The sequence below is a fragment of the Arachis hypogaea genome, chromosome 5 (assembly GCF_003086295.3).
Source record: "Arachis hypogaea cultivar Tifrunner chromosome 5, arahy.Tifrunner.gnm2.J5K5, whole genome shotgun sequence".
Lineage (NCBI taxonomy): Eukaryota > Viridiplantae > Streptophyta > Magnoliopsida > Fabales > Fabaceae > Arachis > Arachis hypogaea.
The window spans coordinates 89,097,176-89,169,264 of record NC_092040.1 but is presented as its reverse complement, the minus strand read 5'-3'; the positions used below and the strand labels follow the sequence as shown (position 1 = coordinate 89,169,264).

At 37.2% G+C, this 72,089-nt stretch overlaps 2 protein-coding genes and 2 long non-coding RNA genes across 4 annotated transcripts; 1 reads left to right on the top strand and 3 right to left on the bottom strand.

Moving 5' to 3' along the window:
* Window positions 1-26,831: 26,831 nt before the first annotated feature.
* LOC112803696 (alpha-galactosidase-like) lies at window positions 26,832-51,950 on the top strand. The gene is made up of 6 exons (XM_025847176.1): window positions 26,832-26,924; window positions 27,762-27,823; window positions 27,903-27,967; window positions 28,149-28,228; window positions 51,690-51,789; window positions 51,895-51,950. The coding sequence occupies exons 1-6, from the start codon at window positions 26,832-26,834 to the stop codon at window positions 51,948-51,950; spliced, it is 456 nt and encodes a 151-aa protein (XP_025702961.1).
* A 6,773-nt stretch (window positions 51,951-58,723) lies between these two features.
* On the bottom strand, window positions 58,724-59,266 carry LOC140173228 (uncharacterized). The gene has a single exon (XM_072196013.1). It carries the CDS (start codon window positions 59,264-59,266, stop codon window positions 58,724-58,726), a length of 543 nt encoding a protein of 180 aa, XP_072052114.1.
* A 3,101-nt stretch (window positions 59,267-62,367) lies between these two features.
* Window positions 62,368-64,146, bottom strand: LOC112803695 (uncharacterized). Its single transcript, XR_011882228.1, has 3 exons — window positions 63,654-64,146; window positions 63,408-63,547; window positions 62,368-62,582 (listed from the first exon to the last, which is right to left on the bottom strand). It is a non-coding gene; the product is annotated as an uncharacterized lncRNA (long non-coding RNA).
* A 3,746-nt stretch (window positions 64,147-67,892) lies between these two features.
* On the bottom strand, window positions 67,893-70,099 carry LOC112803694 (uncharacterized). Its single transcript, XR_011882227.1, has 3 exons — window positions 69,542-70,099; window positions 69,296-69,435; window positions 67,893-68,476 (listed from the first exon to the last, which is right to left on the bottom strand). It is a non-coding gene; the product is annotated as an uncharacterized lncRNA (long non-coding RNA).
* Window positions 70,100-72,089: the final 1,990 nt, after the last annotated feature.

The following is a 72,089-nucleotide window of genomic DNA, read 5'->3' as shown; positions in this document are numbered from 1 at the left end:
ATCTTGGGTCAGGAATAAACCTTTTGCCACTCTCTGTAATGGAGAAGCTGGGAATCATTGAGGTACAACCTGCCTTGTTCTCATTACAATTGGCAGATAAATCCATGAGAGAAGCTCATGGGATAGTAGAGGACGTGCTAGTAAAAGTTGAAGACTTTTACATCCCTGCTGATTTCCTAATCCTAGATACTAGGAAGGAAGATGATGAATGCATCATCCTAGGAAGACCTTTCCTAGCCACAGCAGAAGCTGTGATAGATGTCAACAGAGGAGAGTTAGTCCTTCAATTAAATGGAGAATACCTTGTGTTTCAAGCACATGGCAATCCCTCTGTGACAAAAGAGAGTAAGCATGAAGAGCTTCTCTCAGTTCAAGGACAAGAAGAGCCCACACAGTCAAACTCTAAGTTTGGTGTTGTGAAGCCACAACCAAACTCTAAGTTTGGTGTTCAAACCCCATATCCAAACTCTAAGTTTGGTGTTGGGACTAGACAACATTGACTTGATTGCTCTGTGGCTCCATGAGAGCCACGTCAAGCTATTGACATTAAAGAAGCGCTTGTTGGGAGGCAACCCAATTTTATTTATCTAATTTTATTTTATTTTGTTTCTTTGTTATTTTTGTGTTTAATTAGGTACATGATCATGAGGAGTCACGAAAAAATCAAAAAAATTAAAAACAGAGTCAAAAACAGAAGAAAAAAATTTTTCACCCTGGAGGACGCACGGGCCGGCGTTCAGCGCCCAGAAGATGCATCTGGCGGGCGTTCAACGCCAGAACAGAGCATCTTCCTGGCGCTGAACGCCCAAAACAAGCTACATCCTGGCGTTTAACGCCAGGATGCGCACGCAGAGGACAATCTGGCGCTGAACGCCAGAAACAAGCTTGAAACTGGCGTTCAACGCCAGAATCAAGCATCACATGGGCGTTTAACGCCCAGAACATGCACCAATGGGCGTTTGAACGCCAGAATGGTGCATGAAGGCAATCTACACGCCTATATGGTGAAGGAATGGTATTTCTTTTCACCTCAGGACCTGTGGACCCCACAGGATCCCCACCTCAGGACCTGTGGACCCCACAGGATCCCCACCTACCCAATTCTCACCTTCCCTCTTAATCCTATTTTTGTGATTTGAATATCCATGTCACAATTCCCAATACCCTTCACCAATCACCTCAATTCCTCTTCCCAATTACCCCATGCACCATTCACATCAACCTCCTCCTCCCCATAAACCCCACCTACCCCCACTAAATTCAAATTCAATTTCCCACCCATTCCCACCCAAATTGGCCGAAACCTAACCCTCCCCCCACCCTATACATACCTCTCCTTTCTTCTTCATTTTCACACATCACTACCCATTCTTCTCTCATATAGCCAAACCCACTTCTCTCCCTCTCTTCCAAATTCTCTTCTTCTTCTTCTTCTACTCTTCTTTTCTTTTTGCTCGAGGACGAGCAAATTTTAAGTTTGGTGTGGTAAAAAGCCTAGCTTTTTATTTTTCATTCACCATCAATAGCACCCAAGACCGGAGTTTCCTCAAGAAAAGGAAAAGGGAAGGCAAAAGCTTCCACTTCCGAATCATGGGAAAAGGAGAGATTCATCTCCAAGAGCCACCAAGACCACTTCTATGATGTTGTGGCAAAGAAGAGGGTGATCCCTGAGGTCCCCTTCAAGCTCAAAAAGAATGAGTATCCGGAAATCCGACATGAGATCCAAAGAAGAGGGTGGGAAGTCATAACCAACCCCATGCAACAAGTCGGATTACTGATGGTTCAAGAGTTCTATGCTAATGCATGGATCACAAGGAACCATGATCAAAGTATGAACCCGAATCCAAAGAACTATCTCACAATGGTTCGGGGGAAATACTTAGATTTCAGTCCGGAGAATGTGAGGTTGGCGTTTCATCTACCCATGATGCAAGGTGATGAACGCCCCTACACAAGGAGGGTCAACTTCAATCAAAGGTTGGACCAAGTCCTAATGGACATTTGTGTGGAAGGCGCCCAATGGAGAGTAGACTCCAAAGGCAAACCAGTCCAACTAAGAAGACTGGACCTCAAGCCTGTAGCTAGAGGATGGCTGGAGTTCATCCAAAGGTCCATCATCCCTACAAGCAACCGATCTGAAGTTACTGTGGATCGGGCAATCATGATCCATAGCATCATGATTGAAGAGGAAGTAGAGGTTCATGAAGTCATAGCCAATGAACTCTACAAAATAGCTGACAAGCCTTCATACATGGCACGGCTAGCCTTCCCCCACCTCATATGCCATCTATGTTATTCAGCTGGAGTTATCATAGATGGAGATGTCTCCATTGAAGAAGACAAGCCCATCACCAAGAAAAGGATGGAGCAAACAAGGGAAGTTCCTCACGGCCCCCAAGGAGAACATGAGGAAGTTCATCAACAAATGCCTCATGGAATGCACTTTCCTCCCAACAACTATTGGGAGCAACTCAGTACCTCCTTAGAAGACTTGAGCCATAATGTGGAACAACTAAGGGTGGAACACCATGAACACGCCCTCACTCTCCAAGAAATAAGAGAAGATCAAAGAGCCATGAGGGAAGAGCAACAAAGGCAAGGAAGGGACATAGAAGAGTTGAAGAACATCATTGGTCCTTCAAGAAGAAGACGCCACTAAGAGGTGGATTCATTCCTTGTTCTTTATTTTCTTTCTGTTTTTGGTTTTTAAGTGTTATGTTTATCTATGTTTTTGTGTTTCTACTTCATGATCATTAGTGTGTAAACCATGCCTTAAAGCTATGAATAAAATCCATTAGTCTTTCACCTCTCTTAAAAGAAAAATGTTTTAATTCAAAAGAACAAGAAGTACATAATTTTCGAAATTATTAGTGAATTTAATTTAATTATATTGATGTGGTGGCAATAATTTTTGTTTTCTGAATGAATGCTTGAACAGTGCATATTTTTGATCTTGTTGTTTATGAGTGTTAAAATCATTGATTCTTGAAAGAATGATGAACAAGGAGAAATGTTATTGATGATCTGAAAAACATCATGAAATTGATTCTTGAAGCAAGAAAAAGCAGTGAAAAAGCAAAAGCTTGTGAAAAAAAAAATGGCGAAAAAAAAATAGAAAGAAAAAGCAAGCAGAAAAAGCCAATAGCCCTTAAAACCAAAAGGCAAGGGTAGCAAGGATCCAAGGCTTTGAGCATCAATGGATAGGAGGGCCCAAGGAAATAAAATCCAGGCCTAAGCGGCTAAATCAAGCTGTCCCTAACCATGTGCTTGTGTCATGAAGGTCCAAGTGAAAAGCTTGAGACTGAGTGGTTAAAGTCGTGATCCAAAGCAAAAGAGTGTGCTTAAGAGCTCTGGACACCACTAACTGGGGACTTTAGCAAAGCTGAGTCACAATCTGAAAAGGTTCACCCAGTTATGTGTCTGTGGCATTTGTGTATCCGGTGGTAATACTGGAAGACAAAGTGCTTAGGGCCACAGCCAAGACTCATAAAGTAGCTGTGTTCAAGAATCAACATGCCTAACTAGGAAAGTCAATAACACTATCTGAAATTCTAAGTTCCTAGAGAAGCCAATCACTCTAAACTTCAAAGGAAAAAGTGAGATGCCAAAACTGTTCAGAAGCAAAAAGCTACAAGTCCCGCTCATCTAATTAAATTAATATTCATTGATATTTTGGACTTTATAGTATATTCTCTTCTTTTTATCCTATTTGATTTTTAGTTGCTTGGGGACAAGCAACAATTTAAGTTTGGTGTTGTGATGAGCGGATAATTTATACGCTTTTTGGCATTGTTTTCATATAGTTTTTAGTAAGTTTGAGCTACTTTTAGGGATGTTTTCATTAGTTTTTATGTTAAATTCACATTTCTGGACTTTACTATGAGTTTGTGTGTTTTTCTGTGATTTCAGGTAAATTCTGACTGAAATTGAGGGATTTGAGCAAAACTCTGAAGAAGGCTAACAAAAGGACTGCTGATGCTGTTGGATTCTGACCTCCCTGCACTCGAAATGGATTTTCTGGAGCTACAGAACTCCAATTGGCGCGCTCTCAACGGCGTTGGAAAGTAGACATCCAGAGCTTTCCAGCAATATATAATAGTCCATACTTTATTCGAAGAATGACGACGTAACTTGGCGTTGAACGCCAAGTACACGCTGCTGTCTGGAGTTAAACGCCAGAAAAACGTCATGATCCGGAGTTGAACGCCCAAAACACGTCATAACTCAGAGTTCAACGCCAAGATATGCCTTAGCACGTGAATTCATCAAGCTCAGCCCAAGCACACACCAAGTGGGCCCCGGAAGTGGATTTATGCATCAATTACTTACCCATGTAAACCCTAGTAGCTAGTCTAGTATATATAGGACATATATCTATTGTATTAGACATCTTTGATCTCATCTTTGATCTCATCTTTGATCTCAGTTTTGTTTTATTCTTCATCTTAGGGGATCATTGATCACGTTAGAGAGGGCTGGCCATTCGGCCATGCCTGAACTCTTTGCTTATGTATTTTCAACGGTGGAGTTTCTGCACACCATAGATTAAGGGTGTGGAGCTCTGCTGTACCTCAAGTATTAATGAAATTCTATCTTCTTTTATTCAATTCTTTTTTATTCTTATTCCAAGATATTCATTCGTACCCAAGAACATGATGAATGTTATGAGTCAAATTACCCTCATTATCATTCTCAATTATGAATGTGCGTGATTGACAACCATGTCCGTTCTACATGCAACAGAGCTTGAATGCGTATCTCTTAGATTCCCCAACAGAATCTTCGTGGTATAAGTTAGATAGTTGGAGGCATTCATCTGGATCCGGAAAGTCCAACCTTGTCTGTGGTGTTCCGAGTAGGATCCTGGGAGTCCGGAAAGTCCAACCTTGTCTGTGGTGTTCCGAGTAGGATTCCGATCATGAGTGACCGTGACGTGCTTCAAACTTTAACCTGCTGGGCGTTGGTGACAGACGCAAAAGAGGGATTCTATTCCAGTAGGAGCGGGAACCAACCGGTGATTAGCCGTACTGTGACAGAGTGCGTTAGCATAGTTTTCACTGCGAGGATGGGATGTAGCCATCAGCCATGGGTGATGCCTCCAGACTGGTTAGCTGTGCGAGTGACAGCCGCACAGGTTATTTCCCCGTGAGGAATGAAAGTAGCCACAGTTGATGGTGAACCCCTATACAAAGCTTGCCATGAAAAGGAGTAAGAAGGATTGAGTAGAAGCAGTAGGAGTGCAGGCGTGCTTGAGCTATGCAGCAGCTGTATATACTTAAAAGATACCTCTACCAATGAATCTGCATAAGTGTTCTATCCCTCTTTATTATATTCTATTTTATTATTTCTATTTTCGAAAACCCATAAACTATTTTAATCTGCCTGACTGAGATTTGCAAGGTGACCATAGCTTGCTTCATACCAACAATCTCTGTGGATTCGACCCTTACTCACGTAAGGTTTATTACTTGGACGACCCAGTACACTTGCTGGTTAGTTGAACGGAGTTGTGACTTCAAATAAACAGTGCCCTAAGAGTAAAATCATACAAGACCAAAAAGTCAATATCATTGATCACAATTTCGTCCACCATTCGGCCATTTTGGGTGGGAATGGGTGGAAAATTGAATTTGAATTTATGAAGGTAGGTGGGGTTTATGGGGAAGAGTGGGTTAGGATTAGGAGAGTGTGATTAGGATTAAAAGGTAAGGTGGGAATATGGTAGGTGGGGATCCTGTGGGGTCCACAGATCCTGAGGTGATCCTGTGGGGTCCACAGATCCTGAGGTGTCAAGGAATTCCATCGCTGCACCAAATAGGCATGTAAAATGCCTTCGTGCATCATTCTGGCGTTTAAACGCCCATTGGTGCACGTTCTGGGCGTTCAACGCCCATGTAAAGCATGTTTCTGGCGTTGAACGCCAGTTTCATGCTTGTTACTGGCGTTCAGCGCCAGTTTTTCCTTTCTGGGCACATTCCTGGTGTTCAGCGCCAGGATGTTGCTTGTTTCTGGCGTTCAGCGCCAGAACGGTGCTCTGTTCTGGCGTTGAACGCCGGCCAGATGCATCTTACTGGCGTTGAACACCAGCCTGTGCGTCCTCCAGGGTGAAAAATATTTTTCTTCTGTTTTTGACTCTGTTTTTAATTTTTTTGATTTTTTTCGTGACTCCTCATGATCATGTACCTAATGAAACACAAAATAACAATAAAATAAAAATTAGATAATTATTATTGGGTTGCCTCCCAACAAGCGCTTCTTTAATGTCAATAGCTTGACAGTGGCTCTCATGGAGCCACAAGGTGATCAGGTCAATGTTAGTGTAGTCCCAACACCAAACTTAGAGTTTGGATATGGGGTCTTAACACCAAACTTAGAGTTTGGTTGTGGCCTCACAACACCAAACTTAGAGTTTAACTGTGTGGGCTCTTCTTGACTCTGAACTGAGAGAAGCTCTTCATGCTTTCTCTCTTTTGTCACAGAGGGATGGCCATGTGCCTTAAACACAAGGTAGTCCCCATTCAATTGAAAGACTAATTCACCTCTTTTGACGTCTATCACAGCTTCTGCTGTGGCTAGGAAAGGTCTTCCAAGGATGATGCAATCATCCTCTTCCTTCCTAGTATCTAAGATTATGAAATCAGCAGGGATGTAAAGGCCTTCAACCTTTAATAGCACGTCCTCTACTATTCCATAAGCTTGTCTCAATGACTTATATGCCAATTGTAATGAGAACAAGGCAGGTTGTACCTCAATGATCCCCAGCTTCTCCATTACAAAGAGTGGCATAAGATTTATCCCTGACCCCAGATCACAAAAAGCTTTTTCAAAGCTCATGGTGCCTATGGTACAGGGTATTAAGAACTTGCCAGGATCTTGTTTCTTTTGAGGTAAAGTTTTCTGAATCCATGGTAAAGTTTTCTGAATCCAAGTATCTAGTTCACTAATGAGCAAGGGAGGTTCACTTTCCCAAGTCTCATTACCAAACAACTTGGCATTCAGCTTCATGATAGCTCCTAAATATTGAGCAACTTGCTCTCCAGTCACATCTTCATCCTCTTCAGAGGATGAATAGTCTTCAGAGCTCATGAATGGCAGAAGGAGATTTAATGGAATCTCTATGGTCTCTATATGAGCCTCAGATTCCTTTGGATCCTTAATAGGAAACTCCTTCTTGCTTGAGGGACGTCCCAGGAGGTCTTCCTCACTAGGATTTTCGTCCTCCTCCTCCCTTGTGCATTCGGCCACATTGATCACATCAATGGCCTTGCACTCTCCTTTTGGATTCTCTTCTGTATTGCTTGGGAGAATACTGGGAGGAGTTTCAATGACTTTCTTACTCAGCTGGCCCACTTGTGCCTCCAAATTTCTAATGGAGGATCTTGTTTCATTCATGAAACTGAAAGTGGCCTTTGACAGATCAGAGACTATATTGGCTAAATTAGAAGTGTTTTGTTCAGAATTCTCTGTCTGTTGCTGAGAAGATGATGGATATGGCTTGCTATTGCTCAGCCTATTGCGTCCACCATTGTTAAAGCCTTGTTGAGGCTTTTGTTGATCCTTCTAGGAGAAATTTGGATGATTTCTCCATGATGGGTTATAGGTTTTTCCATATGGTTCACCCATGTAATTAACCTCTGCCAGGGCAGGGTTCTCAGGATCATAAGCTTCTTCAGAAGCTGCCTCTCTAGTACTGTTGGATGCATGTTGCAATCCATTCAGATTTAGAGAGATCATGTTGACCTGTTGAGTCAACACTTTGTTCTGAGCCAATATGGCATTCAGAGCATCAATTTCAAGAACTCCTTTCTTCTGAGGTATCCCATTATTCACGGAATTCCTCTCAGAGGTATACATGAACTAGTTGTTTGCAACCATGTCAATGAGTTCTTGAGCCTCTTCAGGCGTTTTCTTCAGGTGAATAGATCCACCTGCAGAATGGTCCAATGACATTTTCGAAAATTCAGAGAGACCATAATAGAATATATTTAATAGGGTCCATTGTGAAAACATGTCAGATGGACATCTTTTGGTTAGCTGCTTGTATCTTTCTCAAGCTTCATAGAGGGATTCACCATCTTTTTGTTTGAAGGTTTGAACATCCACTCTCAGCTTGCTCAGCTTTTGAGGAGGAAAGAATTTATCTAAGAAGGTAGTGACCAGCTTATCCTAGGAGTCCAGGCTATCCTTAGGTTGTGAATCCAACCATATTCTAGCTCTGTCTCTTACAGCAAAAGGGAAAAGCATGAGTCTGTAGACTTCAGGATCAACTCCATTTGTCTTTACAATCTCACAGATCTGCAAGAACTCAGTTAAAAACTGATAAGGATCTTCAGATGGAAGTCCATAAAACTTGCAGTTTTGTTGCATTAAGGCAACTAGTTGAGGCTTAAGCTCAAAATTATTGGCTCCAATGGCAGGAATGGAGATGCTTCTTTGGTGCGCGAAATTGTGAACAATACTTTTCACAACTCTCATAATCCCCGGTCATGAACCCCAAAAACTTGGTGTTCAATACCATGGCATTACACAACTTCGCACAACTAACCAGCAAGTGCACTGGGTCGTCCAAGTAATAAACCTTACGCGAGTAAGGGTCGATCCCACAGAGATTGTTAGTATGAAGCAAGCTATGGTCATCTTGTAAATCTTAGTCAGGCAAACTCAAATGGATATGGTGATGAACGCATAAAAACATAAAGATAGAGATATAGATACTTATGTAATTCATTGGTAGGAACTTCAGACAAGCGTATGAAGATGCCTTCCCTTCCGTCTCTCTGCTTTCCTACTGTCTTCATCCAATCCTTCTTACTCCTTTCCATGGCAAGCTTATGTAGGGTTTCACCGTTGTCAGTGGCTACCTCCCATCCTCTCAGTGAAAACGTTCCTATGCTCTGTCACAGCATGGCTAATCATCTGTCGGTTCTCGGTCAGGCCGGAATAGAATCCAGCGATTCTTTTGCGTCTGTCACTAACGCCCCGCCTGCTAGGAGTTTGAAGCACGTCACAGTCATTCAATCATTGAATCCTACTCAGAATACCACAGACAAGGTTAGACCATCCGGATTCTCTTGAATGCCGCCATCAGTTCTAGCCTATACCACGAAGACTCTGATCTCACAGAATGGTTGGCTCGGTTGTCAGGCGAGCACTCGGTTGTCAGGCGATTAACCATGCATCGTGCAATCAGGAATCCAAGAGATATTCACCCAATCGAAGGTAGAACGGAGGTGGTTGTCAGTCACACGTTCATAGGTGAGAATGATGATGAGTGTCACGGATCATCACATTCATCAAGTTGAAGAACAAGTGATATCTTAGAACAAGAACAAGCGGAATTGAATGGAAGAACAATAGTAATTGCATTAATACTCGAGGTACAGCAGAGCTCCACACCTTAATCTATGGTGTGTAGAAACTCCACCGTTGAAAATACATAAGAACAAGGTCTAGGCATGGCCGAATGGCCAGCCTCCCAATGATCTAAGATAGCATCAAAACAAGGATAACTACCCCGATATCTCAATACAATAGTAAAAGGTCCTACTTATAGAAAACTAGTAGCCTAGGGTGTACAGAGATGAGTAAAAGACATAAAAATCCACTTCCGGGCCCACTTGGTGTGTGCTTGGGCTGAGCAATGAAGCTTTTTCGTGTAGAGACTCTTCTTGGAGTTAAACGCCAGCTTTAGTGCCAGTTTGGGCGTTTAACTCCCATTTGGGTGCCAGTTCCGGCGTTTAACGCTGGAAATCTTGAAGGTGACTTTGAACGCCAGTTTGGGCCATCAAATCTTGGGCAAAGTATGGACTATCATATATTGCTGGAAAGCCCAGGATGTCTACTTTCCAACGCCATTGAGAGCGCGCCAATTGGGCTTCTGTAGCTCCAGAAAATCCACTTCGAGTGCAGGGAGGTCAGAATCCAACAGCATCTGCAGTCCTTTTCAGTCTCTGAATCAGATTTCTGCTCAGGTCCCTCAATTTCAGCCAGAAAATACCTGAAATCACAGAAAAACACACAAACTCATAGTAAAGTCCAGAAAAGTGAATTTTAACTAAAAACTAATAAAAATATACTAAAAACTAACTAGATCATACTAAAAACATACTAAAAACAATGCCAAAAAGCGTACAAATTATCCGCTCATCACAACACCAAACTTAAATTGTTGCTTGTCCTCAAGCAACTAAAAATCAAATAAGATAAAAAGAAGAGAATATGCAATGAATTCCAAAAACATCTATGAAGATCAGTATTAATTAGATGAGCGGGGCTTTTAGCTTTTTGCCTCTGAATAGTTTTGGCATCTCACTCTATCCTTTGAAATTCAGAATGATTGGCTTCTTTAGGAACTTAGAATCCAGATAGTGTTATTGATTCTCCTAGTAAAGTATGATGATTCTTGAACATAGCTACTTATTGAGTCTTGGCTGTGGCCCAAAGCACTCTGTCTTCCAGTATTACCACCGGATACATACATGCCACAGACACATAATTGGGTGAACCTTTTCAGATTGTGACTCAGCTTTGCTAGAGTCCCCAACTAGAGGTGTCCAGGGTTCTTAAGCACACTCTTATTGCCTTGGATCACAACTTTATTTTTCTCTCTCTTTTTTTTTTCGTTTTCTTTTTCCTTCTCTCTTTTTTTTTTGAAAAAAAATTTTTTTTTTCATTGCTTTTTCTTGCTTCAAGAATCATTTTGATGATTTTTCAGATCCTCAGTAACATGTCTCCTTTTTCATCATTCTTTCAAGAGCCAATATTCATGAACCACAAATTCAAGATACATTTGCACTGTTTAAGCATACATTCAGAAAACAAAAATATTGCCACCACATCAAAATAATTAAACTGTTGTAAAATTCAAAATTCATGCAATTCTTTCCTTTTCAATTTAAGCACGTTTTTATTTAAGAAAGGTGATGGATTCATAGGACATTCATAACTTTAAGGCATAGACACTAAGACACTAATGATCACAAGACACAAACATAGATAAACATAAGCACTAGAATTCGAAAAACAGAAGAATAAAGAACAAGGAAATTAAGGAACGGGTCCACCTTAGTGATGGCGGCTCTTTCTTCCTCTTGAAGATCCTATGGAGTGCTTGAGCTCCTCAATGTCTCTTCCTTGTCTTTGTTGCTCCTCTCTCATGATTCTTTGATCTTCTCTAATTTCATGGAGGATGATGGAGTGTTCTTGATGCTCCACCCTTAGTTGTCCCATGTTGGAACTCAACTCTCCTAGGGAGGTGTTTAGTTGCTCCCAATAGTTTTGTGGAGGAAAGTGCATCCCTTGAAGAATCTCAGGGATCTCATGGTGAGTGAGGTCCCTTGTGTGCTCCATCCTCTTCTTAGTGATGGGCTTGTCCTCATCAATGGGGATGTCTCCCTCTATGTCAACTCCAACTGAATAACAGAGGTGACAAATGAGATGAGGAAAGGCTAACCTTGCCAAGGTAGAGGACTTGTTCGCCACCTTATAGAGTTCTTGGGCTATAACCTCATGAACTTCTATTTCTTCTCCAATCATGATGCTATGAATCATGATAGCCCGGTCTATGGTAACTTCGGACCGGTTGCTAGTGGGAATGATTGAGCGTTGAATGAACTCCAACCATCCTCTAGCCACGGGTTTGAGGTCATGCCTTCTTAATTGAACCGGCTTCCCTCTTGAATCTCTCTTCCATTGGGCGCCCTCTTCACATATGATTGTGAGGACTTGGTCCAACCTTTGATCAAAGTTGACCCTTCTAGTGTAAGGATGTTCATCTCCTTGCATCATGGGCAAATTGAATGCCAACCTTACACTTTTCGGACTAAAATCCAAGTATTTCCCCCGAACCATAGTAAGATAATTCTTTGGATCCGGGTTCACACTTTGATCATGGTTCTTGGTGATCCATGCATTGGCATAGAACTCTTGAACCATCAAGATTCCGACTTGTTGAATGGGGTTGGTAAGGACTTCCCAACCTCTTCTTCGGATCGCATGTCGGATTTCCGGATATTCACCCTTTTTGAGTGAAAAAGGGACCTCGGGGATCACCTTCTTCAAGGCCACAACTTCATAGAAGTGGTCTTGATGCACCCTTGAGATGAATCTCTCCATCTCCCATGACTCGGAGGTGAAAGCTTTTGCCTTCCCTTTCCTCTTTCTAGAGGTTTCTCCGGCCTTGGATGCCATAAATGGTTATGGAAAAACAAAAAGCAATGCTTTTACCACACCAAACTTAAAAGATTTGCTCGTCCTCGAGCAAAAGAAGGAAGAAGAGAGTAGAAGAAGAAGAAATGAGGAAGAAGGGAATGGCTTTGTGTTCGGCCAAAGGGGAGAGAAATGGTGTTTAGGATGTGTGAAAATGAAGGAGTGAAGGAGGGTTTATATAGGAGAAGGGGAAGGGTAGGGTTCGGCCATTTGAGGGTGGGTTTGGGTGGGAAAGTGGTTTGAATTTGAATGGTGAGGTAGGTGGGGTTTTATGAAGGATGGATGTGAGTGGTGAAGAGAAAGATGGGATTTGATAGGTGAAGGGTTTTTGGGGAAGGGGTGTTGAGGTGATTGGTGAATGGGTGAAGAAGAGAGAGAGTGGTAGGGTAGGTGGGGATCCTGTGGGGTCCACAGATCCTGAGGTGTCAAGGAAAAGTCATCCCTGCACCAATTAGCAAGAAAAAACACGTTTTTAGTCTTTTCTGGCGTTAAACGCCGGGCTGGTTCCCATTTCTGGCGTTTAACGCCAGCTTCTTGCCCATTTCTGGCGTTTAACGCCAGTCTGGTGCCCCTTTCTGGCGTTAAATGCCCAGAATGGTGCCAGACTGGGCGTTAAACGCCCAACAGCTAACCTCACTGGCGTTTAAACGCCAATGGGTGCGTCCTCCAGGGTGTGCTGTTTTTCTTCCTGTTTTTCATTCTGTTTTTGCTTTTTTCATTGATTTTGTGACTTCTCATGATCATCAACCTACAAAAAAAATAAAGTAACAAAGGAAAATAGTTAATTATAAAACATTGGGTTGCCTCCCAACAAGCGCTTCTTTAATGTCATTAGCTTGACAGAGGACTCTCATGGAGCCTCACAGATATTCAGAGCCATGTTGGAACCTCCCAACGCCAAACTTAGAGTTTGAATGTGGGGGTTCAACACCAAACTTAGAGTTTGGTTGTGGCCTCCCAACACCAAACTTAGAGTTTGACTGTGGGGGCTCTGTTTGGCTCTGTTTTGAGAGAAGCTCTTCATGCTTCCTCTCCATGATGACAGAGGGATATCCTTGAGCCTTAAACACCAAGGATTCTTCATTCACTTGAATGATCAACTCTCCTCTATCAACATCAATCACAGCCTTTGCTGTGGCTAGGAAGGGTCTGCCAAGGATGATGGATTCATCCATGCACTTCCCTGTCTCTAGGACTATGAAATCAGTAGGGATGTAATGATCTTCAACTTTAACCAGAACATCCTCTACAAGTCCATGGGCTTGTTTTCTTGAATTGTCTGCCATCTCTAGTGAGATTTTTGCAGCTTGCACCTCAGAGATCCCTAACTTCTCCATTACAGAGAGAGGCATGAGGTTTACACTTGACCCTAAGTCACACAAGGCCTTCTTGAAGGTCATGGTGCCTATGGTACAAGGTATTGAAAACTTCCCAGGATCCTGTCTCTTTTGAGGCAGTTTCTGCCTAGACAAGTGGTGGACGAAATTGTGATTCCCTTTTTTCTTGTAATTGGATTTATAAAAGATGTATACTCTGAGGGCATTGTTTATTTTCTTCACAATCTCGTTCAACTAACCAGCAAGTGTACTGGGTCGTCCAAGTAATAACCTTACGTGAGTAAGGGTCGAATCCACAGAGATTGTTGGTATGAAGCAAGCTATGGTCACCTTGTAAATCTCAGTCAGGCAAATTAAACATTATTTATGGGTTTGAGGATAGGAATAATAAAAAGAAATAAATAATAAAAGGGATAGAACACTTATGCAGATTCATTGGTGGGAATTTCAAATAAGCGGATGGAGATGCTGTAGAGCTCTTGGACGCCTGCTCTCCTACTCCTTCTACTCAATCCTTCTTACTCCTTTCCATGGCAAGCTTTGTATAGGGGTTCACCATCAACTGTGGCTACTTTCATTCCTCACGGGGAAATAACCTGTGCGGCTGTCACTCGCACAGCTAACCAGTCTGGAGGCATCACCCATGGCTGATGGCTACATCCCATCCTCGCAGTGAAAACTATGCTAACGCACTCTGTCACAGTACGGCTAATCACCGGTTGGTTCCCGCTCCTACTGGAATAGAATCCCTCTTTTGCGTCTGTCACCAACGCCCAGCAGGTTAAAGTTTGAAGCACGTCACGGTCATTCATGATCGGAATCCTACTCGGAACACCACAGACAAGGTTGGACTTTCCGGACTCCCAGGATCCTACTCGGAACACCACAGACAAGGTTGGACTTTCCGGATCCAGATGAATGCCGCCAACTATCTAACTTATACCACGAAGATTCTGTTGGGGAATCTAAGAGATACGCATTCAAGCTCTGTTGCATGTAGAACGGACATGGTTGTCAATCACGCGCATTCATAAGTGAGAATGATAATGAGGGTAATCTGACTCATCACATTCATCATGTTCTTGGGTACGAATGAATATCTTGGAATAAGAATAAGAGAGATTTGAATAAAAGAAGATAGAATTTCATTAATACTTGAGGTACAGCAAAGCTCCACACCCTTAATCTATGGTGTGCAGAAACTCCACCGTTGAAAATACATAAGCAAAAGGTTCAGGCATGGCCGAATGGCCAGCCCTCTCCATGATCAAGTGACCGAATAATGAAAGACTTAAAGTGGTCAAAAGATGTCTAATACAATAGATAAATGTCCTATATATACTAGACTAGCTTCTAGGGTTTACATGAGTAAGTAATTGATGCATAAATCCACTTCCGGGGCCCACTTGGTGTGTGCTTGGGCTGAGCTTGATGAATTCACGTGTAGAGGCATTTCTTGGCGTCAAACTTCAGGTTATGACGTGTTTTGGGCGTTCAACTCCGGATCATGACGTTTTTCTGGCGTTTTACTCCAGACAGCAGCGTGTACTTGGCGTTCAACGCCAAGTTACGTCGTCATTCTTCGAATAACGTATGGACTATTATATATTGCTGGAAAGCTCTGGATGTCTACTTTCCAACGCCGTTGAGAGCGCTCCAATTGGAGTTCTGTAGCTCCAGAAAATCCATTTCGAGTGCAGGGAGGTCAGAATCCAACAGCATCAGCAGTCCTTTTGTTAGCCTTCTTCAGAGTTTTGCTCAAATCCCTCAATTTCAGTCAGAATTTACCTGAAATCACAGAAAAACACACAAACTCATAGTAAAGTCCAGAAATGTGAATTTAACATAGAAACTAATGAAAACATCCCTAAAAGTAGCTCAAACTTACTAAAAACTATATGAAAACAATGCCAAAAAGCGTATAAATTATCCGCTCATCACAACACCAAACTTAAATTGTTGCTTGTCCCCAAGCAACTGAAAATCAAATAGGATAAAAAGAAGAGAATATACTATAAAGTCCAAAATATCAATGAATATTAATTTAATTAGATGAGCGGGACTTGTAGCTTTTTGCTTCTGAACAGTTTTGGCATCTCACTTTTTCCTTTGAAGTTTAGAGTGATTGGCTTCTCTAGGAACTTAGAATTTCAGATAGTGTTATTGACTTTCCTAGTTAGGCATGTTGATTCTTGAACACAGCTACTTTATGAGTCTTGGCTGTGGCCCTAAGCACTTTGTCTTCCAGTATTACCACCGGATACACAAATGCCACAGACACATAACTGGGTGAACCTTTTCAGATTGTGACTCAGCTTTGCTAAAGTCCCCAGTTAGTGGTGTCCAGAGCTCTTAAGCACACTCTTTTGCTTTGGATCACGACTTTAACCACTCAGTCTCAAGCTTTTCACTTGGACCTTCATGACACAAGCACATGGTTAGGGACAGCTTGATTTAGCCGCTTAGGCCTGGATTTTATTTCCTTGGGCCCTCCTATCCATTGATGCTCAAAGCCTTGGATCCTTGCTACCCTTGCCTTTTGGTTTTAAGGGCTATTGGCTTTTTTGCTTGCTTTTTCTTTCTATTTTATTTTTTTTTTTCGCCACTTTTTTTTTTTCACTGCTTTTTCTTGCTTCAAGAATCAATTCATGAATTTTTCAGTTCATCAATAACATTTCTCTTTGTTCATCATTCTTTCAAGAGCCAACAATTTTAACACTCATAAACAACAAGATCAAAAATATGCACTGTTCAAGCATTCATTCAGAAAACAAAAATTATTGCCACCACATCAATATAATTAAATTAAATTCACTAATAATTTCGAAAATTATGTACTTCTTGTTCTTTTGAATTAAAACATTTTTCTTTTAAGAGAGGTGAAAGACTAATGGATTTTATTCATAGCTTTAAGGCATGGTTTACACACTAATGATCATGAAGTAGAAGCACAAAAACATAGATAAACATAACACTTAAAAACCGAAAACAGAAAGAAAATAAAGAACAAGGAATGAATCCACCTCTTAGTGGCGTCTTCTTCTTGAAGGACCAATGATGTTCTTTAACTCTTCTATGTCCCTTCCTTGCCTTTGTTGCTCCTCTCTCATAGCTCTTTGATCTTCTCTTATTTCTTGGAGAGTGAGGGCGTGTTCATGGTGTTCCACCCTTAGTTGTTCCACGTTTTGGCTCAAGTCTTCTAAGGAGGTACTGAGTTGCTCCCAATAGTTGTTGGGAGGAAAGTGCATTCCATGAGGCATTTGTTGATGAACTTCCTCATGTTCTCCTTGGGGGTCGTGAGGGACTTCCCTTGTTTGCTCCATCCTTTTCTTGGTGATGGGCTTGTCTTCTTCAATGGAGACATCTCCATCTATGATAACTCCAGCTGAATAACATAGATGGCATATGAGGTGGGGGAAGGCTAGCCGTGCCATGTATGAAGGCTTGTCAGCTATTTTGTAGAGTTCATTGGCTATGACTTCATGAACCTCTACTTCCTCTCCAATCATGATGCTATGAATCATGATTGCCCGATCCACAGTAACTTCAGATCGGTTGCTTGTAGGGATGATGGATCTTTGGATGAACTCCAGCCATCCTCTAGCTACAGGCTTGAGGTCCAGTCTTCTTAGTTGGACTGGTTTGCCTTTGGAGTCTACTCTCCATTGGGCGCCTTCCACACAAATGTCCATTAGGACTTGGTCCAACCTTTGATTGAAGTTGACCCTCCTTGTGTAGGGGCGTTCATCACCTTGCATCATGGGTAGATGAAACGCCAACGTCACATTTTCCGGACTGAAATCTAAGTATTTCCCCCGAACCATTGTGAGATAGTTCTTTGGATTCGGGTTCATACTTTGATCATGGTTCCTTGTGATCCATGCATTAGCATAGAACTCTTGAACCATCAGTAATCCGACTTGTTGCATGGGGTTGGTTATGACTTCCCACCCTCTTCTTTGGATCTCATGTCGGATTTCCGGATACTCATTCTTTTTGAGCTTGAAGGGGACCTCAGGGATTACCCTCTTCTTTGCCACAACATCATAGAAGTGGTCTTGGTGGCTCTTGGAGATGAATCTCTCCTTTTCCCATGATTCGGAAGTGGAAGCTTTTGCCTTCCCTTTTCCTTTTCTTGAGGAAACTCCGGTCTTGGGTGCCATTGATGGTGAAAAAAAAATAAAAAGCTAGGCTTTTTACCACACCAAACTTAAAATTTGCTCGTCCTCGAGCAAAAAGAAAAGAAGAGTAGAAGAAGAAGAAGAAGAAAATTTGAGTAGAGAGGGAGAAGGGGGGTTTGGCTATGTAGAGAAGAAGGGGTTATGTTGTGTGAAAATGAAGAAGAAAAGGGAGGTATTTATAGGGAGGGGGGAGGGTTAGGTTTCGGCCATTTTGGGTGGGAATGGGTGGGAAATTAAATTTGAATGTAATGGGGGTAGGTGGGGTTTATGGGGAAGAGGAGGTTGATGTGAATGGTGCATGGGGTAATTGGGAAGAGAAATTGATGTGATTGGTGAAGGTTTTTGGGAAGGGTGACATTGAGAATGAGATTTGGATTAGGAGAGTGTGAATAGGATTAAAAGAAAAGGTAGGTGGGGATCCTGTGGGGTCTACAGATCCTGAGGTGGGAATCCTGTGAGGTCCACAGGTCCTGAGGTGAAAAGAAATACCATTCCTTCACCCTATAGGCGTGTAAATTGCCTTCATGCACCATTCTGGCGTTCAAACGCCCATTGGTGCATGTTCTGGGCGTTAAACGCCCATGTAATGCTTGATTCTGGCGTTGAACGCCAGTTTCAAGCTTGTTTCTGGCGTTCAGCGCCAGATTGTCCTCTGTGTGCGCATCCTGGCGTTAAACGCCAGGATGTTGCTTGTTTTGGGCGTTCAGCGCCAGAAAGATGCTCTGTTCTGGCGTTGAACGCCAGCCAGATGCATCTTCTGGGCGTTGAACGCCGGCCCGTGCGTCCTCCAGGGTGAAAATTTTTTTCTTCTGTTTTTGACTCTGTTTTTAATTTTTTTTGATTTTTTTCGTGACTCCTCATGATCATGTACCTAATTCAACACAAAAATAACACCAAAACAAAATAAAATAAAATTAGATAAATAAAATTGGGTTGCCTCCCAACAAGCGCTTCTTTAATGTCAATAGCTTGACAGTGGCTCTCATGGAGCCACAGAGCAATCATGTCAATGTTGTCTAGTCCCAACACCAAACTTAGAGTTTGGATATGGGGTTTGAACACCAAACTTAGAGTTTGGTTGTGGCTTCACAACACCAAACTTAGAGTTTGACTGTGTGGGCTCTTCTTGACTTTGAACTGAGAGAAGCTCTTCATGCTTACTCTCTTTTGTCACAGAGGGATTGCCATGTGCTTGAAACACAAGGTATTCTCCATTCAATTGAAGGACTAACTCTCCTCTGTTGACATCTATCACAGCTTCTGCTGTGGCTAGGAAAGGTCTTCCTAGGATGATGCATTCATCATCTTCCTTCCTAGTATCTAGGATTAGGAAATCAGCAGGGATGTAAAAGTCTTCAACTTTTATAAGCACGTCCTCTACTATCCCATGAGCTTGTCTCACTGACTTATCTGCCAATTGCAGTAAGAACAAAGCAGGTTGCACCTCAATGATCCCTAGCTTCTCCATTACAGAGAGTGGCATAAGGTTTATCCCTGACCCAAGATCACATAGAGCTTTCTCAAAGCTCATGGTGCCAATGGTGCAAGGTATCAAGAACTTGCCAGGATCTTGTCTCTTTTGAGGTAGAGTTTCCTGAATCCAAGTATCCAGATCACTAATGAGCAAAGGAGGTTCACTTACCCAAGTCTCATTACCAAATAACTTGGCATTCAGCTTCATGATAGCTCCTAGATATTGAGCAACTTGCTCTCCAGTCACATCTTTATCCTCTTCAGAGGATGAATAATAGTCAGAGCTCATGAATGGCAGAAGGAGATTTAGTGGAATCTCTATGGTCTCTGTGTGAGCCTCAGATTCCTCAGGATCCTTATTAGGAAGCTCCTTCTTGCTTGGAGGACGTCCCAGGAGTTCTTTCTCACTAGGATTTTCGTCCTCCTCCTCCTTTGTGCTTTCGGCCATGTTGACTAAGTCAATGGCTTTGCACTCTCCTTTTGGATTCTCTTCTGTATTACTTGGGAGAATACTGGGAGGAGTTTCAATAACTTTCTTACTCAGCTGGCCTACTTGTGCCTCCAAATTTCCAATGGAGGATCTTGTTTCATTCATGAAACTGAAGGTGGCCTTTGACAGATCAGAGACTATATTAGCTAAATTAGAATTATTTTGTTCAGAGTTCTCTGTCTGTTGCTGAGAAGATGATGGATATGGCTTACTATTATTCAGCCTATTGCGTCCACCATTGTTAAAACCTTGTTGAGGTTTTTGTTGATCCTTCCAGGAGAAATTTGGATGATTTCTCCATGATGGGTTATAGGTATTTCCATATGGTTCACCCATGTAATTAACCTCTGCCATGGCAGGGTTTTCAGGATCATAAGCTTCTTCAGAAGCTACCTCTCTAGTACTGTTGGATGCATGTTGCAATCCATTCAGATTTTGAGAGATTATGTTGACCTGTTGAGTCAACATTTTGTTCTGAGCCAATACGGCATTTAGAGCATCAATTTCAAGAACTCCTTTCTTCTGAGGGACCCCATTATTCACAGAATTCCTCTCAGAGGTATACATGAACTGGTTGTTAGCAACCATGTCAATGAGTTCTTAAGCCTCTTCAGGCGTTTTCTTCAGGTGAATAGATCCACCTGCAGAATGGTCCAATGACATTTTCGAAAATTCAGAGAGACCATAATAGAATATATCTAATAGGGTCCATTCTGAAAACATGTCAGATGGACATCCTTTGGTCAACTGCTTGTATCTTTCCCAAGCTTCATAGAGAGATTCACCATCCTTTTGTTTGAAGGTTTGAACATCCACTCTCAGCTTGCTCAGCTTTTGAGGAGGAAAGAATTTATCCAAGAAAGCAGTGACCAGCTTATCCCAAGAGTCCAGACTATCCTTAGGTTGTGAATCCAACCATATTCTAGCTCTGTCTCTTACAGCAAAAGGGAAAAGCATGAGTCTGTAGACTTCAGGATTAACTCGATTCGTCTTTACAGTATCACAGACTTGCAAGAACTCAGTTAAGAACTGATAAGGATCTTCAGATGGAAGTCCATAAAACTTGCAGTTTTGTTGCATTAATGCAACTAGTTGAGGCTTAAGCTCAAAGTTATTGGCTCCAATGGCAGGAATGGAGATGCTTCTTCCATCAAACTTGGACGTTGGCTTTGTGAAGTCACCAAGCATTCTCCTTGCATTATTATTATTATTATTTTCGGCTGCCATCTCCTTCTCTTGTTCGAAAATTTCTGAAAGGTTATTTCTGGATTGTTGTAATTTAGCTTCTCTTAATTTTCTCTTCAGAGTCCTTTCAGGTTCTGGATCAGCTTCAACAAGAGTGCCTTTATCCTTGTTCCTGCTCATAAGAAAGAGAAGAAAACAAGAAAAGAAAGAGGAATACTCTATGTCACAGTATAGAGATTCCCTTATGTTCGTAGAAGAAGAAAGAGGTAGAAGAATGAAGAAGGAGATTCGGATTTTTGGATGAGGAGAGGTGAAGAGAAGTGTTAGTAATTAAATAATTAAAATAGAAGAAGAAAAGAAAAGAAGATTTTCGAAAATAATTTTGAAAAAGAGGTTAGTAATTTTCAAAAATTAAAGATAAGATGAGATTAAAATTAAAATTTAAAACAAAAAGAATTTTTGAAAAAGAGAGGGAGAATTTTCGAAAATTAGAGAGGGAAGAGTAGTTAGGTGGTTTTGAAAAAGATAAGAAACAAACAAGGAGTTAGTTAGTCGATTGAAAAAGATTTGAAATCAAATTTTGAAAAAGATAAGAAGATAGGAGGTTAGATAAGATATTTTGAAATCAAATTTTGAAAAAGATAAAATTTTTGAAAAAGATAAGATAAAAGATAAAAAGATATATTTGAAAAAGATATTTAAAAAAAAGATTTAATTTTAAAAATTACTTAACTAACAAGAAACTACAAGATAAGATTCTAGAATTTAAAGATTGAACCTTTCTTAACAAGAAAGTAACAAACTTCAAATTTTTGAACCAATCACATTAATTGTTAGCTAATTTTCGAAAATTGGATAAAAAGATAAGAAAAAGATTTTGAAAATATTTTGAAAAATATTTTTGAAATTTTCGAAAATAAAAAAAATGAAAAAGATATGATTTTTGAAAAAGATTTTGAAAAGATAAGATTTTTAAAATTGAAATTTTGACTTGACTTGTAAGAAACAACTAATTTTTAAAAATTTTTGACCAAGTCAACCCAAAATTTCGAAATTTTGGAGGAAAATAAGGAAAAGATATTTTTGATTTTTAAATATTGAATGAAAAACACAAAAATGACCCAAAACATGAAAATTTTGGATCAAGACACAAGATGCATGCAAGAATGCTATGAATGTCAAGATGAACACCAAGAACACTATGAAGATCATGATGAACATCAAGAACATAATTTTGAAAAATTTTTGATGCAAAGAAAACATGCAAGACACCAAACTTAGAAATCTTTAATGCATGGACTCTAACAAATGAAAAATGCATATGAAAAACAACAAACAACACAAAACAAGAAAACCTCAAGATCAAACAAGAAGACTTGTCAAGAACAACTTGAAGATCATGAAGAACACCATGAATGCATGAATTTTCAAAAAAAATGCAAGAAAAATTTTTTAAAGCATGCAATTGACACCAAACTTAAAAATTGACTCAAGACTCAAACAAGAAACACAAAATATTTTTGATTTTTATGATTTTCTAATTTTTTTGTATTTTTATTAATTTTTTCGAAAAACATGTATAGAAAAACGAAAAAGAAAAGAAAAAATTTGAAAGAGATTTTTGAAAAGAAAATTACCTAATCTGAGCAACAAGATGAACCGTCAGTTGTCCATACTCGAACAATCCCCGGCAACGGCGCCAAAAACTTGGTGGACGAAATTGTGATCACTATTCTTTAAGTTGTACTTTTATGGAATTTGAAATGGGCACGAGTGGACACAACTCCGTTCAACTAACCAGCAAGTGTACTGGGTCGTCCAAGTAATAAACCTTACGCGAGTAAGGGTCGATCCCACAGAGATTGTTGGTATGAAGCAAGCTATGGTCACCTTGTAAATCTCAGTTAGGCAGATTAAATAGTTTTGGGTTTCGAAAATTAATAGTAAAAAGAAAATAAAAAGGATAGAAATACTTATGTAAATTAATAGTGGGAATTTCAGATAGTGTATGAAGATGCTGTGCTCCTCTTGAAACTCTACTTCACTACTCACTCTTCCTTCAATTCTTTTTACTCCTTTCCATGGCAAGCTGTATGTAGGGCATCACCATCAGCGGTGGCTACTTTCAATCCTCTCGGGAAAATGATCCTATGCGCTGTCACTGCACGGCTAATCGTCTGGAGGCATCACCCTTGGTTGATGGCTACATCCCGTCCTCTCAGTGAAAACGTTCCTATGCTCTGTCACAGCACGGCTAATCATCTGTCGGTTCTCAATCAGGTTGGAATAGAATCCATTGATTCTTTTGCGTTTGTCACTAACGCCCAGCCTTCAGGAGTTTGAAGCTCGTCACAGTCATTCAATACCGGAATCCTACTCGGAATACCATAGACAAGGTTAGACTTTCCGGATTCCCAGGATCCTACTCGGAATACCACAGACAAGGTTAGACTTTCCGGATCCTCATGAATGCCGCCATCTATCTAGCTTATACCACGAAGATTCTGTTGAGGAATCTAAGAGATATGCGCCCGGCCTAAGGTAGAACGGAGGTGGTTGTCAGTCACGTACGTTCATAGGTGAGAATGATGATGAGTGTCACGGATCATCACATTCATCAAAGTGTAGTGCAACGTATATCTTGGAATAAGAATAAAAGAGAATTGAATAGAAAGTAATAGTGATTGTATTGAAACTTGAGGTACAGCAGAGCTCCACACCCTTAATCTATGGTGTGCAGAAACTCCACTATTGAAAATACATAAGTAAAAGGTTCAGGCATGGCCGAATGGCCAGCCCCCAAAACGTGATCAATAGTCTCCTAAGATGAAGAATAAAATAAAACTGAGACCAAAGATGTATAATACAATAGTAACTTATCCTATTTATATTAGACTAGCTACTAGGGTTTACATGAGTAAGTATTTGATGCATAAATTCACTTCCGGGGCCCACTTGGTGTATGTTTGGGCTGAGCTTGATCTATCCATGAGCTGAGGCTTTTCTTGGAGTTGAACTCCAAGTTATGACGTGTTTTGGGCGTTCAACTCCGGATCATGACGTTTTTCTGGCGTTTAACTCTAGACAGCAGCATGTACTTGGCGTTCAACGCCAAGTTACGTCGTCAATTTCCGAATAAAGTATGGACTATTATATGTTGCTGGAAAGCTCTGGATGTCTACTTTCCAACGCCGTTGAGAGCGCGCCAATTGGAGTTCTGTAGCTCCAGAAAATCCATTTCGAGTGCAGGGAGGTCAGATTCCGACAGCATCAGCAGTCCTTTTGTCAGCCTTTTTCAGAGTTTTGCTCAAGTCCCTCAATTTCAGCCAGAATTTACCTGAAATCACAGAAAAACACACAAACTCATAGTAAAGTCCAGAAATGTGAATTTAACATAAAAACTAATGAAAACATCCCTAAAAGTAGCTTGAACTAACTAAAAACTACCTAAAAACAATGCCAAAAAGCGTATAAATTATCCGCTCATCACCATGTCAGAGGGTTTAAAGAAAAAGGCCGAAGAGAGGTCGAGTTCTTCCTTTTCGATTGGATATTGATCACTTCATTATAATATCTAACTCTTGGAGATTCTTCAGCGATCTCTATAGGAATCATGGCTTCTATACCATAAGCAAGTCGAAAAGATGACTCCCTTGTTGTTGAATGAGGAGTTGTCCGATATGCCTACAAAACTTGAGGAAGCTCGTCTTCCCATGCTTCCTTTGTGTCTTGTAGTCGATGCTTCAACCCAGCCAATATTACTTTATTTGCTGCTTCAACTTGTCCATTGGCTTGAGAGTGTTCTACTAATGTGAATTGGTGCTTGATCTTAAGCCTAGCCACCAAGTTCCAAAAGGTTGACTCGGTGAATTGAGTTCTATTGTCTATGGTGATGGAGTGGGGGACTCCAAACCTTGTGACAATGTTCTAATAAAGAAATTTCTGACTTCGTTGGGCTGTGATGGTCGCTAATAGTTCCACCTTGATCCACTTAGTAAAATAGTCAATCCCTACTATGAGGTATTTTACTTGTCTTGGAGCTTGAGAAAATGGTTCGAGGAGGTCAAGGTCCCACTTTACGAATGGCCAAGGTGAGGTAATGCTGATGAGCTCCTCGAGAGGTGCAACATGGAAGTTGGCATGCTTTTGACAAGGCGGGCATTTTTTTACGAACTCGATTGCTTCGCTTTGCAAGTTTGGCAAAAAAAAATCAGCTCGGATCGCCTTTTTGGCTAGTGATCGTGCTCCTAAGTGGTTCCCTCATGTGCCATTATGTACGTCCTCTAAGACCTCTTTAGTGTTTAAGGTCAGGACGCACTTTAATAGACACATAGATATCCCTCTTTTGTAGAGAATATTGTGGACCATGGTGTAATTTTGTGCTTCCTTTATGAGTCTTCATGCCTCCTTTTTGTCTTCAGGAACAATATCAATAGTTAGGGATTTTTGTCCTATTTCATAGTTCATTATAGGTTCATGTGTCTATGTTTAAATTAGTTAGGGGTTTAACTATCTCCTAAAAAGTTTTTAAAAATTTAATTGTCCTATTTTACTACAGCATATTGTTGACACGGAAGGGGGCGTTTTGTCCTTTGGAATAGTTTCTTGACACGTTATCAGCTAACGTGACACATAGACAAAATCTGTAGTTCTGGATGGAGACATTAACAGAGGAAGTAGAATGTCTGACAAAGTTAATCATTAAGGGGCTACAATGTCATTTTCAATCAATAAAGGGCGGAATGAGAGTTAGTGAAATAGTTAGGGATCGAAGTGGGATTGTACTCAAAATAAAATACTGAATGTTGATGTTAACATTAATTGAGATTAGTTGGAGCTCAAAATTCATCATAATTTAATTTGTGAAACCAAATATGACTCTTGATCAAAAAATAATATTAAAAATTTACACTTAATTAATTATATCAAGTGATCATGAGAAAATTCATATGATAAAATGTTTCATTTTATTTTTTTTTTGTAGCAGGGCAATTTAGTTGCAAAAGCTTCAACATTTCCTTCAGAAATTAAGGCTGTAATTGATTATATTCATAGCAAAGGTTTAAAGTTGAAAATCTATTCTGATGCTTGAGTATGTATCTCACATTAAACACAATATTAATATATTAGTTTTAAAAATTTACTATTTTAAATTTTTTAATTACAATAATTTTCTTTGTATAGAGAGATCAGACATGCAGGAAAACTATGCCTGGATCAGGGACATGAAGTCCAAGATGCAAAAACATTTGCTTCTTGGGTAATACATTCATTTGAAAGTCATTTTACACTTTTAGATAATTTTTTTATTTTGATTCATGTATATATAATTAACTTATGTTTTCAATGTTATTTTAGAGAGTTGACTACTTGAAGTATGATAATTGTAACAACAATAATATAAGCCCAAAAAGAGAGGTATTAATTAATGGGAGTATATATATATATATATATATATATATATATATATATATATATATATATATATATAAGTAAAGTTTTATTAAACTATGAAAGATCAATCTTTTTCTCAGGTGTTAGAAATAGTCGGAGAACAATGATTTGTGAGGATTTTTTAATCTTTTTTTAATGAATTTACATGTAAAATTGTTAAATTAAATCAAGATTTATGTATTTTGCTACCATGAATGTTACTTTGAGTTGTTTTGCAATATGATTTAATACATGTGGCATTCAGGCGAATTTGGTAAAGTGCAAAGAGAATTCGTGGATGCTGTCAATTCTGACCTCCTCTTACTCCAACGAGCATAACTTGAGTTACAGAAGTCCCATTGATGCAGTTCTAGCGGCATTGGAAAGCCAACTTCTAGAATTTTTCAACGTTATATAATAGTCTATACTTTTTCTCTGCCATGGTGGCGGCAAATGCCAGAAACATCACGTTTAGCGCTAGAGACCTCGTACAACATGAAAAGCTTACTGCCATGCTAGCGCCAAATGCCAGAACCTGAAGTTTGGCACCAGGATCCTGGGAATGTGTGCATAATTGCTGCTTACATGGTGCCAAATGCCAATATGCTGAAAAAGAAGGTTTCCAGCGTGATCTTCACAGAATCTTTTGATTTAATTTAGTTTTTAAAATTAGTTTTGAATTAAGAAAAGATATTTCTAGATTTTAGAAATAGTATGTTATATTTATTAGGATTAGATATAAAAGGAGAAGAGATCTTGGCCTGGGATTTCTTCTTCTCCCCTTCCGCATTTTTCAGAATTACACACTTTTCTCTGCAAGGATTTACTTTCTCCATGAGTAACTAAACTTCTTCTATTATGGTTAGGAGCTCTGTTTATTCTATGAATTAATACTATTGTTATTCTACTTTTAATCAATGCACTGTTCTATATTCAAGAATTACTTTCATTCTTCATCTTAGGAATCAGAATATATTAGAAGATAACTCTTTTTTTTTTACTTGAAATCTTGTTGAATCTTGGAAAAGCTAACTCACTTGAATAACAGCTTAAAAGTAAATTCTCGCAGTTCTCTAGTTATCTGGATTTAACGTGATACGTGATATATAATTATCTTATCTTTGGGTAATTAAGGTTTGTGTGGCTAATAAACTAGAATTGGACTTAAACATTTAATCTAAATTAAGTGAACAAAGAATTGTCGGTTGATTAGGTCAGAGAAGAGTAAAACACTAAGAAATTAGTGTTTAATCAATTAGGATTTGTCATGAATTGAATCGTGCATGATTAAAGTAGTTGGTAAGAATTGTTAATCCGAAAAAATAAACATCTCCAAAACCTTAACTGTTTTTCACACATTTTTCACATCCAAGTCATTATTTGCTTTCTTAATCTCTAAATTACTGTTTAATGCTAATTGCACTCAAAACACTCAAAATCCAATATACTTGTCAGTTTAGTTATGGTTTTGAAATACCACACCAAACAACTAGAGACATCAAAGATAATTGGGACAGGCTAGGCGACTATCAATAATAATGTGGTTTATGAGAAATTTAATTCCCTTGTTGGAATTTTATTTTCAACATTGTGCAGCATGACATCTCTTACAGATCAACATGACAAATGGGCTTCTTATGCTGGACCTGGAGGATGGAATGGTAATTATCTATCTTCACTTATCGGAGAACACTTGTCAAGGGTCTTAAAATAAAGTGATTTTCTTGAAGAGTAAAATATGTTCAACGTTTATAACGCATGAATTTTGTATTTAATGAAGAAAAATTAGAACTTTAAAAAAGTTCTAATTAAAGTAACTATATTATCAATTTTTGTGAACAGATCCTGACATGCTTGAAATTGGAAATGGAGGCATGACAGAAGAATACCGTGTTCATTTTAGCATATGGGCATTAGCTAAGGTATTTTCATTTCTATATATGTCACAAAATTTTATGGACAAAATGTATGTTATATATATTTGTTACTCGAAAAAGATTTTCGATTAAGATGAGCTAATTTGAAATGGAAGCAGATGTTGAAAAGAAGCACGTGCAACATTAATTAGGAGTTATTCGACACAGATTCGATTCTGGATGTCTTATTAAATCGGACCGGCCTAGTCGAACAGGTATTCGAATGAGAAATCGAATAGTTGCTCAAATAGTAGATCGAACGGTTACGTAAGTAGAGAAGTTGAAGACCTTTCATCATGTGAGGAATTTATGGGTAACGTTTTTGGGGAAAAGAGCGGAAACGGTTACCTGGGAGCGTGCATACAAGACAGCATTATGTAATTAATAATCGGTTATAAAAATGGGTTATAAATATTAGAAAGTTTTAGAGAATAAATGTTGAAACTTTGCTTCAGAAATTATTCACGCACACTCACATCCCCAGAGACTTTCTGAGTCTGCTTCGAGTTAATTATTTGTAGGGTTCCTTCCATGTCTTTATCTTTTCAATTTAACTTTCTTCAAACTTTATCTTTCAAGCAAGTTTATTTTACAAGCAATTTTATGTTTCAAGCAAAGTTTATTTTTTGAATCCAATTTATATTTCAGTATCTTTTAATTTTCATGCCAAAAGCCCTTTGACCTAGTCGAAGGCGCCTTTACCGCTTTCTTTAAATTTCAACGCAATCTTTTCGATTTCAACCAATTTCCATTTCGAATTCGTCGTTTCAAACTTCTTTTTTTCTTTTACAAATTTTAATTTATTTTTCGTTTCAACATTTGTCTAATCGAAGATGCTTTGATGCACTTATAAAAGCCTGGTACCTGCAAAGAGGATTAGGTTTCACTCCCAGATTATTAGATATCGAACCACCATCGATTTGCTAAAAATCAACAAAACAAATTGGCATGCCCAGTGGGACAGTTTTAAATTGAAGTGTGTCAAAAAAATTTTGTATTATTTGGTGTATGTGATTGAGAAGCGGAAATATCATTCACATGGCTGATGAGTTGTCAAATGTGAATGGTGGTTCATTCACCAATGATAGCATACCAGTAATTGCGCAACAAGCAAACATGATTTAACGTTCGGAAGGTGCGATTGGAAGTGAAAGCATAGCGGTTAACACTGTACAAACTGGAAATGTTGGACGTAACATTTGTCCACGTGGTAATTTGCCACCACCTTCAATAACTACCGGTTGGCCCCCTTATGGCCTTCTTCCCGGTTATACTCCACTGATGGGTAGTTTTGTTCCTCCTGTTCGATTTAGGAGTGTAAATGGAGGGAATAATTCTCAAAACCCACAACATTTCGAATATTCTCGTGATTATAATGTAGGCTCTACTTCGAATGCTGCTAATTCTATGGCAGTGTATTGGCAGCATGTAGAGGAAAAACATCATGACTTAGTCAATTTGTTGACTCAGCGAATGACCACTGTAAGACCCAGAACCTTTGAAAAATCTTTTATAATCAAGTCTCAAATCATATAGTTATGCATAGCCTTAATTTTAGAAATTATTTTATTAAAGACAATTAAGGCAAGTTTTGATTTATTGAATTTGAGATAAGTTATGATTATTATACAATTTTATAATTATTGGATTTGTATATTTTATTGAAAATAATTTGTAAAATTAATGAGCAAATAGTATTTTCTATATACAATTAGTGTTGGATTTAATTGTGTTTCAATTACTATATTTTCCCCAATTTCATTTGAAATTACTAAAATACCCCTAACCCTAACCCTGAAACCCTAACCCGTGACCCGATTACCTTCTCCCCCAACCCGGCAGTAGCAACACAAATGCTCCCCCCTTTTTTCCTCAAACCAATACACCCAGCAGTAGCAGCAGATCTTCCCCCTTTCCCAACAGAACGTAACACACACAGCTTCCTATTTCCATGAAAGAAAGAAATTGAGGCAGAGAGGGAGAGGGAGCTTGAGAAGCGAGATTGGGCAGAGAGGGAAAGGCTGCGCTGTGACCACCGCCCAGCTGTCGCAGTCGCCGTCGCGCCTTGCGGAGGTCAGCTTCGCCGTCTTCTGCCTTTCTTCAGACCGTCTCGCCACTGACGTCGTTGAGCAGGGAGAGCGACCACCACGCGGAGCCACCATCCTTGCTCGTCGTCCCCCATGGAGTCACCCCCGTCTGTGAAGCCTGGGTCGCCGTTCTGCCTCGCCATCGCCACAGAAGCAGCACCCAACCCAGCCGCGCCGCCGTCCATGCGCTGTCGCAGAGTAGATCTGAGGCGAGGGGAGGACCGCGATGGGGGAAAGAGTCGCACCACCCAGTCGCCGATCTGCTCGCTGCCAGCATCGCCGGTATTGAGGTCAGCCACTCCACTACCACCGTCGAGCTTTGTTTGCGGATGGTGCTTCTCTTGGAGGTTTGGAGGAAGGGAGGCAGAACCACGAGGTAGAGGAGCCATTGGGGGTGTTGCACCAACCACCGCCGCAGGTGTCGTTGCCGGAGAAGGAAGCTGCGTCTCTGTGAGTCTGACCGTCGGGGATGGTTTTGTGACTTCTGGGATCACCGTCGGAGCTCCGAGCTGAGCTTCTGCCATTTGAGAACCCTGTTGCCGTCGCCGGAAGAACTCTGTCGGTAAGGGTTTTGATTGAGGTTTCTGTCTTTTTGGTTTTCGAGAAGGTTTTAATGTTGCGCAGTTTTTATAGTTGATCCACCGGAGCTTCTGGCCGCTGCTGGAGCTGTTGTCGGGGCTGGTTCGAAATCGTAGCTGCTTCGTGTTGTTATTCCGGTAAGAAATTATGTTTCGAAAGCCCTATGGTAGTGTCCCTATGTGTATTGAAGCCCTTACGATATTAATGTCCTTAGAGTTTAGTAACTGAGGTTGCTTGTTGTAATATAGAGCTATTTGTGCTGCTGCGAAAATGTGTGGGGCTGTGCTTTGAAGCTGCCTTTGATTTGGAGTTGAGGCGAAAAGAACTTATGAGGCGTTTGGATTATGAAATTTGCATTTTTGAGGTAGGGGCGCTTTCCGAAAACTATATTTTATGTATGAAATTATTACATATAGATACTGATGTGAGATAATGTGTATTTAGTGGTTGTAGCAGTCTTATGTATTATTGATTGTCTCGAATGATTATGAATATTTGTTTGATTGGATTGTCGTATGGCTTTGTGAAACGAAATGCTTATGAAGTTGATTCTTTTAAAGCTTTGAGATTGAGTTTAATCCGTTGGAAATTGATTTGAGTTGAATGAATTTTCTTAAGAAGGTAAAAAATAGAATACACTCTTGAATTCAGCCTGGCTTGCTTTAAATGATCTGGTTTGATAAATAATTGTTGCTGAACCGTTTCTTTAAAGCTTTAGAAATGAGTTTATTCGACTGATGATGATTTGATTTTGAAACGGTTTTCTTGAAATATGGAATTGAGATGACTGTTGGATTTTGACTTGCCTTGGACTGATTTTGAAATTTGGACCGTTGAAAAGGATTGTGAAACGGTTTAGTTGGGACCCGAACCGGATGGCAAAGTCCAAGTTTCAGGGGAGATGCTGCCGAAATTTCTATAAAATTCGAGTCTTTATTGAAATGTTGTTTGGGAAAAATGATGAGTTAAAGACTTCTACTATTTTATTTGAATTATCAAGAAAAGGATGATTCATGCTTTTGAAAAGAGAAAATTGTGATTTAGTCTTTCTTCTTAAGAAAGGCATTGTATCTCTTTCAGGAGAAAGCGCTTTCTAAATCGGAAAGACAAGGTTTTAATGATTTTAAATGAATTTGACAAAATGAGTTATATTATTCTCCCCTAAAGACTTGGGACTCTGCCGAGGAACTTTGTTATAAAATCCCATTGTTGGATGGATGATTTTGAATGTTTCAAAATGAATCTTTAACTTTCCATGGTTATGGAAGTTTTGGAAAGAGTATGCCGAGAGTGGCATTGATTTTAAAAGGGGAATTTACCTTGAGTAAAAGTGGCTTATGAGCCTGAGATGATTTGAAAATGAGATCTTTAAAGCCAAGGCTGAAAAGAGTTGAAACTTGATTTCAAATTGAAATGAACTGAGAAAAAGTGATTTATGGCTTAAATGCCGATTTTATGAATTTGATGATGTTGAATGGTGAAAGTGCTGTTTTGTTATGGGCCGGAGTGGCTTTGTATGATTATGAATATTGGTTGGTTCTAGATTGAACCGTGAGTCGGAATGGTTGTGTATGATATGAATATTGGCTGGTTCTGGACTGAACCGTGAGCCGGATGGCTAAGATGGATGTTGATCCAATGAGAATGAATGCATGTATATGCTGAATCATTGATAAATGTGAATGTTGCACTTCCACTATCGGAGATAAGAGTTTCCCTGGGAGAAAGCATTGGCTAGCCACCACGTGCTTCAGGTTGAGACTCGAAGCTCTTTTGACCCTATGTCGTCAGGGTGGCGGGGCACTGTGAAAGCCCCGGATGAGCTCACCCCCATAAATATTCACTAGTGAGGGTGATGGATATGGATCATGATTATGATCAAGTTTATATTGAGTATAACTCGAGTTGGGGAGACACGACAGAGGGATAGTCCAATGGTTAGCTACCAGGACTTGTCGGGTTGGCTCTATAACCAACAGATGATATCATCAGCCACTATGTGGTGATTGGTTGTTGGTTGGATTGTTTGGGCCTAGGGCCGTGGTTGAATTGAGATGGACCGATGGTTGGTTTCGGTTTTGTGTTTCTGATTTGGAAAAGTATGAAAGGCTAATTTGGTTCAGCATAGATAAACCTTTTGAAAGGCTTTTGAATATTGTTTTAAATGAAGAGTTTTCTCTTTCAGAAAAGGATTTCAGATTTCTTTTTATTGAAAACCATTGTTTTTTAAAAGAAGCATAAGTCGGTTATTAATCACTGATGCCGTTTATCTTCACGTATCCTATTACAGTAATTCTCAAAAACCCTCTACTGAGAACCCTTTCGAGGATGATGTTCTCACCCCCTTACATTTTTCCCCTTTCAGGATATGGACGCAGATGTCACGAAGAGTTTATTTAATTGTTGTTGAGATGCTTTGTATTGCTTTAGATTATTATTTATTGCACCCTCGCCTTTATCTTGATATATTCTGTAAGGGGGATAGGAATTGTATTGGATAATGCTTGTAATATTATATATATATATATATATATATATATGTATGTATATATATGGATGTACTCTTTATGAGTTTTTATAAGTTGTATGGTATCTATGGATGTACGTTATCGAATGAAGTATCTTGGGAGCGATATTGCCGTAAAAAGTTTTAAACAGACTCATATTTTAGTATTAAATAGTATAAGTGTCGTCGTAATGTCCGATCTATCAGAGTCACGCAGCCGGAAGCGTGAGCTTTGGTAGTCAGGGTGTTACATTATGGTATCAGAGCATTCCTTCCTGTAGAGCCTGAGGAATGGACCGACTATGCTTCAATTGCATACTCTGAGCGTTTGTCATGTATTAAGTCTTGTCGAATGACGAGAATTAGAGCTTTATGCACATGGCGGTCTATTGATTAACGCTATTAGTCTTGCGTTGCATAATTCTTGGTATTAAGTTTGGCCGGCTTAATACTAGTGAATTATGTATATGAAAGCACTAATGGGTTATCATAGATGATATGCGAGTTTTGAGTAAAGCGAATCGCAGGTTTTGGGAATGCTAGAAACTATTTCTCGAGGCTATTCAGTTGTGTGTCTTGAATTCTATTCGAGTCGATCTGTTCTTTCATATCCTAACTTGAAGTTCTTGTTTGCTACTCCTCTTGAAAAGTAATTTGATGTTTCCACTCTATTTCTCTATTCATATGCATTCTTGTTTGATCTTAGGTGCATATGCTTGTTTAAAATCCTTATTGCATCTATCTTCCTCTGTCTGAGTTCTTCTTAACTCATGTATTCTTTGATATGGCTTTGAACTTGACCTAACGCGCTGTGCGTTTTAACTCTGGATTCCGAGTCCATTCTTAGAGGAATTATCAATTCAGTTTTTTCTCTTATTTAATGGTGATCACAGCCAATTTTGAGATTTTATAAAAATTGCTGTTGATTAGATACATACTTATCTATATATGAACTTTGAAGATTTCTTATACAGTTTAACAACTATTTAATTTTAATACCTCGCTTGTACTTTTACTGGTTTATGGAACTGCATTTACCTTAAATTACAATTTGACTTTCTAGTAATTTTACTATAGTTCCAATGCACATCTCGTGATTATGTATTTGGATATTTTTCAACATTTTGGAAAGAAAGGACTTTTCACTTTTATCCCCGTTGAGCTTCGTTTGATAAGCTTTACTCAACTTATTTTGAATTGAGTTTGATTTAGCATGCTATATGGTTTATGCCATTGTTGTTCTTTTGAAAGTGTTGGACTCATAGCTTTCTTCCTTTGAATGGACTAAATTCTCTATTAAACCTTCCAACTCTATAAATGTCATACTTGACTTTGTTTTTAACTAATCTTTTACATTTCATGAACATTTACATTGATCTTGGTTTTTCTTCTCTGGTGAATCTCATTCTTATACGAGACAGTTTGGTTCATTTCAAAATAGTGCATCGTTTATCCTCTCATTGTCCTTACAAGAGTTTTTAGTCAAAGATTTATCCTTGGGAAATCACTAATGATTGGGTTATCTTTTCCTATGACTTTTGCGTTCTTTTGGATCAATTGAAAGCTTGTTTGATGTCACATGCCTAGTGGATCTTGTTTTAACTACCTTGATTTAAGATCTTTTCTTGTATGGCTTGACTCCTTTTCAAGTACATCATAATCTTCTTGAATATCGTTGTGAGATGGTGATTTCAAGTATACTTTTGGAGTCTTGTTTTGAATTTTATAAAGCATATTGATTTCTCTTTGAAGAAGTTCTAAATCGAACTTATTTTTCAGTTGCTTGGTTATAATTGAAACCATTGTTCAATTTTTGACGAAATTGTTTTAAAGTTGACATGCGCTATTTTAAATGAGGTTTTGAGAAGTTTCCTTGCTTAATGGAAACCTGTTCGTTTGTAACGCACCACTTATTTTCTTACCAGATTGCAAGCAAATTTTTACCTCAGAATTTCTTTTCTAAAAAGAGTTTAACTTTCTCTTTCGTCCTTGCTAAATCTTTTATACACGCTTGTTTGAATATGGAATTTGGGAATTTTTGAACAAGCATTTGAGTTCTCTTCCGAGTTTTATGATTGCTTTTGGTTAAGTTGTGCACCTAATTATCTTTCTAACATATTTGAGGAAATATTTTGGGCTCTTAGCCAAATTTGTGTGCATTTTGTTTTTAATGCTATACATGATCTACTTCAACATGAAATTGAATTAGAGCAGAGGCCGTTTATACTTTGTTACTCTCTTGAAGGATGTTTGTTGTTTAACTTCTCTTTCAGACTACGAAGTGATTTTTGCAAGTTTTCGATTCTTTTATGAACAATGTATTCGGGAGTATTTCTAATCGTGCTCTTGAGTTCTGTGAACTTTGTCTTGGGTCTGAGATATTCTTTTCTGTAGACCTCATACTTCTTTGACTCAGCTTGAAATTGTTTCAAACTAATGTGCTGACCTTCTACTTATCGGTCCTATTGAATTTCTGTGATACAAGGGTTATCTTTGAAGTTGTCAATTGACTTATTTATTGCAAACTTCATTTACTTGATCATCCTTGCTTGTCTGGGATTGGATACATTCTCTCAAATCTATGAGTATTATCTTTGACAATTGTTGCTCCTTTCTAAATCTTGTATCCTTCTGAGTAGACTCAAGAATTGTTTTGATATCACGTGTGACTTGTAGACATAGTATTGCGATGCGTTAGTTCCTTAAGACGTGATATGTTCATACAGAAGTTGAAACGGTAGGTGTGCAACGTTACGAGTTGTGGGTGTTTTGTTCCTTGTGAACAAGTTTGCGGTTGTCAGGCTTATGATCGAATATGGGAATTGTAAAGTGCTTGATAGAGTTGGAAAATTGAAGCTTTGAGGTTGAGATGAGATTAGTGTGCGGATGTTGAGCTCGTCGTTGTAACCTCATCCTGTTTTATAACCTTCAATGCCTTACCTTACTATCACAAGTTTGACCCATGTCACCTTTTGCATTGAGCCTACCTTGTAGCGTTTGCTTTGCACTCACACTTCTACTTTTGCATCCTTATGCATATGACAATCAAAGTATTTGAAAATCGTATATATGTTTATATTTTAAGATATTTTTGCTTCTTCCTTAAATGTGTTCAAGGGTGAACTGCTATGGGACTTCTTTCGTTTTGTATCAATTTTCGAGGACGAAAATTTTTATAAGGTGGGTAGAATGTAAGACCCAGAACCTTTGAAAAGTCTTTTATGATCAAGTCTCAAATCATATAGTTATGCATAGCCTTAATTTTAGAAATTATTTTATTAAAGATAATTAAGGCAAGTTTTGATTTATTGAATTTGAGATAAGTTATGATTATTATGCAATTTTATAATTATTGGATTTGTATGTTTTATTGAAAATAATTTGTAAAATTGATGAGCAAATAGTATTTTTTATATACAATTAGTGTTGGATGTACTTGGGTTTCAATTACTATATTTTTCCCAATTTTATTTGAAATTACTAAAATACCCCTAACCCTAACCCTGAAACCCTAACCCATGACCCAGTTACCTTCTCCCTCAACCCGGCGGCAGCAACACAAATGCTCCCCCCTTTTTCCTCAAACCAATACACCCAGTAGTAGCAGCAGATCTTTCCCCTTTCCCAACAGAACGCAACACACACAGCTTCCCATTTCCATGAAAGAAAGAAATTGAGGCAGAGAGGGAGATGGAGCTTGAGAAGGGAGATCGGGCAGAGAAGGAAGGGCTGCGCTGTGACCACCGCCCAGCTGTCGCAGTCACCGTCGTGCCTTACAGAGGTCAGCTTCACCGTCTTCTGCCTTCCTTCAGACTGTCTCGCCACTGACGTCGTTGAGCAGGGAGAGCGACCACCACGCGGAGCCGCCGTCCTTGCTCGTCGTCCCCCATGGAGTCGCTGCCGTCTATGAAGCCTGGGTCACCGTTCTGCCTCGCCATCGCCACTGAAGCAGCACCCAGCCCAGACGTGCACGCCGTCCCTGCGCTGTCGTAGAGCAGATCTGAGGCAAGGGGGAGGACCGCGATGAGGGAAACAGTCGCGCCACCCAGTCGCCGGTCTGCTCGCCGCCAGTATCGCTGGTATTGAGGTCAGCCACTCCACTACCACTGTCAAGCTTTGTTTGGGGCTGGTGCTTCTCTTGGAGGTTTGGAGGAAGGGAGGCAGAACCACGAGGTAGAGGAGCCATTGGGGTTTGCTGTCGAGCTGCTGCACCAGCCACCGCCGCAGGTGTCGCTGCCAGAGAAGGAAGCTGCGTCTCTGTGAGTCTGACCACCGGGGATGGTTTTGTGACTTACGGGATCACCGCCGGAGCTCCAGGCTGAGCTTCTGCCATTTGAGAACCCTGTTGCCGTCGCCGGAAGAACTCTGTCGGTAAGGGTTTTGATTGAGGCTCCTGCCTTTTTGGTTTTCGAGAAGGTTTTAATGTTGCACAATTTTTATAGTTGATCCACCAGAGCTTCTGGCCGCCGCTGGAGCTGTTCCTGGGACCGGTTCGAAATCATAGCTGCTTTGTGTTGTTATTCCGGTAAGAAATTATGTTTCGAAAGCTCTACATTAGTGTCCCTACGTGTATTGAAGCCCTTATGGATTAATGTCCGTAGAGTTTAGTAACTGAGGTTGCTTGTTGTAATTTAGAGCTGTTTGTGCTACTGCGAAAATGTGTGGGGCTGTGCTTTGAAGCTGTCTTTGATTTCGAGTTGAGGCGAAAAGAACTTATGAGGCATTTGGATTATGGAATTTGTGTTTTGAGGTAGGGGTGCTTTTCGAAAACTATATTTTATGTATGGAATTATTACATATGGATACTGATGTGTGACAATGTGTATTTGGTGATTGTAGCAGCCTTATGTATTATTGATTGTCTCGAATGGTTATGAATATTTGTTTGATTGGATTGTTGTATGGCTTTGTGAAACGAAATGCTTATGAAGTTGATTCTTTTAAAGCTTTGAGATTGAGTTTAATCCGTTGGAAATTGATTTGAGTTGAATGGATTTTCTTAAGAAGGTGAAAAATTGAATACACTCTTGAATTCATCCTGGCTTGCTTTAAATGATCTGGTTTGATAAATAATTGTTGCTGAACCGTTTCTTTAAAGCTTTAGAAATGAGTTTATTCGGCTAATAATGATTTGATTTTGAAACGATTTTCTTGAAATATGGAATTGAGATGACTGTTGGATTTTGACTTGCCTTGGACTGATTTTGAAATTTGGACTATTGAAAAGGATTGTGAAACGGTTTAGTTGGGACCCGAACCGGGTGGCAAAGTCCAAGTTTTATGGGAGATGCTGCAGAAATTTCTATAAAATCTGAGTCTTTATTGAAATGTTGTTTGGGAAAAATGATGAGTTAAAGACTTCTACTATTTTATTTGAATTATCAAGAAAAGAATGATTCATGCTTTTGAAATGAATTACTAAAGAGGAAATTGTGATTTAGTCTTGCTTCTTAAGAAAGGCATTGTACCTCTTTCAGGAGAAAGCTATTTAGATGAAACTTATGTTTTAAAGCTGTTTTAAATGTGACAAGTGCAATGCCTTTGAAATTGACTTGAGGGTTTCAATTAGAGGAGTTTCAATGACTTTGAAAGAACCTGAATGTCTATTGACAAGTTTCATTTTGAAATGTTTTGGGAAAGGTTTTAAGTACTCTTTGAATTCTGAATTCTTGCAAGACTAAAACAATTTTGAACAGTTGAAATGCTTTAGAATTTATCATGGTGGTTGAAATTGGTTTTGCCTAAGTAAAGGAAATGGCTTTGAAAGAAAGTAAATGATTATGTGACTCGGTTTGGCTTAGATCCTATTTTATTACTCAAATCGGAAAGCCAAGCTTTTAATGATTTTAAATGAATTTGGCGAAATGAGTTATGTTATTCTCCCCTAAAGACTTGGGACTCTGCCGAGGAACTTTGTTATAAAATCCCATTGTTGGATGGATGATTTTGAATGTTTCAAAATGAATCTTTAACTTTCCATGGTTATGGAAGTTTTGGAAAGAGGATGCCGAGAGTGGCATTGTTTTTAAAAGGGGAATTTACCTTGAGTAAAAGTGGCTTATTAGCCTGAGATGATTTGAGAAATGAGATCTTTAAAGCCAAGGCTGAAAAAAGTTGAAACTTGATTTCAAATTGAAATGAACTGAGAAAAAGTGATTTATGGCTTAAATGCCGATTTTATGAATTTGATGATGTTGAATGGTGGAAGTGCTGTTTTGTTATGGGCCGGAGTGGCTTTGTATGATTATGAATATTGGTTGGTTCTGGATTGAACCGGGAGCCGGAATGGCTGTGTATGATATGAATATTGGCTGGTTCTGGACTGAACCGTCAGCCGGATGGCTAAGATGGATGTTGATCCATGGATGAGAATGAATGCATGTATATGCTGAATCATTGATAAATGTGAATGTTGCACTTCCACTATCGGAGATAAGAGTTTTCCTGGGAGAAAGCAGTGGCTAGCCACCACGTGCTCCAGGTTGAGACTCGAAGCTCTTTTGACCCTTTGTCGTTAGGGTGGCAGGGCACTGTGAAAGCCTCGGATGAGCTCACCCCCATAAATATTCACCAGTGAGGATGATGGATATGGATCATGATTATGATCAAGTTTATATTGAGTATAACTCGAGTTGGGGAGACACGATAGAGGGATAGTCCAATGGTTAGCTACCAGGACTTGTCGGGTTGGCTCTATAACCGATAGATGATATCATCAGCCACTAAGGATAGGCATGCATCATATGCATCTATGTGACATTGTTTGGGTCTGCATATTGTGGTTGGTTTGCCTTTGTGATTAATTGCTAATTGTTCTACTTGCTGTAATTGTTTGTTTGTACTTGAACTTCCTATCTGTGTTTGCAACTGGGACTTCGTTGGATTGTGGTGATTGGTTGTTGGTTGGATTGTTTGGGCCTAGGGCCGTGGTTGAATTGAGATGGACCGATGGTTGGTTTCGGTTTTGTGTTTCTGATTTGGAAAAGTATGAAAGGCTAATTTGGTTCAGCATAGATAAACCTTTTGAAAGGCTTTTGAATATTGTTTTAAATGAAGAGTTTTCTCTTTCAGAAAAGGATTTCAGATTTCTTTTTATTGAAAACCATTGTTTTTTAAAGAAGCATAAGTCGTTATTAATTACTGATGCCGTTTATCTTCACGTATCCTATTACAGTAATTCTCAAAAACCCTCTACTGAGAACCTTTTCGAGGATGATGTTCTCACCCCCTTACATTTTTCCCCTTTCAGGATATGGACGCAGATGTCATGAAGAGTTTATTTAATTGTTGTTGAGATGCTTTGTATTGCTTTAGATTATTATTTATTGTACCTTCACCTTTATCTTGATATATTCTGTAAGGGGATAGGAATTGTATTGGATAATGCTTGTAATATTATATATATATATATATATATATATTATATATATGTACTCTTTATGAGTTTTTGTAATTTGTATGGTATCTATGGATGTACGTTATCGAATGAAGTATCTTGGGAGCGATATTGCGGTAAAAAGTTTTAAACAGGCTCATATTTTAGTATTAAATAGTATAAGTGTCATCGTAATGTCCGATCTATCAGATTCACCCAGCCGGAAGCGTGAGTTTTGGTAGTCAGGGTGTTACAACCACAATTCTAAATCCTATGATGGCTAATCACGAATCGAAATTCGAACGTCTTGCTAGACAAGTCGAACGTATTGCTCGAATCATAGATTATGAGGAAGGTGAAAGGCATAATGCTAGGGAAAATAATGAAGGTTTCAAAAATATGTTTCAAAATAAAAACAATGTTTTAAATAGAGAAAATCCTCATGTAGTTCCCTGTGGCCAAGATGCTGATGAATTTCTAGCCAGATTATGTGCTAATCATGGTGGTGAACGTTATCAAGTCACCAGAATCGTGGAAGAAGTGCTCAATCGAGTTGTTTTAAATGTCGGTTTTATGAATCGACCTCATTTTGTGTCTGCTTCTCCTCAAGTTGTTCAAATGGCTGAAGTGCCAAGAGGGGGTGAAAAATCCAAAGATAATCACAAAATTTGCTGGGAAAATTGGAGAGTCAACTACTGAACATGTTGCTCGATATTTGGTCGAAATCGGAAACCTAGCCAATGATGAGAATCTGAAAATGAAGTTTTTTCCTTCTTCGTTAACGAAGAATGCATTTACTTGGTTTTCCAATCTCAGACCAAATTCAATAACGACATGGAATCAGTTGGAAATTACTTTTCATGCTCAATTTTATCGAGGGGAATTGAATGTGGTAGTTACTGATCTAGTTGCTTTGAAACGTGAAGATGGTGAAACCATTGACGATTACATAATACATTTCAAAAATGCTAGAAGTAGGTGCTATGTGTCATTACTTGAGAGTGAAGTTGTGAAAATAGCAGTTATGGGGTTAGGATTTTATATGCGTCAAAAGTTGCTTAATGTGCATATTCCTGACTTAGCCCATTCAGCTGAAAAGGTTCGTCAGGTCAAACTCATGAAAAAAGAAAACGTTAAACATAGGAATGAGCAGAAACCAAAGAGTAAACCTTTTACCCGAAAAGAGAAATTCGCTTATGTGACTATGGAGTCTTCAGAAGAGGAACTCGATTTCGAGGCAGATGATATGGCCGAACTTAAAAAGGGTCCTCCATATGTTTGTTCCTTACTTAAAAAGCTTCCTAATAATGAAAAGTCGAATGATTCAAAACTGAAAAGTGGAAAGAAATATAGTTTTGATATTTCAAAATCTGATCAGATTTTTGACGTGTTGCTTAAAGATAAACAGTTAATTCTACCTGAGGGTAGAACCTTACTTGCGGTGAAAGATTTAAAAAGGAAACCTTATTGTAAATTTTACCAAGCAACCAGACATTCGACTAACAGTTGTGTTTGTTTCAGGGACTTAATTCAGGAAGTTATAATGGAAGGACGTCTAAAGTTTGATGATGGTAAGAAAAAAATGAAGGTCGATGTTGATCCTTTCGATGCTCATGCTAGATTCGTTGAACTATATTTTGGAGTAAATATGGTTGGTATATCTTACAACTTTGATGTGGCTCTTGATGATTTTGAGTCACAAGTTTGATCTGTGTATCTTCGAGCCGGAGATGGCCTGCTAGACTTTTTAGTACAGCAAAAGATTAAGGACCATGATGTGTCCTTATGTCCTTAGAGTCAGAGGATACCCAAGAGGTAGGGCAGAAGAATTATCAATCAAAATAAAAAGCCTCAAGCAGATGTAAGCAAGGGGGCAACGCCTTTCGCTTATTCTCTAATTATCTTTCCTTTTGATGGAGAGACGTACCCGAAGGGAATTCCATCTCCTGCAAAGATGGAGAAAGGCAAAGCAATAGCTCATTCCTTCGGGGTCGAGAAAGGCAAGGAAGTTGATATCGATAAATAGTACTTCAAAAAAAGAGGATGATGATATGGTTGGAACAATTTCGATTATTCCAACTGATTATCTGGGGTAATATGAAGGCGACCCAAAGGATGACTATGATATGGAAGCCGAAGAAGCTTTTTCCTTCATTCAATATGAGGATGAACCGTGTTATTTTCTAAGGCCTACTGAAAGGCAGAAATCCCATTTTCGCCCACTCCATATCACTACTACTTTGAGTGGGATCAAAGTAAATAAAGTTCTAATTGATAGGGGAGCAGCAATAAGTCTCCTACCTGAAAGAATGCTGATGAAGGTGGGGAAATATCCTGATTATCTGGTCCCCACTAACAATGCTGTGACAGACTTCAGTGGTTCTTCAACGCCAGCAAAAGGTCTTGTCACTTTGGGAGTGAAGGTTGGCTTATCCTTATTAGTGCGTGATTGGATCCATGGTGGGAGCTGTACCTTCTACTGTGCATCAAAGTGTACTTCTTTGGACGGAGGATGGCAAGCCTGAAGTTATTAAGGCAAATTCGAATCTTTATGTCGAACAACTGCATGTTGATTTTAGGATGTATAATCCTAAGCTGAAGCCTTTGAATGTTGACAAGACACTGAACTCTTACAATTCGAAGGCTGTTATCTATCTTCGGAAGGTTTGACGGTAAAGTTGCACTACCCATAGTTGGATGTGAGCCCAACTGGCTGGGATTGTCTCTCTTAGAGTTTGTTGATGGATTTCTCTCTGGACCAGGTTGAGGATATTTCAGATTACCTAGTAACTTTAAATAATTATTTAAATAATCTCTTTCTATAGGAAATAAAGGTGGTTCTTCTGATAAAGTAGAATCATGTAGGAATATAAGTTCTTTTTCTAGTTGTAACAACTTGGTACCTTCGATCGAGTTTAGTCATGGTGTTAGTTCTTCTTCTTTATGTAATACAAGTGTTGTTTCGAGTCAAACTACTGATTTGATAGCAAAACTTCATTATATTGAAAATAATGCTATGGATAATTCAGCAAAAGATCAAATCTATTCTGTTTATAATGAATATATGGATTTATCTTTTGATTGCATCTATGATTTAGAACCTTTGGGTTTCGAAAAGTATTCAGTAAAAGATGAGGATCATTTTAGAGGATTCGAATCTCAAGATCCCTTAGAAGAAATTAATTTAGGGTCTCTTGATGATGTTCGAGTCACTTATATTTGTAAAGGTCTTGTTGATCCTTTTCGAACTGAACTTTTCCATCTTTTACATGAATTTAAAGATTATTTTGCTTGGGATTATCATGAGATGCCTGGTCTCGATCGTTCTCTTGTAGAGCATCGATTAGCATTGAAACTAAATGCTCGACCTATGAAGTAAACCCCCCGTCATTTTGCTCCAGAAATCAATCAAAAGATTAAAGAAGAAATAGAACGTTTGATTAAAGTAGAGTATATTCAAACCGCACGTTATGTCGATTGGATTTCGAATATTGTGCCTGTTTTGAAGAAAAATGGAAAACTAAGGGTTTGCATCGATTTCAGAGATTTGAATAATGTTACTCCAAAGGATGAATATTTTATGCCAATTGCAGATATGTTGATTGATTATGCAGCAGGAAACGAAATTTTAAGTTTTATGGATGGTTATTCAGGATATAACCAAATCTTCATTGCAAAAGATGATGTGTCTAAAACTGCTTTTCGTTGTCCTAGGGCATTAGGCACTTATGGATGGGTGGTTATGCCTTTCGGTTTGAAAAAATGCTGGTGCAACTTACCAGCGGGCGATGAATGCCATATTTCATGAATATATTGGCAAATTTATGGAAGTGTATATCAATGATGTGATGGTCAAATCGATTTCGATGAATCATCATATTGATCACTTAAGGAAGGCATTTGTTACTATGAGGAAGAAAGGGTTAAAAATGAATCCTTTGAAATGTGCCTTTGGTGTATCGGCTTGGAATTTCCTAAGTTTTATTGTTCATAAAAAAGGAATTGCAATTGATAAAAACAAAGCCGAAGCAATATTAGCATTGTCTGCGCCCAAATCGAAAAAAGAAGTGCAATCCTTCCTAGGAAAGGTGAATTACCTCAGAAGGTTCATTTTGAATCTTTCTGACCGAACTTGAGTGTTTGCATCTTTAGTGAAACTAAAGAATGACTCACAGTTCGAATGGACAAATGAGCATCAATCGGCGTTCAATTCGATAAAGGCTTATTTATCTAAAGCTCCGATTATGGCGAATGTTCGCCCACATGAGCCCTTAAAATTATACATCGCAGCATCTACAAATACAATTGGGTGTATGTTAGCTCAAGATGACGAGGATGGGCATGAACGGGCTGTTTATTATCTAAGTCGAGTTTTAACTGATATTGAAACAAGGTATTCCCCGATAGAAAATTGTGTTTATCTCTATACTATGCCTATATAAAATTGAAATGTTACATGGTGGCTAAAGCGGTGAAGGTTATAGCACAAACTGATCTCATCAAATATATGTTGAGTTTTCTGATGTTACGGGGGCGTTTAGGAAAATGGATGTTGGCTGTGATAGAATTTGATTTACAGTATGTCCCAGCCAAAGCTATAAAAGGTCAAGTCATTGCAGATTTTCTCGTTGACAATTCGAATCATCTAAATGACCAGGGAGAAAATGTAATCGATATTGAAGTCGATTATTGGAAGTTATATTTTGATGGATCAAAGCATAAAGATGGTGCAGGGGTTGGAATTCTTATTATCTCACCAGAGGGGATTCCATCAGAATTCTTATTTGAGTTAAAATAACCTTGCTCGAATAATGTGGCAGAGCATGAAGCTTTAATTTTGGGTCTTGAAATATTAATTAGTATAGGGGCTTTGGAATTCCAAATACTAGGGGATTCTCAGTTAGTTTTAAAGCAGTTATCGAAGGAGTTTAGATGCAATAATGAGAAGTTGCAAAAATATTTAACAACGGCTTGGGAGTTATTAACCTCCTTTCGAAAAGTTTCTCTGGTTCACATCCTGAGGATTCAAAATGAAATTGCTAATGAGTTAGTCCAAATTGCTTCGAGATATGGAATCGGTCCAGAAACTCTTAAAAAGTTGGCTAGTGTCCATCAAAGTTTAGTGCTTGCAAATGAAAGAAAGGATTTGTGTATAGATGAACGGGAAGATAATGATTGGAGAAAGCCTGTTGCTGAGTATTTGAAGAATCCCAGCACCCCAGTTGAAAGAAAAATAAAATTGCAGGCGATGAATTTTGTCATAATGGCTGAAGAGTTGTATAAAAAAGGAATCGATGGAAGTTTGTCGAGATGTTTAGGCCAAGATGATAAAAATATTGCTTTGGGTAAAGTTCATAAAGGAATATGTGGGGCCCACCAAGCTGGAAAGAAGATGAAATGAGTGTTATATCGCAACCACGTGTATTGTCCATCCATGATAAAAGATTGTATCGATTATGCAAAGGCATGTCAGGAATGTCAAAAACATGGTTCGATACAGCAGATTCCAGCATCTGTGTTGCATTCGATAATAAAGCCATGGCCATTTAGAGGTTGGGCTTTAGATTTGATTGGGTTGATTCACCCCCCTTCATTGAAACAACATAAATTCATCTTGGTAGCAATCGATTACTTCACTAAGTGGGTTGAAGCAGTTCCTCTGATAGAAGTTGGTCAAAATGAAATAATAGATTTCATTGAGGAACATATAATTCATCAATTTGGAATTCCTCAAACATTAAGCACTGATCAAGGGACTATGTTTACTGGTCAACGAATTAAAAATTTTGCAGCCTCAAGGAATATCAATATGGTTACTTCAACTCCCTATTATGCACAGGCTAATGGGCAAGTGGAAGCAGCGAATAAAATCCTGATAAGTTTAATAAAAAAATAGATCGGGAATAGACCTCAAACGTGGCATGAAACTTTAAGCCAAGTATTATGGGCTTATCGAAATTCGCCAAGGGGTTCAATAGGTACTTCACCTTATAAGTTGGTTTATGGCCATGATGTTGTGTTGCCACTAGAAATTAATTTAAATACTTTAAGGGTGTCAAAAAAATGATTTGCCAGTCGATGATTACTGGAATGCAATGTTTGATGAGTTGAATGAATTAGACTCAGAGCGGATATTGGCACTTGAGAATATGATTCGACAAAAAGAAAGTGTAGCTCGAAGTTATTATCGTCGAATAAGAGAAAAGTGTTTCAGTATAGGTGAGTTAGTTTTAAAAGTTATTTTGCCAATGGAAAAGAAATCGAGATTTCTTGGCAAATGGTCCCATACTTGGGAAGGTCCTTTCCAAGTGATAGGATTGTATACAGGAAATGCATACGGATAAAAGATATCGAATCAGAAAATATAATTGACTTAATTAATGGAAAATACTTAAAGTAATATTATTATTTGCTAAATTAAAAGTCAAGGTGCATAAGTCCGAAAGAAAGTGAAATTATCATAAATACTGAAATCTAAGAAGAAGTATGAGGTGCCAGGAGTTTTGCCAAGTCTAAGCGTAGCTTTACCCTTTCATGATCTAGAGTTGAAAGTGCCTCAGTGTGCCTAAATTTTTTGTATTGGACCTTGTCAAGTTGCTTCCCACATTCTTCTTGTTTGGTCTCAATAGAAACGATCTCTTGAATGAGTTGCTGTTATTCTTGCTGGGCAGTGGCCAGAGGTGTGGCTATATCAGCTCTTCTCGTGTAAATTTTTGCAAGTTTTTCATTAATTTGGGCCAATTCTGTTTCAATTTTTATCTCTTCTCTATCATAACGAGCCTGAACAGAAATAGCCTGAGAAATTCTCAAATCAAATTCTTTACGAGAAGCTTTGATTGGTTGCAGAGCTGCAGTATAGCCTTCTACCTCAGTTCTGATCTTAGCTTCCTCATTTCGATTTCTTGGAGTTTGTTCTGGGTAGCTACGCTGTTGTTGGCAATTTGTTTGAATTGGTGGAATATGGCAAAAGTGGAGTTGGAGCCGAAAATTCAAAGGCAGAATTCAGAAGATTGGATAAAAGCTGGTTAAGAATTGCATCATTGATCCATGCAGCAAGTGGACGGTCCAAGAGTTTAAGAAGTGATCGAAGTTGTTCTTGAGCATCAACATTCAGCTCGAATGAAGGACCAGAAAGTATAGGAGCAGGAATAGGCACTTCGTCTTCTTGGATAGCTTGATTTAGGATGGAGACCAGGTTAGCCAAAGTGGCACTTGTAGGTTTAGAAGAAACACCCAAACTTCCAGATCCTTGACCAGGAGGAGTTTGAAATTCAGCTTGTTGAAGAGGACTAGAGGTTCTTTGAGGAGAAGAAAGAGTCTCCAGAACTCTTGATGCAGAATCCGAGTCAGGGCCAGTGGTCTCAACAACTCGAGATGGAGAGTCAAAATCAGAGGCCACTTGATATTCGGATGAAGGTGCAACCTGGATGACTGAAGAAGTATGTCCAGTGCTCAGAGTTCGTGTTGGTGAGTGTTGGGATTGCTCTATTGTTAGATCAACCACTTGTGTCCCAATGGGAGGTGGAAAAGCAATTTGTATTGGATGAACAAACTCTATGGCTTGGATTGAATCATCAGATGTGGTTCATCCCTGGTCATATTATTGTTGTTGAAACGGTAGATTAAGTGCAGGGGGTGAGGTAATTGATTGAGCAGCAGTAGTGGGCTAATGCACAAGGTACACAGTCATAAATCAAGATTTATCCTAACTTAATTGAAATGTATGTAGAAATGACATGATGTTACTAGAATGAGTCTTGGCCTTCAAATTAATTGAAGACCTGAATCCGAATTAGCTGTATCCTCTAATTGTGAGGAAGCAGTAAGGATGTAACGAATAGATTCCCCACTTTCATCAGAGCTCTCACTCGAAGGTTGCAATTGTAACTGATGAAAAGATCGAGATCAAAAGATGTTAAGTAAAGGTTATTTTCGAAATATTTCAATTTAAGGTGCATGAGTATAGGTAGAAAAGTTACCCTTTTGGAAGTCCTTGTAGGAGTCCTTCGACTCTTCCGTTGCGGTTGTCGTGAGGAGGCTGTAGGGTCGGCTTTTCTTTTTTGAGATTTTTTGAGAGAACCTTTAGCAGCAGGAGTCGTTCAAATAGTAGAACACTGGATTTCCTCTAAGGTACGGTTGTACCTGGAATAGTAAGCAATCCACCATTCAAAACAAGATTTGGTGATATATGAACTGCAATCATAAACGAGGAAATTGAAATGCTCTCTTTGTTGTTGATTTTTCAAAAGGCAGAAATCAAGTTCACTTTGAGAAGTTAGAGTGGTGTGGCAAAATGGCTTATTGTTTCGAGGAAGTGGAGTTAGGATGGCTTGTGAGAAGCATAGTTGCCTGGCTATGACATGAGGGGTGTACAGGGTCACTTTGAGTTTTTCCTTTTTGTGTTGGGACAGTCTTGTAGGAATTACTTGAACAACCTGTAAATTCGCCCAACTCCAAGTAGCAAGTTCACTTTCCTCAGTGTCATTTGGAAAGAGTAAACGCTCGAGCCATGCAGGTCCACAATTTCGACGCATAAAGGGAGTGAAATTGAGGTATTCATTGTAAAAATCTTTACAGGAATGAAAAAGAGAGAAAACAGCTCAGAATCGGTCTTCATCCGATTGTGTTTCTAGAAAATTTGGCTAAAAATCAGCCAATCGAAAACCTTCGACGTGCTGTTTGTCGGTAGCACCACTCCCAGGCTTTGTCATGTATTTTTCAAAAATGGCATTAAGCCATAGTTGGAGAAGTCAAGGAGGGCCACCTGTGCTAATCAAATAATTATTTCGGAGACAATTTACAAATTGACCAAGCTCTTCAAAAACATGCCTTAGAAGAAGCTTGGCCAAATTAAGGTTATTTCCTTCATGCAACAGAGCGGCCAGAGGAAGGAAAAACTTCAACATCTGGACACTTCGAGAACAGAAGACAATTGTATTTAGCCAATAGAACATAAAGGCTATGTGCTTATCATATGTAACAGCAGTGCCCTCTGCGCCCATGTGATGAGCAATAAAGTCGCTATAGGAAGAAGTGGAGGCAATAGTGTATTGGTGTTTGGGTTGCATGTCAGAAGTGAAGTCTGCAGGACTTATCGGTAGCCCTGTAATTGCAGCTACGTCCAAAAAAGACATACCAATCATTCCATAAGGAAGGAGAAAATTGTTGGTAGTCCTATTCCAGAAACAAGTTACGGCCCCAATCATCCAAGGGAGAGTTGAAGGTGAGAAATGGAAAAGTCTTAGAAGGTCCTAAATCCCCAAAACCCCCCAAGCAGCGCTTTTTGTGGGAGCAAGGCGCTGATGCCAGGCTGTGAAGTCGGTCCCACGAGGGTTGATCTTTGAATTATTCTTGAAAGGTTTCTGATTAATGAAGAAAGAGATATCGAGGGCTTGATTGATCAACAAATCTTCCCCCTGAGCACTAGGAAAGAAAGGTAGTTTCCCTTTCCAGGGGTTCGATAGGCCCAAGGAAACACTGAGTATCTCCGCCTACCGTGAAAGGGATTAGGATTCTGGTATCATTGATTTGAAGTTGTGGGTCATCAATGACTTTATCATTGACTTGATTCAGCACATGAAGGGCTGGTGGAGCTAGTGGTGCCACCATGGGACCTTTACCCCTGTCTTGGGTAGCAGCATGAGATGAAGAAGCGGCCATTGCAGAGCAAAGAAGAAGGGAGTTTAAAGGATAAGGGTTGTGCAGGAAATATTGATGCAAGAAAAGTTTAGGAAGCAAGGGTTCGAGAAAAATCGAACAAAGACGAAGTGTTGAATTTAAAGGGAATGTTATTGTAGCCGTTACTGCAGGAGGAACTCAAAAAAAAAGAGGTAACTTTGCAAAGAAGGCGAAGTGGGGGAGAGAGAAAGTGTGAATCGTGGGAGACGTGCCAAACGGGTCAGTATTAATGGGAAGTTAAATGGTAATCATTATTCATTCAAGAGATTGAAATTTAAATTTGGATTAAGTGTTTCATCTTCTAATAATGATTTCGAAGACAAACACATTAATCCAAAGGGGCAATTTGTTAGACGAAAAAGATTTTCGATTAAGAAGAGCTAATTCGAAATGGGAGCAGATGTCGAAAAGAAGCACGTGCAAGTATTAATTAGGAGTTATTCGACACAAACTCGATTCTGGATGCCTTATTAAATCAGACGGGCCTAGTCGAACAGGTATTCGAATGAGAAATCGAATAGTTGCTCGAATAGTAGATCGAACGATTATGTAAGTGGAGAAGTTGAAGGCTTTTCATCATGTGAGGAATTTATGGGTAACATTTATGGGCAAAAGAGCGGGAACGGTTACCTGGGAATACGCATACAAAACAGCACTATGTAATTAATAATCGGTTACAAAAATGGGTTATAAATATTAGAAAGTTTTAGGGAATAAAGGTTGAACTTTGCTTCAGAAATTACTCACGCACACTCACATCCCCAAAGACTTTCTGAGTCTGCTTCGAGTTAATTATCTGTAGAGTTTCTTCCATGTCTTTATCTTTTCAATTTAACTTTCTGCAAACTTTATCTTTCAAGCAAGTTTATGTTTCAAGCAATGTTTATTTTTTGAATCCAATTTATATTTTAGTATTTTTTAATTTTCATGCCAAAAGCCCTTTGACTCGGTCGAAGGCGCCTTTATCGCTTTCTTAAAATTTCAACGCAATCTTTTTTATTTCAATCAATTTCCATTTCGAATTCGTCGTTTCAATCTTCTTTTATTCTTTTACAAATTTTAATTTATTTTTCGTTTTAATATTTGTCTAATTGAAGACGCTTTGATGCACTTATAGAAAACTGGTACCTGTAAAGAGGAGTAAATTTTACTCCCAAATTATTAGATATCGAACCATCATCAATTTGCTAAAAATCGACAAAACATTATTATAACTATTTTGCTTTTTTTTTTAATTTATAGGCTCCTCTATTGATTGGCTGTGATACGCGAGCCCTTGATAAGACCACAAAGGAACTACTAAGCAATTCAGAAGCTATTGCTGTAAATAAACCAAGGCAAGAGAAAAAGCTAAAAATCATCATCATCAACAACAACAACAACAATTGCAGACAATGAATGAATGCCTTTTAAGCTATTTATTTTCTTATATATTGCAGATAAACTAGGAATTCAGGAAAGAAGGTGAAAAGTAATAATGGTTTGGAGGTTATTTTCTTTTGAAAATATTTAATAATAAAAAAATATTAGTTAAAAATTATTAAAATTTATTATTTTTTATTTTATTTAATACATTCTATAATAAATAAATATTAAATAAAATAAATTTGAGCTATTTTTTTTCTAGCATTATCAATTTCTTCTTTTTTTTTTCATGTGCTTGCTATATTAGTTTTTTTGTAATGACGTCGATAACAAAAATATTTTATTTGTAAAATATTTCTGTATACTAAGTTAATACATATATATCTTTTATACTATATATTAATAGAAAGTAAAATTAAATCATATAAAACGAGTTTCATATTCAATCTAATAATAGAGGAATAGTATAATTTATTTTAATGCACTCTCGGTATAAAATAGTTATATATAATTACATAATATCATATAGCAAAAATATTTATATTTTATATTAATTGTGTAAATAATAATAAAAAATGAATATAATTAGATATACTATTCTTATGCACTATTATTAGGGCAATTTACATAAATAAATTGTTTGTCTCTCAAATTTACGTAATTATATTGTTTTTAATATGAAGACGCAAATATATTGTTTTATATATCTATAGAAATCGCTACTGGAGTAGCGGTTTACCGAAACACATAATCTGCTATAACCAGCAACGGATTACATGCGAATAGGGAACACAAACCGCTAGAGACTGTCGAAGTTTCTGTTTGTTGATGTTTGGCCATAAGCCACCGTTGTCAGTAGCGATTTATATGTATCGAGACACGTGCCTAAACTGCTGGAGGCAGTAACAGTTTATTTTGAGTATATATTTTTTGCAATCATATGATTTATATAGATAAAAAATGAAGTAATTTTTAAAGAAAAAATGTGTACTTTAGTGAATTTTTTACTAAAATAAATTATTTTATCATTCATGAGTTTTAGAAGGGATGAAGATAAAAAAAAAATAGTCTTAGTTTATATATTTTAGTACTCTGTGCTCACTCTTTAATTTGCTATTTAATCTCATTTTAATAATAAATACAAATAAAAATTATTACAGATATATTTATATTTTTTATTTTTTTCATCAAAATTATGATGCTATCACTATTATTTATCCAATTAATCAACTATAAAATATAAATAGTTTTTATTTTTTAAAATCTTAGAAGATATAAATGCAATTACCTTTTGAGTTATATGGCTAAGATTTAAAGATGATTTTTTAAATACATATTAATTGGTAAAATTTTATATTCTTATGAATTATTTTTATAAATTAAAAAAAATAAAATTACTAATATCTATCAGAATAATTATACCTCTCTATCAACATAGATTTAATATATATATAAAAATTTGTATTTTAAAATTTAAAATTAATTTTATTTTAATTTTTTTAAATATTTAAATAAAATATAATTTTAACAAAAGGCTTCTACAAAAAATATATATTATTTGGTCTTGGTGTATAAATTTTAAAAGAGATGAGAAACAAAAAAAATTAATTTTGGTTTATATAATTTAATACTTTGAGTATTGTATTTTTTTATTTGTAATTTGGTCTCACTTTTAATAATAAATACAAATAAAAAATTTTATTACATGTATATTTATATTTTTTAAATTATACTGTGAAATGATAAATTAAATTTTTTTTATTTATGATATTATTTAAATAGTATATACCATTAATTATTTGTTTTGTAATTATTTTTTTAGATAAATATTAGTTTTACTATTTATTTTCATACTCAACGTAAACCGCTGCTGCCTCCAGCGGTTTACACACGTGTCCCAGTACACATAAATTGCTACTGTCACTTAGCGGTTTATGGCCAAACATCAACAAACAAAAACCGCGACAGCATCTAGCGATTTTTGTGTTTCCCCATTCACATGTAATCCGCTGCTGGCTATAGCGGATTATGTGTTTCGATAAATCGCTATTGGCAGTAGCGATTTCTATAAATATAAGAAACAATGTATTTGCGTCTATATTTGAAACAATGCAATTGCGTAAATTTGAGGAGCAAACAATTTATTTATGTAAATTGCCCCTACTCTTATGATTCTTTGGATTTTATAATATAAATGAAAATAAAGAGTAAAGTATCGTTTTTGTCCCCAACGTTTGGAGTAAGTCCCAAAGTTGTCCCTAACATTTCAAAATTGACTCAAGGTTGTCCTACTGTTAGAGATCCGTTAATAGAATTGACGGCAGGACAAAATTGAGACGATTTTGAAATGTTATGGACTTAAATAGGACAAAAATGTTGGGGCCAAAAATGATACATAGAAATAAATTTTAATTTTATCCTTCAATAATATCATTTTTTTACTATACATAGTATTTAATTATTTTTTAATCCCATCTAAGTAAATTACACTTAATCATATTACTTTTATTTTAAATAAATTATTTTTTTTATAATTTTACTCTTAAAGATTTTTAGTTATCATGAAATGTTTGTAGAATGACTAGTATATAAATTTGTAGAAAAGAAAAAAATAATATATATACAATAAAATATAAATTATACCTTTTGTCTCTAATGTATCAAAATTCTTTAAAATTATAAAAAAATAAATTTATTTAAAATGAAAGTAATGTGATTAAGTGTAATTTATTTAGATATAATTAAAAAATAATTGAATACTATGTACAGTAAAAAATTAATATTATTAAAAGATAAAATTAAATTAAAATTTATCTTTATGTATCATTTTTGTCCCTAACGTTTTCGTCCTATTTAAGTCCCAAACGTTTCAAAATCGTCTCAATTTTGTCCCGCTGTCAATTCTGTTAACGGATTCCTAACGGCAGGACAACATTGAGTCAATTTTGAAACGTTAGGGACTTAAATAGGACGATTAAAACGTTGGAGACAATTTTAGGACTTACCCCAAATGTTAGGGACAAAAACGATACTTTACTCGAAAATAAAAGAAAGCTTGTGAAAATTATGAAAAAGTGAAAGAGTTGAAAGCAATTGAAAGAAAGAGAGAGCAGAGATTAATTTCTGAGATGAGTAATATTGATCTAAAATTATTGCAGAGCGATCCTTTGTTTACACTAAAGATTCTATATTTATAGTGATAGCATGCCTATATAACTTTACTAGTGTCTATATTCTCTACACCCCCTCCCCTCAAACTAAGGGTGGGATTTGGTTGCACCCTTAGTTTGTCCATGAACACAGTAAATGAGAGAGCTGATAATGGTTTCGTCAAAATATCAGCGACTTGAGCATGAGAAGGTATGTGAACAATGTTTAGCAATCCTCTTTGAACATGATCACGAACGAAATGGAGATCAATCTCAAAGTGCTTGCTTCTGCCATGCATAACTAGGTTTGCAGCAAGAAGAACAGCACCTAAATTATCACAAAACAAAGTGGGAGCAACTGGAGAAGTAACACGAATTTCTCGTAGAAGCTTTTGAATCCAAACTAACTCAGCTGCTGTGTCTACCAAGCAATGGTACTCTGCCTCAGTAGATGAACGACTTACAGCTTTTTGCTTTTGGCTGCTCTAAAAGATTGGATTGCACCCAAGGTAAATACAGTAGCCACTTGTTGAACGTTGATCATCAAGGTCCGTGGCCCACTTGGCATCTGAAAAGGCAAGAAGACAAATATCAGAGGATTTAGAAAATTGAATACCATAATTAATCTTATCTGAGAGATAACGCAAAATGCGTTTGACTGCCTTCCAATGATGAATCATGGGTGAATGCATGAATTGGCTAACTTTGTTGACTGAATATGCAATTTCAGGATGAGTGAGAGTTGCATATTGAAGGCCTCCTACTATTGATCGATAGAGACTAGGATCATCAAAGAAATTTGAACCCTGCAGTGTTAGTTTTTCAAAAGAAAGCATAGGTGTGGGCATTGAATGTGACTTATCCATGGATGCCTTTTTAAGAAGATCACAAATATAGGTAGTTTGTGAGATATGTAAGTCTCCTAAAGGCAAAAAATTAAATTGCATGCCTAAAAAATAATGCAGTGTCCCTAAGTCCTTTAAAGAGAATATTTGATTCAATTGAGAGATAATAGACTCTATTTCAGATTTATCATTACCTGTGATGACTTTGTCATCAACATAAGCAAGAAGAAAAAGAGTAGAAAAAGTTGTAAAACGAACAAATAAGGAAGGATCAGATGAAGTATTTCGAAAACCAAACATGGATAGAATACTGCACAGTTTAGAAAACTAGGCCCTAGGAGCCTGCTTGAGACCATAAATGGCCTTATCAAGTTTACATACTAAGTCAGAATCAGAATTGAAGAGGCCAGGAGGTGGTGCCATGTACACATTCTCAGTTAGATCTGCATTGAGAAATGCGTTGTTAAAATCAAATTGCCTAAGAAACCAACTTTTAGATAAAGCCAAAGATAAAATGACTCTAATCGTTGTTGGCCTAATGACCGGGCTAAAGATTTGAGAATAATCGATGCCCTCAATTTGATGGCATCCTTTGGCCACAAGGCGAGCCTTATATTTTTTAATAGAGTTATCAGGTCCACGCTTAATGACAAACACCCATTTAGACCCAATAATGGTGGAATTGGGTGGTGGGTGGACTAAATGCCAAGTTTTGTTTTTCATAAGAGCAGTATATTCCTCCTTCATGGCTTGAAGCCAACGAGAGGAGTGCATAGCTTGAGAAATTGTCCTGGGAACATTATTAACCAAGTCAAGATGATTAGAATGTGCAATAAGAGCCTTAGGCTTAGAGATGCCAGACTTGGAACGAGTTACCATAGCATGAGTATTGTGAGAAGATGAAGATTCTATGATAGGTAACCTTGGAGGCTCAATTTCAGAACCAGAAATTGATACTGGTGCAGAATCTGTAGTAACCGTTTTAGAAGGTGATTGATTAATAGTTGATGAAGCATTGTTAGTTAAAGGAGGGGAATTTATATTAGAGTTAGGAAGTAAAGTTGAAGTAGGTGGAGCTGAACTTTGGGTACAAGGTAACTGCGATGTAAGAGAATTTGAAACAGGAATTTAAGGTAACATCTCATGCTCATAAAAAGAGATTAGTGATGAATTAGAGACAACATTCTTATGAAAAAATGAGGGAAAAAGAAAAATATTTTCATCAAAAATAACATTACGTGCAATAACAAATGTACCATCTTATTTTAAACATTTAAACCTTTTGAGAATGGAGCATAACCAAGAAAAATGCATTGTTCAGACCTATAGTCTAATTTATGTTTATTAAAGGGTCTTAAGTTTGGATAACAAGCACACCCAAAAACCTTCAAAATAGAATAATCAGGGGGCTTGAAATGAAGAACCTCAAAGGGTGATTTCATATTAAGTATCCTGGTGGGCAATCGATTGATAAGAAAAGTAGCAGTCAAGAAGGCATCCTCCCAATATTCCATTGACAAATGTGCAACAGCAAAAAACGTAAGTCCCATTTCACAAATATGTCTATGCTTCCTCTCTACAACACCTTGTTGCTGGTGAGTATGAGGGCATGACAATCTATGAATGATGCCATTGATATTGAGAACTGTTTTGAATTTATTTGATAAGAATTCTTTAGCATTATCCGTTTGAATAGATTTAAGAATTTGACCTGTCTGAGTTTTCATCATGGATTTGTATTGTTGTAAGATGGTAAACAATTGAGACTTGGTAGTTAATAAGTAAATACATGTGTATCTAGTAAAGGCATCTACAATACTCAAGTAATAACGAAAATCAGAACGAGATATAGAAGGAGCAGGCCCCAAACATCCAAGAAAACCAATTATAAGGGTGCAGTATAAGTGGTTTCAGAATAGGAAAAAGGTAAAGTATGCATTTTTCCTTTACAACATGCTTCACAAACAAAAGATGCTGAATCAACTGTATTAGAAAATGGAAGATTACACTTTTTAAGAACAAATTCAACAATAATTGAAGATAGATGGCCTAGGCGTTTATGCAACAACTCCAAATTTGTCCTACAAGTGGCTAAAAAGGCATGAAAGTTTGAATTATCATAACATGGTTTTGGAATACAAAATTGATCAAACACATATAGCCCATGTTTAAGTTGTCCTTGAAGGAGCACCTACTTGGTATCCTGTGATTTAACCACACAATGAAATGGATGAAATTCAAAGAAGACATTATTGTCCAGACAGAATCTTGAAACACTAATTAAGTTTTTAGCTATTTGAGGAATATGCAAAAGATTCTTTAAAATGAAAACATGATTGTTGGATGAATTCTAAATATATGAATAACCAGATTTAGAGATAGGCAAACCTGAACCATTGGCTATGCATAATTGATCGGGTCCTGTATAATCTAAGGGTGAAATCAAACTGGATGCGCCATTAGTGAGGTGGTGAGAGGCACCAGAATCAGGATACCAGGACATATCTGAATTTTGAGAAGACGATGCAAGAAATGATTGTGCTTAATAAAATGAAGCTGGTGGAGGAGGTGGTTGATTGATTGATGGGGAGGAGTTGACGAATTTGTAGTAGAAACTCCCTGAAAATTATGATCAAATCAAAAGAAGCATTGACGAGCAGTGTGTCCAATTCTACTACAAACCTGACAAATCTGCCTATTATTGAGTTATCAAGAGCTTCTGCCTCCACGAGAGAATCTGCCACCTCTAGCACCCCTTCTACCTCCATAGGGACGATTAGAGTTTCTTGGATTTGAAAAATTTGTTTGAGCAAGATTTGCTTGAACCATTGTTAAAGAATTCTGTTTGAATTTTTCAATGGTATCTTCATGAGATACGAGGAGATTTGCACCCTCTCCCAAGCTAAACAATTCAGGTTTAGTTTGGATAGGCTGATGCAGCTAGAAAACTCTTCTGGCAGCCTTCACAAATAATCTCAATGTAATCTTCATGGCTAAGCTGAAAATCAATTGCTATTAACGAGTCTGCAATTTTCTTAATTTTTGACAAATACTCGGATATAGTAAGGTTCTTTTTCTTAGTGATCTTCAATTGCTTGATCTTTGTTTTAGTTGATTCTGCAGAATAGTCTTGAAGTTTCTGCCAAATCTCCAATGCTGATTTACAATGAATAATTCGATTCTTGAAGGAAGAATCAACAGATGCTAAGAACCAAAAACACATATTATAGTCTTGTTGCATCCATTCTGAATATATTGAAGAAATTTTGCCAGTAGTCGTTGTTTCTTCAGATTCAAATTTAGCAGGCACCTTCCCTTCAATTATGTGATCTTTCAGATTCTGTCCTTTGATTGTGAAGAGTGCTTGTTGATGCCATGTAACAAAATTTGTTTCTTCAAGCTTATCCAAGATAGGTGCAAGAAAATTTTTTTGATTTGCTGAATTCATAGGTAAAGTCATGGATTAAACCAATGCTCTGGATACCATGTGAAAATTATGAAAAAGTGAAAGAGTTGAAAGCAATTGAAAGAAAGAAAGAGCAGAGATTAATTTCTGAGATGAGTAATATTGATCTAAAATTGTTGCAGAGCGATCCTTTATTTACACTAAAGGTTCTAAATTTATAGTGATAGCATGCCCTATGTAACTTCACTAGTGTCTATATTCTCAACAAAGCTATAAAAAAAAGTGTTAAGGGATTTTAATAAATATAGAAGATATTAGAATATAAATAAATATTTTTTAATATAGAATACTTTAAAATAAAAGTGCAATATTTTATTTTTTAAAAAAGAAATATAAAATATATAAATACATAAAAATATAAATATTTTTTATTCATTAAGACTAATTATTATATTGTAAATTTTATAATGGTAAAAATTCATATTAAAATGTTATTTTTAATTATAATATATTAAATATAAAATAATTAAATTTTATTTTACATTTGACAAACACAATTCTGAATATTGAATAGTAAATAAATTTGAGTAATTTATGCTCATAAATTATATTATGGTAGTTAGCTATTTAATTTTATTCATATATCATCAATTTAATCAGTTATACATATGACAAAAAGTTATATTATGCAATATATTTATTTATTATGAATTTCTTTTCATGCTCGTATAAAGCACAGATCCATACACTAATATTTAAAAAAATATGGTTTCTAACCACTTAACATGTAATTTATTCTTTATAATATGTTAATTTTTAATTAGTTAATTTTTTTATTTAATCGCTAACTGCACTATTAATTTGAATTTTTTAAATTTAACAAAAGTTAATATTTAGGATCACTTTGTAATTAAGTTATTCTTTAAACGTATGCCTTTATTGTATAATTAAGTTTATTTTTTAAAACTTCTTCACCTCTCCCATTTCTTGTTCCTCTACTTTTTATATCTTTAAAAATTGGATAATGATATATCTAATTACGTAAGGTTTCTACATCTAATTTTTTTTAATTATTTTATTGTTAAACTATTGTTAAGGTTACAAGTATGAAGAGTATAAAAAATTAGTCCCGCCTCAAATAGTAAAGAGTATATAAGATAAAATATCTATTAGTTTGATGTCTTAAAATTTTGAGTTGGGTGTAGCATTTTTTCATTTTGATTCAATACTAAATAAAGCAAGTTTGAGCTGATTTTTTATTATTTTCTTAACATTACTGTCTTTTCGAATAATATCATTTTGATTCAACTTCCAAAATTCTTTTTTATTTTATTTGCCAAACAACGCAGCACAAATAATAATAAATTAAGATCTCTTTTAAGTCAACGTTGCACAAATAATGATAAATTGAAATCTCTCTTAAGATTCATTTACTTTACTAATTTGTACGGGCAAAATATTAATGACAAGTAGTTATTTTTAGCTTTGATTTTTTATTATCTCCCTAATATTATTGTTTTTTAAATCATATCATTTTAATTTAACCTCAAAAATTCTTTTTGTATTTTATTTGCCCAATAATGTAGCATAAATAATGATAAATTGATATCTCTTTTAAGATTCATTTACTTTACTATTTTATACAGACAAAACATTAATGACAAATAGTTTTTTCAACTTAGGTTTTTTATTTTTTTTTACACTAGTAGAATTTAATATTATTTAGGAATACACTAAGCGTAATGAGTAATAATTATACATTTATGTTTGTAATTGCAAATGCAATTCAAGTACTCACATTTAGATCGACTTTTTTTTTATTCTATTTAGGTTTGTGATATATATTTTCAATCAATCAATTTGATTGATTTGATATTTAATCCTATATATTGGAGATCTTGATTAAGAGAGAAACAAATAGAGCGACAAAAATGTAATACCATTGAAATTTTTCTAAACTTGAATGTTGAAATCTAATTTATTTTTTTTTATTACATTTTGTGAGGCACACCACAAGCGTAAGACTCTATCCTCTGTTGTTCTATCTTCATCTCCAATGCAAATGGCAACCCATAGCAATCAGATTCCTAAGGATCTTGTATGGGAAATTCTAGCAAAATTATCTGTTAAGTCTTTGAAGCGATTTAGTTGCGTGCATAAGTCTTGGCTAAATTTACTTGAGAATTCTGATTTTAAGAGCATATACTATGAGAATTTAAAATCTAAAACTGCTTATTCCTCGTCTCTCCTTCTATGGAGATATTTTCATGACGAAAGAAGTGATCGACACATCTATGAAAATGAAGTGTATTTGCTTTCTGGAGAAAGGTATGAAAACATGGTTACGTTAGTTTTTCCAAGTCTGATTGAAGAAATTGGTTTTGATAGAATTATAGACTGTGTTAATGGTATCATATGTCACTATAAAAAAGCTGGTCTTAATGTAAAAATAGGACTTTGGAACCTCAAAACCGACGAGCATAAAATTATTCCTCCAAGTGTTATTACTAATGATCCCGACTTTGATGCAGAGGTAGAAATTCATGGGTTTGGTTATGATAATGTGAATGATGACTATAAAGTGATTCAACATATATGTTATTGTCATAATGAATTTTACCAATATGAGCCTGCTCTAGCAAATTGGCAAATTTATAGTCTAAAAAATAATTGTTGGAAGAAACTTAATCTTGAAATGACTGAAAAAAGAGGTTTTGGTGAAGGTTATGTAACCTACTTAAATGGAGTATGCCACTGGTGGGGTGGAGATAAGAATGGAAAAAAGGTACTTGTGTCATTTAATCTCAGTACTGAAACGTTTCGAACCACATTGATTGGTTGGCAACAAAGTGTTGGGAATAAGACACCATTCCCCCTTGAGAAAACACCTTTGACAGAGAAATAAAATAGACACAATCACAACACAAGAATTTAACATGGAAACTCCAATTACCGGAGAAAAAACCACGGCCGTTGTCAAATGACAACTAGAGAATATCACTATGTGAAAATTGTTACAACACATAACTTCTTTCTCTCTAACACCGGCACCCCAGTACACCCACACTCTCTCAAAGAAAATGTCATGGCCCAAAACGAGCCATGACCGGCGCTCAGGAAAATAATCCCTAGCAAGCCTAACCGACTCAACGATAAATTGAATAAAAAAAATAAAAAATATTTAAAATAGAAAATTACAGTTTCTAAAATGAATAATTACATATTTTTAATAAAAGATAAAATAAATAAACATGGATGGATCCTGCCTGTGATATATGGAGCATATACATCTAGGAACTCAACAAAAATAGATACTCATTGCAGATCGTGACTCTTGATTAGAAAATCTCACATAGTCAAGTATTTGTTCCTGAAAAATATTTTCAGAAAAAAGGAGTGAGTTTTGCAACTCAGTGACTAGACAATACATTTATAATCCACATGAGACCATATAAACATTATTGTCAAAGTAATTTAAATTAAAAAATAGCAGTTGATAATAATAAGTGAATCAATAAGGGAGTTCTCATACAGAAATCAAATCAAAAGTCCACACATGGGCGGCTCCACCTCTATGGGTAGCCCTTTCCTCTTGTGTGTCCTAACAGAATAACAGATCTAACGTGTGGCCTACACGTTAGGCTAGCAACACCCCTGCTAGTTGGAGTCTGAGTCAGATGCATCTAAGTTAACGTCATAACCGCCGTTAACTACGGTTTTCTAATACGAGCCTCCCAAACCAATTCAAAACATATAGTTTCAAATACAATGAATCTTCAATCTCTCAAATATATAAGGTATCAAATCAAATCAATCAGATAATATTTTTTTATCAGAAATCTTTTTAAATCATACTTTCTCAATCATAAAAAATATTTCATAATTTTAAAGTGAGTGCCAACAAATACTTTAATGTTTCAAAAGTATATATTCGAATAAAATCAATATTTTAAAATAATATAAAGCTTTATCAAACATATATATATATATATATATATATATATATATATATATATATATATAGTCTCATGTAAATCTCTAAAGTATGGATTTCATAAAAATAATTATTCAGCTATAATAAATCAATTATTCTAATCAAATCAAAGTTCTTCAATAACAGTTTTATAAATATAATTAAAAATTCATAATAGCATAAACCAAAAGCTTAACGGTTATAAATGTAAAGCATACTCACAGCATGGTCCTAACGGACCGAAGAGACCAAACCCAGAATGTCGAATTCAAGATAAGGAGGATTGAAGTAGAATAAAACGAATGAGCGCAGAATTTGGACCGGAGTAGCGACAAAATGGAGCTGGCGATAGTCCCAGAAATCTAAAACAGGCAAAACTAAAATCGAATTAAAACAAGGACAAGACAGATTAAATGGTGGCATAATAGGACATGAAAGCTAGAGCAGAATCAAGGAAAAAGGCTGGACCGGGATAGGCAACGACGACTTGGTTTAGGTACATCCAAACGGCGACAGGAACAACGCAGCGGACGTCCCTCCTTGGCGTTTCTTGGTGGCAGAGGCGCGGCGGCCTTAGCAGCAGCAGCAGCAGCGGAGTTCTAACGGCGGCAGAACCTCCCTGCGACCACTTCTCTCTCCACGCGCATTCTGTTTCTCTCCCGGCGACAGATCTGGCGGCGCGAAACGGAGGCACGAACGGCCGCGATGGTGGCTGGGCTTGACGGCGACGACCCTTCCCATGGCGGCTCTGGGTAGATCGGCGCGTCTTCCCTCTGTTTGCAAACCTCCATAGACGGCAATGATGAAGACCTCGACGGTGACGACGGCGACGGTGACGCCTCCTCCTTGCGCGGCTCTCTCTGTCCCTCGGTTCTGGCCTTCCTCGCGATGACACCACGGCGGCGACGGTGGCAGTGACGCCCACCGGCGCCACCTCCCTTCCTTCCTCTTCTCTTCCCTCTCTGGTTCTTCCCCTCTTCTCTTTTCCCTTTCTGTTCTTTTGTTCTGCTGTTGGAAGGGGTAAGGGTGGCTAGGGTTTTGGTGAGTGTGTGAGGGAGTGTTATGTCAAAGTTAGGGTTAGAATTTTGGTTTGGAAAAAAAAAAAGAGAAGGGTATTATAGGGATTTTACATTCTACCCTCCTTAAAAAAAAATTTTCGCCCTCGAAAATTGATCGAAAGTTGATATAATCTGTAAGACCTTATTTGGTTTTAGCATTTTACCAAATATGTGAAAGAAGTATGAAGAGATGCAAAAGTTACAAGATAGGTTTTTGTTAAAAATATGCGGTTGACATTCACCGACTCACATTTTCTTGACAGCTCAGATGTACATAGCACTCTTCACTTCGTTCGTCAATCTCCTCAAAATACCTTCCTACTTCATACTCTCCTTGGTTCTATAGTATATATCTATAGAAGCAACCGGTCTTACGTCATGTCTTAGAATTACAACTTTTCAAACTTCAGCATCAATAAGCTGTGTCCTAATGAATTAACGTATCGTTTGCTATCTGGGAATCGCACGTGACACCGAAACAAGCATGGGTTTACTCAAAAGGATTCGAAACCTAGAAAGAGAAGAGCAAACATCACAGATGGTGTTCGCACGAACGTGGAAGGATGTTTAAGATTGCAATTAAACAATGATGTACAGAAATAATGAAATGTCCCAAAAAGAGAGTCAATTGAATCTTAACAAGAAAATCTGAATCAAAAAAATTTTGATAGAAACAATAAAAGAAAAGATAGTGCATTAGGTCAAAACAAGTTTAAGTTGGATCAAAGAACTACAAAGTTCACTAAAAGAAGGTAACCAAAGTCAATGGCAGTGTTTTTTTTTTTTTTTTTTTTTTTCAAAAAGATTTTAAGTAGATGATTAAGGACACGATAAGGCAAGAAAAGAATCAAATCAATAACTTTTCCAAAGAAGATCTGGAACAAGAATTCGAGGAGAATATTAGAAGATATGATGTATCATAGTAAAGCAAGTTCAGATTACATCAAGGAGTTACATAGTTCACGTAAAGGAATGCAACGTCAACACCTATGTTGTCGAGAATCTATGGGATAGCCAAAAGCACGACGATAAGATCGAGATATGCATAAGATGTAGGACGTGAAACAAAATAATCAAATTTCCAATTTCAACAAGGATTAAAACAAGGAACTCTTGATATGAAATATAGCGGAGTGAACGATAAATAAAATCATGCGGCACGATTATAGCGCATACTTCAACACAAACCATCCCAAGAAGACCACCTAACGTTCCCAAACTTAACGATTACCATTACTTAAATAAAAGAAACGAAAGAGTTTAAAAGAACTATTTCTCGCAAGTTATAATTTCTAGCTCTCCGTATGCACCATGCTAAACAGTCATACCACAAGATGTGACGACGCTAGATAGAATATAGATTTTTTTTTTCTTTCAATAAAACTAGAAAGCGAACAAAACAAAACAAAGTCCAGCAGAACAATATCATCATAGCATAAGAGGCTTTAGGGCATAAGTAATTGTTGAAATCACCGAAAAAGCTTCACCATATTCCTTATTCTATAACCATTCCTCATCAGCATCATCATCAAGACTCTAAAAAGGCCAAAAATAATGAAAGTATTGCAAATAATTGAGAGAGTAAATTAGGAAAAGAACATAGATGTTGCATCCAAAATTAGAAGCTAGCATATATAAAAAATGGTATCACTTAAAAATTTTTATTTCTAAACATCAACAACCATAACAAAACGAAATATTCAAACACAATCAATCAAAGCATACAGATAAAGGAAAGATTCAAAACAACCAAATGCAATGTATGATAAAATTCAAAATAAATGAACCAATTAAAAAAGGAAACTCATGAAAAGAAAGAAAAAAAATGATAAATTTACATCTTCAAGATCAAACTGTGATCAATCCATACCCATTATTTCCTAGGTTAACAAGCTATGATGGAACAACTCAAGATCAAACCCAAAAACTCAAAAAGAACTCACAGTACAAAAATTTATTCATCAATTTATTAAGAGTATAGACATCCCCAATTTTCATACATTGCAAACAAAAAAATTTTTCAATCTTCATCGCCCACAATTTCAGTGCAAGGTGTCAAATACAGATGGGCTGGCAATTTAAAATATTTTCGACATAATTCTATTATCAATGAAAGAAATCTTATGTAACATATAGAAGTTTATGACTCAATATAGTATTTATTGTACAAGCACATGATTCTCAAGTGAGCATTACCATACTAATCATATGAATTTAAAAGGAAAAATTCTTCCTTGATATCTTAAAAGCAAAATATCTAAAGGAAATAGCATCACCCAATCGAGAGCCATCACTATATCATAAAGCCAATGACGTATAAGTTGAGCAATTAGAATTTAGTTCTTTCACTCTTTGTTCATGGAAGAATAATAACAAAAATAACTAAATAAATAATCGCATAAGTATGAAAGTCAAATTTAAACCATAAACACTTTATGAATAAGATAAGATATGAAAACCTCCTAGCTCACTATTAACTTATTTTAGCAATTTTCAACCAAGATTCATCAAGTTACAACCGCATCGATCACCAATTCAACAACACTTACATATTATTAAACTACTTTACAGCAGCAACCAATAACCTCATGCATCCCTCAAAAGCAATCAATTCAGATTACTTATTTGTTAATAATCACTAATCAAGCAACATATATCAGCAAAGAACTATCTAAATTAGTAACTAACTCTCACATGCAAGCTACAATTTAACATATATTCAAGATAATCATCATATGCTTTATAATCATTAGAATATAACAAGGAAAAAACTTGTATATAAACTTTGTTCAGCTTTGAGGATTTAGATATCTAGTCTTTTTCGTTGAAAATCAATAAAAATTCTTTTCAATATGCAAGATCTATAATCCCAATCTCACAAGGCACTATAAATCAAGAAAATTAATCTCTCTAAACCTTTGAGAATAAAAACTAGTTAAGAGCAGAAAAATTCTCAAAAAAACTAAGATGGAGAGAATTCTCAAGTTTTAGATCTTAGTCAAGAGCAAAATTCATTATCTAATCACCAACAAAAAGCAAGCGTTCATAATCTAGATATCACCTGAACAATCAGAAAAATAGTTCCATAACAGAAAAACCATATTTGACAACATAGTACCATAATAGAACCAAATCAGCAAATTAAAAAAAAACTCAACCAAACTTCTAGATTGAAAAACATTTCAATCCAGCCAATTAATCACCTAAATAATTCACTACACCTAAGTAGAGAAAATCATTAATCTAACAAACAACAATAACACTTCATTCATATGTTTATCGCATAATTCTTCTCCTTGAGCAACTGAATAACAATTTTTAAAATTATTGATTTGAAAGAAGGGATCACAAGCACCTCAAAATTTAGTCATAACTTCAAAGATTATCAACATAAAAATAAAAATTCAGATATCGCTTATCAAGTCCAAAACAAAGCATCTCGTTTAGTAACTCAATTAATTCATGCAATCCAAGATTTCAAATACAGCTCTATAAAGGAATTAGATAGTAATTCACAGCAAACACCAATCGGATCTTCTAAGTATTTCATGAAATATTGACATCAGGAATCATAGAGAACAACACAGACGAAAAAGATTAAAGCATGCATTCACAAAAATGGAAAAGATTAGAACTAGCTACAAGGCAGGAATCGCGAACCGGAACCAAAACTGAAACTATTGCAAGAACACGTTCGAGAAAATCTAGCAAAGGATAGGGCAAGATTGGGTACAAAAGGACAAGAGTAGAAAGAAGAGGCAGAGGACAGATGATCACAATAATCAGAAGACAACAATGACAGAGGACAAAGAGGACATTCCTATAGGCCTTTGATAGTGCCACAATTTGTACAAATAGGCGCGCTTCTATTTATATAATTGTGATCCTACCATAGGACACTTGCTCCATATTACACAGATTAAACCTAAGCTCTGATACCACTTTGTCATGGCCCAAAACGAGCCATGACCGGCGCTCAGGAAAATAATCCCTAGCAAGCCTAACCGACTCAACGATAAATTGAATAAAAAAAATAAAAAATATTTAAAATAGAAAATTACAGTTTCTAAAATGAATAATTACATATTTTTAATAAAAGATAAAATAAATAAACATGGATGGATCCTGCCTGTGATATATGGAGCATATACATCTAGGAACTCAACAAAAATAGATACTCATTGCAGATCGTGACTCTTGATTAGAAAATCTCACATAGTCAAGTATTTGTTCCTGAAAAATATTTTCAGAAAAAAGGAGTGAGTTTTGCAACTCAGTGACTAGACAATACATTTATAATCCACATGAGACCATATAAACATTATTGTCAAAGTAATTTAAATTAAAAAATAGCAGTTGATAATAATAAGTGAATCAATAAGGGAGTTCTCATACAGAAATCAAATCAAAAGTCCACACATGGGCGGCTCCACCTCTATGGGTAGCCCTTTCCTCTTGTGTGTCCTAACAGAATAACAGATCTAACGTGTGGCCTACACGTTAGGCTAGCAACACCCCTGCTAGTTGGAGTCTGAGTCAGATGCATCTAAGTTAACGTCATAACCGCCGTTAACTACGGTTTTCTAATACGAGCCTCCCAAACCAATTCAAAACATATAGTTTCAAATACAATGAATCTTCAATCTCTCAAATATATAAGGTATCAAATCAAATCAATCAGATAATATTTTTTTATCAGAAATCTTTTTAAATCATACTTTCTCAATCATAAAAAATATTTCATAATTTTAAAGTGAGTGCCAACAAATACTTTAATGTTTCAAAAGTATATATTCGAATAAAATCAATATTTTAAAATAATATAAAGCTTTATCAAACATATATATATATATATATATATATATATATATATATATATAGTCTCATGTAAATCTCTAAAGTATGGATTTCATAAAAATAATTATTCAGCTATAATAAATCAATTATTCTAATCAAATCAAAGTTCTTCAATAACAGTTTTATAAATATAATTAAAAATTCATAATAGCATAAACCAAAAGCTTAACGGTTATAAATGTAAAGCATACTCACAGCATGGTCCTAACGGACCGAAGAGACCAAACCCAGAATGTCGAATTCAAGATAAGGAGGATTGAAGTAGAATAAAACGAATGAGCGCAGAATTTGGACCGGAGTAGCGACAAAATGGAGCTGGCGATAGTCCCAGAAATCTAAAACAGGCAAAACTAAAATCGAATTAAAACAAGGACAAGACAGATTAAATGGTGGCATAATAGGACATGAAAGCTAGAGCAGAATCAAGGAAAAAGGCTGGACCGGGATAGGCAACGACGACTTGGTTTAGGTACATCCAAACGGCGACAGGAACAACGCAGCGGACGTCCCTCCTTGGCGTTTCTTGGTGGCAGAGGCGCGGCGGCCTTAGCAGCAGCAGCAGCAGCGGAGTTCTAACGGCGGCAGAACCTCCCTGCGACCACTTCTCTCTCCACGCGCATTCTGTTTCTCTCCCGGCGACAGATCTGGCGGCGCGAAACGGAGGCACGAACGGCCGCGATGGTGGCTGGGCTTGACGGCGACGACCCTTCCCATGGCGGCTCTGGGTAGATCGGCGCGTCTTCCCTCTGTTTGCAAACCTCCATAGACGGCAATGATGAAGACCTCGACGGTGACGACGGCGACGGTGACGCCTCCTCCTTGCGCGGCTCTCTCTGTCCCTCGGTTCTGGCCTTCCTCGCGATGACACCACGGCGGCGACGGTGGCAGTGACGCCCACCGGCGCCACCTCCCTTCCTTCCTCTTCTCTTCCCTCTCTGGTTCTTCCCCTCTTCTCTTTTCCCTTTCTGTTCTTTTGTTCTGCTGTTGGAAGGGGTAAGGGTGGCTAGGGTTTTGGTGAGTGTGTGAGGGAGTGTTATGTCAAAGTTAGGGTTAGAATTTTGGTTTGGAAAAAAAAAAAGAGAAGGGTATTATAGGGATTTTACAGAAAATATCTAACTACACCTCACAACACTCTCTAATCAAAGAGTACAGAGGAAAAGAAAAAATCAGATACAAGCTTAAAGTGTTTCTGACTGGTGCAAAAACAAATGGAGAACTTAGCCTCATATTTATAGCCTAGGCCACCCACTCCATTTGCTATCCTAAGCAATGTGGGACTAATTCAACCAAATCCTAACAATCTCCACCTTGATTGAAATAGTCACACATCTTTAGCTTCCATTGTCAACACCGACAATTCTTTGCTGCCATTGTCTATACCGACAATCATAGTTCAGAGAACTATCATACTCCACCATGAAAGTATACTCACTTGGAATTAGACCACTCCAAGCATTTCGCCTTGGTATAGATCGAAACCTTGCTGAAAATTCATGGTGCAACTTCCAAATTGGCTTTTCCTGGAAGTTCTTCAGCCATCGACCTAACTCCGCCACACACCTTGCATCTCAACGCCAACCAATGCCCGTGTGCAATTGTGGACCCAATTGCCACAACTCATCCTTATCCATGGCAGTGCGGTAATACCATGAGGATACTTCTTGTCTTCTAGAGAACATCATCTTCTCTCATAGAGAGAGCAACCAGAGATATTCTCCTTCAACGCCTTGTGCAAACCTGATTGTATCAACACATCCTTGACTTATATTTGCCACAAGCCAAAATTGATTCTTCCATCAAATTTCTCTATTTCAAGCTTCACAGCACTTGAATATCCTGACATTGTTGCAACCGTATACTGGAATAGTATAACTCAACTGCAGACCGTGCACTAGGAAGGGTCCCCAGGAAAGAGAGGTGGATCACAATGGACACACTTAAATACCAAGTCTTTCCTTAGCCAGAACCTTTCCAAACTGCACTCTCACAGTGTCACACTACCTTCCAGCAACAACAACAGCAACCAAAGATCAACCTCAAGCCACATGACAAAATTCTTTTCTGATGTGGAAGGTCAGACTAGGCTGCAACCACAGAGCATACTAAGAATAAATCCCACCGAACCGAAACTCTGATACCACTTGTTGGGAATAAGACACCATTCCCCCTTGAGAAAACACCTTTGACAGAGAAATAAAATAGACACAATCACAACACAAGAATTTAACATGGAAACTCCAATTACCGGAGAAAAAACCACGGCCGTTGTCAAATGACAACTAGAGAATGTCACTATGTGAAAATTGTTACAACACATAAACTTCTTTCTCTCTAACACCGGCACCCCAGTACACCCACACTCTCTCAAAGAAAATATCTAACTACACCTCACAACACTCTCTAATCAAAGAGTACAGAGGAAAAGAAAAAATCAGATACAAGCTTAAAGTGTTTCTGACTGGTGCAAAAACAAATGGAGAACTTAGCCTCATATTTATAGCCTAGGCCACCCACTCCATTTGCTATCCTAAGCAATGTGGGACTAATTCAACCAAATCCTAACACAAAGTGATGATATTGATTGCCTTACCAGAACTTTGGTAGTGCTCAACGACTCTGTTACTCTGATCTCCTCTTTTGATGAGAATTGTCATATTGAAATATCCATTTTAGGTGAAGTTGGTGTAAAAGAATCTTGGGTGAAGCTTTTCACAGTTGGACCCTTTCCATATATTTGGCATCCAATGGTAATGGGCAACAAATGTGATATAATATTTTTTATGGGAAATGAAAACCATGAATTGGCTTCCTTTGATGTTATTAGTGGCAAAGTAATTCACAATATTAGTATTAAAATAGATCTATTTGGTACATGGATTTATAAGAAAAACCTCCTCTCTTTCACTACAGGAATTAATTAATTTGTAAATATACAAATTCATATGTTATTCTTATATGTTATAATAATACAAATATATTAATAAGCATT

What these genes read in the sequence shown, in the direction of transcription:
- LOC112803696 (XM_025847176.1), top strand. Translation starts at nt 26,832, where the DNA reads ATGCCAGAACCTGAAGTTTGGCACCAGGATCCTGGGAATGTGTGCATA. An exon ending in CCAATATGCTGAAAAAGAAG is followed by an intron (nt 26,925 to 27,761) that starts GTTTCCAGCGTG and finishes TATACTTGTCAG; the next exon opens with TTTAGTTATGGTTTTGAAAT. An exon ending in TGGACCTGGAGGATGGAATG is followed by an intron (nt 27,968 to 28,148) that starts GTAATTATCTAT and finishes TTTTGTGAACAG; the next exon opens with ATCCTGACATGCTTGAAATT.
- LOC140173228 (XM_072196013.1), bottom strand. Translation starts at nt 59,266, where the DNA reads ATGACTTTACCTATGAATTCAGCAAATCAAAAAAATTTTCTTGCACCT.